This window comes from Gastrolobium bilobum, unplaced genomic scaffold (assembly GCF_033153095.1).
Source record: "Gastrolobium bilobum isolate Gb01-03AN ecotype WA unplaced genomic scaffold, APGP_CSIRO_Gbil_v1 utg45580, whole genome shotgun sequence".
Lineage (NCBI taxonomy): Eukaryota > Viridiplantae > Streptophyta > Magnoliopsida > Fabales > Fabaceae > Gastrolobium > Gastrolobium bilobum.
The window spans coordinates 98,295-170,383 of NW_026895669.1; the positions used below are offsets into that span (position 1 = coordinate 98,295).

The 72,089-nt window shown below is 33.3% G+C and overlaps 6 protein-coding genes and 1 pseudogene across 10 annotated transcripts; 2 read left to right on the plus strand and 5 right to left on the minus strand.

Annotated features, from left to right (window-relative positions):
* The first annotated feature begins 8,227 nt into the window (after positions 1 to 8,227).
* Positions 8,228 to 10,937, plus strand: LOC133288570 (SNF1-related protein kinase regulatory subunit gamma-1). The gene is made up of 6 exons (XM_061486368.1): positions 8,228 to 8,435; positions 8,689 to 8,861; positions 9,233 to 9,412; positions 9,506 to 9,781; positions 10,266 to 10,431; positions 10,556 to 10,937. The coding sequence occupies exons 1-6, from the start codon at positions 8,264 to 8,266 to the stop codon at positions 10,849 to 10,851; spliced, it is 1,263 nt and encodes a 420-aa protein (XP_061342352.1). The 5' UTR covers positions 8,228 to 8,263; the 3' UTR covers positions 10,852 to 10,937.
* A 1,735-nt stretch (positions 10,938 to 12,672) lies between these two features.
* Positions 12,673 to 15,417, minus strand: LOC133288525 (exocyst complex component EXO70B1). Its single transcript, XM_061486307.1, has one exon. It carries the CDS (start codon positions 15,160 to 15,162, stop codon positions 13,150 to 13,152), a length of 2,013 nt encoding a protein of 670 aa, XP_061342291.1. The 5' UTR covers positions 15,163 to 15,417; the 3' UTR covers positions 12,673 to 13,149.
* Positions 15,418 to 37,883: 22,466 nt separating this feature from the next.
* On the minus strand, positions 37,884 to 40,890 carry LOC133288508 (probable inactive purple acid phosphatase 27). The gene is made up of 8 exons (XM_061486292.1): positions 40,666 to 40,890; positions 40,445 to 40,507; positions 39,900 to 40,088; positions 39,693 to 39,785; positions 39,212 to 39,341; positions 38,451 to 38,532; positions 38,227 to 38,359; positions 37,884 to 37,991 (listed from the first exon to the last, which is right to left on the minus strand). Exons 1-8 carry the CDS (start codon positions 40,888 to 40,890, stop codon positions 37,884 to 37,886), a joined length of 1,023 nt encoding a protein of 340 aa, XP_061342276.1.
* A 9,773-nt stretch (positions 40,891 to 50,663) lies between these two features.
* LOC133288547 (ATP synthase delta chain, chloroplastic-like) lies at positions 50,664 to 51,274 on the minus strand (annotated as a pseudogene).
* Positions 51,205 to 56,267, plus strand: LOC133288533 (subtilisin-like protease SBT5.4). Of its 2 annotated transcripts, none has more exons than XM_061486322.1 (11): positions 51,205 to 51,732; positions 51,920 to 52,010; positions 52,092 to 52,189; positions 52,314 to 52,475; positions 53,261 to 53,375; positions 53,798 to 54,338; positions 54,450 to 54,547; positions 54,632 to 54,880; positions 54,981 to 55,095; positions 55,182 to 55,395; positions 55,486 to 56,267. In XM_061486322.1, exons 1-11 carry the CDS (start codon positions 51,636 to 51,638, stop codon positions 56,073 to 56,075), a joined length of 2,370 nt encoding a protein of 789 aa, XP_061342306.1. In that variant the 5' UTR covers positions 51,205 to 51,635; the 3' UTR covers positions 56,076 to 56,267. The 2 variants fall into 2 exon arrangements, with proteins under 2 accessions (XP_061342306.1, XP_061342300.1); XM_061486316.1 differs by having other exon boundaries at positions 51,205 to 51,716; positions 51,901 to 52,010.
* A 1,663-nt stretch (positions 56,268 to 57,930) lies between these two features.
* Positions 57,931 to 59,048, minus strand: LOC133288557 (ATP synthase delta chain, chloroplastic). Its single transcript, XM_061486342.1, has one exon. The coding sequence runs from the start codon at positions 58,911 to 58,913 to the stop codon at positions 58,155 to 58,157; it is 759 nt and encodes a 252-aa protein (XP_061342326.1). The 5' UTR covers positions 58,914 to 59,048; the 3' UTR covers positions 57,931 to 58,154.
* A 6,085-nt stretch (positions 59,049 to 65,133) lies between these two features.
* Positions 65,134 to 66,863, minus strand: LOC133288579 (F-box protein At5g50450-like). Of its 4 annotated transcripts, none has more exons than XM_061486402.1 (4): positions 66,577 to 66,863; positions 66,304 to 66,466; positions 65,906 to 66,225; positions 65,134 to 65,824 (listed from the first exon to the last, which is right to left on the minus strand). In XM_061486402.1, exons 1-4 carry the CDS (start codon positions 66,723 to 66,725, stop codon positions 65,473 to 65,475), a joined length of 984 nt encoding a protein of 327 aa, XP_061342386.1. In that variant the 5' UTR covers positions 66,726 to 66,863; the 3' UTR covers positions 65,134 to 65,472. The 4 variants fall into 4 exon arrangements, with proteins under 4 accessions (XP_061342386.1, XP_061342371.1, XP_061342380.1 ...); XM_061486387.1 differs by having other exon boundaries at positions 65,134 to 65,318; positions 65,426 to 66,225; XM_061486396.1 differs by having other exon boundaries at positions 65,134 to 65,347; positions 65,426 to 66,225.
* Between the last annotated feature and the right edge of the window lie 5,226 nt (positions 66,864 to 72,089).

Consider the following 72,089-nt stretch of genomic DNA (forward strand, 5'->3'; position numbering starts at 1 on the left):
AGATCTCTAAACAAGAAATCTCAGTAAGATAAGGGGTCTTCAAGGATCTTCCACCCTAAGCTCACTTACATGTGCAATATAAGTTCAAAAGCAGTTTATCATCATCAGTTCTAAAATAGTGCAATGCAGCAGATAATCATGTCATGTGTATCAATTCTATTCTACTAGCCAGAGAAATGCATGATTTATATACGCCAAATACCCACACATAGTGCAAGACGCCACTTGCATCCACCCCGGATCACCGTCTTGTATGACGCCACATACTCAGGCTTACCGTCAAGATGGAACGACACATGCATATTAAAAGCCATTACACATAAAACTCAACATCATTTCAAATATCCAAAGCATGTAACACAGCATGCATATAACCATACCCCCATGGGACATGGTGGAACCACAACATGGCTAATCCGAGGACACAAAAGCTTACATCTTAAGCAATCAATCCAAGTCAAGTTCACACAAGCTCAATGTCCAAACACAGCAGATCACAGTCTGATTTAGGACCAGCAAGCATATCAACATTCATAGCTCAATAGCATAAACATAAAGACTACGTTTTCCTTTTACGTTTTACGTCTTAAGGCTTCCCACAAAGCCATAAGCCCTTAATCACTTGATTCTGACTTAGTCCAATTATTACAGAAGTTCAACTTCATCAATCTAGGGTCCACAAACCTCTAATAGCCTACTGTATGAACAATACAGCTACTGTTCTTCGAAATCTCAGAATATCCGGATATATGTCGGGGGCATATCCGGATATCTCACTGGCAATATCCGGATATCCTGATCCCCATATCCGGATATCCATATCCGGGTATCCATATCCGGATATCAATATCCGGATATTTATCGACGAAATATCCGGATATTTCGTAACAGAATGCAATTTCTGCATTTCGCGAAGATATCCAACAAAGGTCCAACTTTTACCAATTAAATGCGTTCAAGACTCCATTTTTAGGTCTATACAGGTTCATACACATGTTAGTTACTTGCTTAACCTGTTTACATGTAAAGACACCACCTTTAAATCATTTAAACTCATGATCAAGGTTAGGCAACTCACCAAAGCTTCAAACTCAGAACTGGAAGGCTCTTGGAGCTCACAACCAACTCTCAAGGTTCTGACTTGGTCCCAAAACGAAGATGTTCCACCAAAGGTTGGTTCTTGCACCAAAAGATGACTCCTTGGCACCACAAATGCCAAGCCAAAGGTGTACTCCCTCAACAAACACAGAGGCAACAACCACAACTCCTCACACAACAGCTCCACTCAGCAAGAAGCTCTCCCACCCACTCCCAAGGCTCTATCTCACTCACACAAGGATGATTGGTGAAGGAAATGTGAAGAAAAGCTACAAGGAAGGTCAAGAAATGGTGGAGAAGGCAAAGATCAGCAGCCACCAGTAGCCACTCACGTCCAAATGGCTGGGTATCAGCCTAGGTTTTAGTGCCAAGCACTATATATAGGCGGTTAAGTCACTAACACACAGTATTAGCTCTAATTGCTTCGCTTAGCATTTTAATTCTAAACTCAGAATTCATAACCTACTCAATTTTACAAGAATTATCATATTTTTCTTTTATTTTTCGGAGCACCTTTTCGGTACGCGTTTTTCATAGCCAGTATCAGTTTCTGGCACCAGTTCTCATTATTTTAACTTGAAACTCGTTTTACAAGTCCTACATATTATTCTAGTAATTATCATGCACTTATAATTGTGTGGAGAATCAAGCTAAATTAGTAGAAAATGATCTTTTTTTTGTTTTCAAAGTATAATAATAATGTCACTACACCAAAACTGGTGATTAAAGTTGGTTTTTTCACGTCATTTTGAAAAACGGCCAGCGATCGTATTAATTGTGAATATTTTAACCACTGTTTACACTCGCCTCGATTTCACCCCCATAATATACTAAATTCGAATTTAATAATTAATAAAATAAAAAATATTTTAAAAATTTTTAACCTAACAAATATTCATCTCATTTAACCTAAAATTAGAGGTGGCAAAGCGGGCTGCCCGCCCCGCCCCGCCAAAAAGCGAGCTAGCTCGTCCCGCGTTTGGCGGGCGGGACGGGCTGAGCCCATTTTGCCAGCTCTGCCTAAAATCTTCTTACATGTTCTTAGCTGCCGCAACTCATTTTCTCGTTGAAGCGGTAATGCTATTTGGAATGCTAGGTGAATTTCATCTCATTTTTCCATCTCACAAATAAAGTGAATCTGACTTTTTCTTTTCATAGATTACAGTGCATTGTTGAATCATTCAAAGCTCTGCATTATTGAACACTGATTTGTGAAAATAGTGCAAAGGTAAAATCATGGATCTACTTTCGTTGAATATGTAATATTGAACATTGTGATTTCTATGAACTGAACGTCTCCTCCTTTTAATTCATTTGCTTTTGTGCTTCATAAGCCTTTTCCCTTTTTATTTATTTATTTTCTATACCATTTTTGAACATGGTTTCACTTTATATTTTTGAATAATATAAGGAAAAAAATTTATAAATAAACTTATACATTTTCTGAATTTGAAAAGGAGTTTGGATATTACTTCCTCTGCCGATCTCTGGAAGAAGGTGCTTTCATATCCCTTGAGATATTACGTCGATTTGTGGATGTCTTATTCCGGTTAGTGCCTCGTGTTGCTTCCTCCATGCTTGCTCATCAACTGTTTGTTTTTATTCCTCTATGAAATCTTCAGTTTCGCGTCGACCATATTTTCATTACTTGAAGAATGAGGGAAATAGGTAAATCCATGTGTGTGTGGAACATGATGATTGTATTCACCACTTAACCATGCATTTGTTTAAATTTTGAAACACACACACACACACACACACACACACACACACACACACACACACACACATATATATATATATATATATATATATATTTGTCTTCTTTTCAACCATTACAATTTTTTTTTTGAAATGTATATATAAGCAAAAGATCTTGTGAAATTTCACTACAGTAAGATTGATGATATTTTTCTTATAATCTTATATTTGTATTTTTTGGGTTTGCTTTTTATTGGGCTTACATTTCCAAAATTATTGGGCTTCCTATATATGCTTCTAAAAAAATGTAGCATTTGCATCAGCTTGTATGGAGACACAACAATCATCCCACACTAATTCACAGACATCCCATTCTACATTATTAAGACACAACCCTCTGAACAGTCATGGCATACTCTAGCTCCTGCATTTGCTGGACAAAAGAGACAATATTGGATAGTGCAAGTTAGAGATATGTTGTTTTAATTTGGATAGTTATTTTGATTTTTGGAGAAGTGATGATTATTTATTTGACAAAGTTTTGTTACCTAATTCTATATAACTCTTAACGTCATAGACTTGTGTGTATTATTCCGTTTCAATTAAATTTTTTGCTGGTGTGAAATGACATGTTAGAAATATAAACATAATTCTTTTTGTTATCTATGCTAGTAATAAATCATATGTCAATTTTTTTGTAATTTTTTTCCCCATGATATTTCTTTTTATTATTGTCTTGCAAAACACAAGAATTTGAATTAGTCGGGTGTTTCTATTTTGTTCGCTGGAAAAGGGTGCACCTTTAGTTGTTATAAACATCCTTCGTTTGCAATCTACACATGTTTATTATTGCAAGTATGAGTATGCATGGTCTTAACATTTGGCAGATGATTATATTTTTATTTTCTACACAAACAAAATATCTTTCACTAAGAGATAATCAAAATGAAAAACTTAAAAAAAACAGAATTTTTGTTATTGACTGTTCTATTTCTTTATCATACTCATTTCTTAAACTAAACTTATAGTGATTAACTTTATTTTTGTTCAGATGATGAAGAAAAAATGAGAGAAGCTCGTTTAACGATTAGTGATCTTTGGTTGCTTTCAACTACATAAAGGGTTGTTATTTCTTTTGATGGACGCAACCAATGTGGTACAGATGCTGATGGCCTATTAGGGATATTTCTGGGTCAGTTAGGGGCAGACCATAAGGCCTTTCCTATTAGTTTTAAAAGTTGGCGAAAAGTTCCCAAATCATCTTTTAAGGATAAAGGTTGGGTAGACATAATAAAGGTATATGTTTTAGTAATTTCATTACTAATTATATATTTTAATAATTGTTAACATAATAACAATGTATTTTACGTTATTGAATTTATTTGTTAAGGCAAAATTATGGTGGGAACCCATCCACGAAGCTGTTGCATATGCATATATAATGAAGGATATTGGAAAGAAGTGGAAAGAAAATAGAAAAAGATTGTTCGATAAGTATTATGAGTCGACCAAAAGTCGCGAAGAAAATATTAGTAATCCCCCATTGCCAATCACGAAAATTGAGTGGGCTTCATTTATAGATTACAAATTGCATAAAAAGACTCAGGTACAATTGCATTTAATGTTTCTTTATTTTTCAAATTCTATACAAATGTAATTTTGTTTTTACAGGAGATATGTGAAAAGAATGCTCTCAATAGAGCTAAGCTCACAATTAACCACACTGGTGGTTCTAAAAAGCTTAGGAGAAAGGCTGTAAAATTGTAAGGATTAGATAACATTTCATAATAATGCTCTTTTTACTTGTTTTTACACCATTATATGATGTTGACATTTGAAAATATTTTTAATGCAATAGATGAGTCAAACTGGACAACAAGTAAGTAGGGGTAACTTGTATATCCTTACTCATAAGAAGAAAGATGGAACATATATCAATAAAGAAGCTCAAATTGTTTGTGTAAGTGTTTTATTTGATCTTATTTTTGTAGTTTCCATTCTCATTTACTTATATTTTTTTAATTAATGCAACTTTTAATTGGTGATATTACTAGGTGACTTCCATTGAAAGCATGTTAAAGTTTATTTTTTGTGTATTTGAACTTCTAAACATGAAAACTGCAAATTGATTCAAATTATATTTTTATAGTAATTTTTAGACGCAAGAATTAATTTTAAAGTTAAATGGATTCGAACCAAATTAATTTTAATTTTCATTAATGCTAAACACAATATTAACAAAAAGATAATCAGACTCGAATTTTTCATTAATGATTCTCTTGGCCAAGTGTTTGGTAAAGAACATCCCAGACGAGTTAGAGGTGTTCCTCGTGTTTGTCCTTCACAAATCTTTGGATCTAGTCATCAATGATACAATGTTAGTGGTTGTAGTAATTCTATTGGAGGACCCTCTACTGACACAAGCATGCAACAAGAAGTTTAAGAGCTAAAGTCACAATTATAGTTAGAAGTTCAGAAAAAAAAAATCAATGGAAGTCATGCTTGCTAAATTGTATCAAAATATGTTACATATACCTGTTGAATTCGCTATTGTTATTTATGCTCCAGTAAGCTCTGATTTCTTTTGTAAGTATTTAATTTTTTTGTATTTGTGCTAAAAATATTATTTTTTTAATTTTAATGCAGGTAGAGGAGCAACATTCTCGTGCTCAACCTTCTTCACATTCTGCTACTCATCAGCCATAGTAGATTACTTATGTTTAAATATTTGTAATTGTATTGACATTGTGATTACTTTTATGATTAATTTATAAAAGACTTATGTACTTTATTTTTGTCATATATTTGGATCTATTAATTTTTAAAGTTAGACTTTTTAAAAATTGTATTTAGTTTTTTTTTTTATATTAAAATGATATGATGACAGGTTTGATTATAGACAATGAATGTATTTATGATCAATGAAATCATTGTAAGAGTTAGTCAAATTATATAATTTAAATGAATTTTATAATTCAATGGCTGTTTAAAATATTTATCTTTACCAAAAAATAAAATTATATTCATTGAAATCACCACAAAAATTTAATTATAAATATAAAAAAGTTGAATTACATGAATCACCGGCGGTTCTAAACCGTCGCTACTAATAAAAATTATTTATTATTTTTAGTAATTGGTTTGTATCATTCTGCGTCGGTTTTATATTTTCGTCGATTATTCTGACGATTTCAGTAAACCGTCGCTAAATTATTTAACATCACCATTTTATGAGTCGGTTTTCAATTGGCCACAGAATTTTTTAAACCACCGCTAAATCCCAGTGTAGTGTTGTAAGTTGTAACACAAATTAGGTCATTCAAATTTTTGTTATTTTTAACAATTATTTATCATAAAATGGAGTTATATTATATATTTTTATGGTATAAGCCACAATACGTGTTATATAATTATTTTTTAAAATTAATTTTTTCCAAACTAATCATGTATTTTATCATGCATAATTATTAAATTCAGTATTTTATCTTGGATTTCTCTCTCCTTGTTTATTTGATTAAAATATTTAGATTAGTTGCTATAGGACAGATTTTTCTCTTCTTGTAAAAAGTAATAAAGCCCTTAAAATAAAGTTCTCATTTAAAAGTGGTCATGTGGATTAGTTATCGGGAGTGGATTATCTCTTGTAGAAAAATAGTCATATTATTTGATCACAATTACTTATTTAAAAATTATATAATTTTTCTCTCTTATCTCATTATCAATAAATAATTATGATTAAATAACATGATCACATGACCAATTTTTTACACCAGAAAATTCACTCCCTTACAATTTGTCATTTGTGTATCACTTTATTGTGAGTTGGATTCCAAAGTTTGAGGCAAGCCAGAAAGAAGTAGATTCAGAGACCGTGGTCAAAAGAAAGGGTGAGGTGGTCTTCTTATCTTCTCTTTTCTTTTTTTAATTCACATTTGACAAAAAAGAGAGAGTTAAAAAATATCATTGTCATATCCAAATAAAGATATTATTTTCTATAGTTCGACACGTCGGCTCCACGTCCCTGTAACAGATATCACATCAACAAAATTTTATATTCAATTGAATAGTCATACAGTCATACTACATAACTCAATAAATATTTAAAGAAAAATTATTATCTTATTTTACATGAGATAACTATTTTATATTATCCTCACATTAAAAATTATGTCATTATTTTTATTTTTTTAATAGGTAATGGATTCATGTTTTGTATGAGATAACTATCTCCAATAACATAAGAAAATAGAATCTCATGTTTAAATTATACTTTCCATGTTTTGAATAATTTTATTGTAAAATTTTGTATAACAATTAAAATAATTATTAAGTATTTTTAATTTTAAAAAATACACTTCTCTAATTTTACTTTAAAATTTTAAATAATAAGTAAATTGAAATTCTTTAAGTGATAATTACTTTAATGTACGTACAGTAATAATCTTGAAAATATTTAACCTCGTGCTTTTGAATTTCGGTAAATTAACATCCTTTTCAGTTTTGCGCTGAAAATTATATATAATCTGGAAACTCTGCATCGATTGGGAATCATCTTAAAATAATAAAAAAATATTTTCTTATGTCTATCTCTATCTTAAAATAATATAAATTTATGTCATTTAAAATCATAAACACTTTTCTCTTTTGAATTAAATTAGTAATTGTTAAACCAAAGATATTTAAAAAAATTCAATTTTTGAACTAATTCAAGTAAGATATTTGAGTTCTTAAATCAGTTAAGAAAAATATAACTCTTTTAATACTGTTTAAATTAATTCTTCTTTCAATTTTTTTTTTTACACGCCTAGTACGTTCAACTAATCTTTTATTTAAAGTTTCTGCCATTTTTACTCCACCAAACCGTATACACTAATATATTAAGGTTTATGAAAGTGAGATGTAACTGTACAAAATAATTAATCAATCATTGTTGTCTTTTATAATTAACAAATGTTTCAGTCCACGCAACCAAAAACAAATGTTTCAGCCTTAAAACTTAGACACGATTGAATATAAATAATTAATCACTAGTAGAGCAAGCATCGTCAATCCTATGTGCGCAAAGCACTCCCCAGCTCATGTTTCTGCGGCACACCTTTGTGGCCCATAGTAAAAACCGGATAAGGATGTGTTTCCAAAATAATGCAAATTTGGATAAGCATAGCGAATAGTATGGGGGGGACATAATTATTCACGTTGACCAATAATGTTCATCACACACAATATGTAACCTCATCGTAGCCGTACATGTTTACTCAGGTCAATGAATCAAGGTTAAAGTATAGAAATCCAACGGTGAGAACCTCAGGTGTAGGAGAGTAGTTTGCAAAGTGTTAGTAGATTCGATGATCCTATTTTTCAGTTAATTATTGGGAATGTTTCAACGAGGTCTTATAAGCTTGTCAGTATTATTGTAGTTAGAGAGAGACAGAGACAAAGAGAAAGAGAAAGAGAAAAGAGAGTAATGGCATTGGCAACAATGGGAGAGAGTCCACGGAGCCCAGAAGCGAAGCTGGGGATGCGAGTGGAGGATCTGTGGGATGTTCAGGAGCCACAGCTAAGTCCTACTGAGAAGCTCAACGCTTGTTTTGAAAGCATCCCTGTCTCTGCGTTTCCTTTGATTTCTTCAAACCAAGGTAGTAGTGACTAGTGATTGAGTTTTATTGACTAAATGATTCAACAACAAAAAAAAAAAAAGTGATTTTGATTCTACCCAGATGAAAATTAATAAATTATTTGATGACACCAAAAATAAATATTCTAGGCTGACCCTTATCAATTGATGCTCATTTCTTTTTCATCTTGTATTATCTGTTATCGTATGTGCCCTTTATTGTTTCTCTCTTACGGTTTCGGTCTCAACTTGCAAATTGTTTGTTTTGTATTTAGAAATTGAGATCAAATCAGACGCCACCCTTGCTGAAGCTGTTAAAATACTGGCACATCACAACGTTCTCAGCGCACCTGTGGTTGATGTTGATGCACCTGAAGATGCTAGTTGGATTGACAGATACATTGGAATAATTGAGTTTGCTGGAATTGTTGTATGGATTTTGCATCAGGTTAGACATATGTCACATCAATTCAATTACTAATACTCTTTCAGAATAAAAGGGGGAAAACATATATAAATCTGAAACTCACAATCAATTTGTATTTTCTACTTTATTTGATTCAAAACATGTCTAATTAAATCTAGTACTACTATCATGTCTAATATGAATGTACTATTTGGTGGGTGATCAGTGGTGATGTAATTTCTTTTTGGTAGTTAGATTATGTGATTGTTACCATGCATGATAGTGTTTTAAATACAATCATGGACCGTATGACAGGGGAAGTAATTAAATAATGATATGATACCTGTTGATTGAAGTAATTTTCTTGGATGCTTCATTTTCACATATAACCAATGTGACAATGTTCTTGACAGTCTGAACCCGCATCTCCTAGAAGTCCATCAACTCCATCAAGTGCAAGTGCTATTGCAGCTAAAGCTAACGGAATGACTTTTGCTCTTGAACTTGAAGCCTTAGGCCTTGGATCAGCTGCAACAACTTCAGGAAACTTTTTTGAGGATCTGACTTCTTCTGAACTTTATAAGAATACCAAGGTTGTATATCCATCTTTGCAATGTCAAGCTATATACTTATTTTAACCTAATTTTATTTAGTTATTTCACTATAGCTAACTTTTTAGCAAACAGGTTGGTGATATTTCAGGGACATTCCGCTGGGCTCCATTTCTTGCTTTAGAGAGATCAAACTCATTTCTAACCATGCTCTTGCTGCTTTCCAAGTACAAGATGAAGAGTGTTCCTGTGGTAGATTTAGGTGCCGGTAGAATTGATAACATTATTACACAATCTGCTGTGATTCATATGTTGGCAGAATGCGCCGGGCTTCAATGGTTTGAAAGTTGGGGAACCAAGAATTTAACTGAAGTTGGTCTTCCCCTGGTGACAGCAAAACATATCATCAAGGTGGGTACCTATCTAAAGTTGAAATTCTGCATCAACTGATGGGAATTGGTGTGTATTAGCATCAAACCTAAACTTAACAGTCAAGCATATAACAATACAATTGCAACAATATAAAATGGGGTTAGCATAATGCTATACTATACTGTATAACATTATCATACTGTTCATTATACCAACATAATCCTTCTTACAAATGCCGTGCCAATAGTAAATATAATCCACTGATCCTGCAACCCTCACAAATACATCCTTGTCTGCATGTTCATGCATTTCATCCACTATGCTTAAGATGGTATAATTTAAGCTCTTCAGAGCATTGAACCGTGTCAAGTCTGAATTCTCCATAATTTAATGCTTGTGGAGAAAAAGCTATACTACATTTCTTAAATTTGTGTACATATATGGCAAATGCTCTGAACTTGGATAAGTTATTAAGCTTGTTGATCTTGATGAACTTCACAAGAGATTGTTTCCTTGTTTTCAGGTTTATGAGGATGAACCAGTCCTTCAAGCATTTAAATTAATGAGGAAAAAGAGGATTGGAGGGGTGCCTGTAATTGAAAGAGGTGGCAGTAGGGCAGTTGGTAGTATAAGCTTGCGAGATGTTCAATTCTTGTTAACTGCCCCAGAAATCTATCATGATTATAGGTGTGTCATCACTTTTATTCTCATAGAATGGGCTTGTTTAGACTGCATTGCCCATATCTTCTTTCTTTTGTTGTTCTATCTGTTTCATTACTTAAGACTCATTTGATGTTTACACTTTTAACAGAGCTATTACAGTAAAGGACTTCCTGACTGCCGTTAGAAGCTACTTAAAGAAGAATAATAAAGCGTTGCCAATGGCAAGTGAATTTATTACTTGCAAAAAGGACTGTACAACCAAAGAATTGATTCAATTGCTTGACCACGAGAAGAGTCATAGGGTCTATGTTGTGGATGATGATGAGAATCTGCAAGGACTAATCACACTAAGAGATATCATCTCAAGGCTAGTACATGAACCCCATGGCTATTTTGGTGATTTCTTTGATGGTGTTCTCCCGCTACCTCCAAACAGCAGGGTTTAACAGGCAAGACATGAGGAAGAATAACCTGCTGTTACAGCAGGCTTTTTTTTTTTTTTTTGGTTAAAAAAAATTACAATAGTTTTCTAAGGAACAAAAAAGAAAAGGGGGGGTTGGGGTGGGGAATACAAATAGATCTATGTTCTTCTCTTCAGGGTTGAAGACTTGGACTTAAGTCTTTGTAACGTAGGAAGTTTAAGTTACTTCTACCCGTTTTAACCAATGTTAGAGTGAGACTATGTACTGTAAATTCTGGTGTAACCATAAGTTTTGTCAACTTTTAAAATGCAATTTCTTTTCACTTCCGCCTTGTTTCCCTTATCATGATTTAGAATAGCACGGGATGCACCAAATATATCACTTGATATCTTATTAAGATACAGAAAATGTAAATGAGGTTCAATGGCCTGGGAGCTTAATGGAATCACAGTTGTTGCCAGGAAAACAGGTACCCTATAGCAATGAAATGGACCCATTCTTTTCGATGGTCGGTTTGGAACGTACGTAACTTACTGTTCTTGCCAGGTAATCCAAACACCTGGGACTTGATGTTTTGCATCTGTCAGGTTGACGTAGCAAGTTGACAAAAACAAAGAAAAGGTTGACAAGTGAAAACAAGGAAACGAAGAAAACTACTCTAGCGGAGAAGTTACATTGAAACCATCTTTCCCTATCTTTTTCCCCCTCCGTCAAAGACTCCACCAATTGTCCGAATGATAGTGCACCATTGACGCGGAAACGATGAAAAACGACGTTCTGTTAACGTTTCCCCGTGACGAAGTTAAACAAATCAAGATGCAACTTTGATGCTAATTGTGACTATTAGCAGGGTAGGATGGGGACAGCTAGCTAGATAAGCTTGCGAATTATGCCTTCTCACAATGTAAAGGTTCTTACTTTCAAACCATTAATCCAATAGAATTGAAACAGGACTGATTCTTTCGTAATATAAAACATGATATTTCAATTTGACGGTTAACACATCAAAGAATAGTAGTACCGTAGCCATTCATCTTGATTTGCTCATAATAGATGCGCAATCAAACTTACAATCGCAACTCTCCGTGGAGAGATAAAGGAAAACAGTAAGAGGACATAACCATCCATATCATGCTACTTCACCGTGCTCAGGATAGAGCAATTCCTGTTGTTTTGGCGGGTCACGCTATCCAAACTGTTTTGAAACATGAACACTTGTAAAGATATCTTTAATAAAGACAAATTACCATTTCAGTTTTGGCCATTTACAAAAAAAAGTATAAATGCAAAGTAATAGCTGAATAAAAATGCAGATGCAATAGGATACCAAAAAAAAAAAAAATGCAGATGCAATGAGCATGCAACCATCTCTAGCTTGTAAAACTGCTGGAAAACAAGACAACTTTTGATAAGTAAAAAATCCACAAATTTAACACAGTAGTGAATTTGATATATTAGTAAGGCATATCCCCAGACAAGTGTAAATACTCTTGACGAAGTTAAAACTTTGAGGCAAAGGCGCAGCAGCATATCCACATAGTCAGAGCTACTAATTGAGATATAATCAAGGCAGTTCAAACTCTGCAGAAAAAGGTGCACAAATATAGCATCTAACAGTGCTGATAGTAGTTGTTACAAGACCACAAGATCATAAACAAATAATATAATTGTACTACTCAATAATGCATAACTTCTCCAAAACAAATGACTAACTCAGGTCTCACATCACATCAATACTTTAGAAAATATCATAATACCTATTAATCTATTTCATCCAACTCTTCTTGGATTATCAATAACATTCTGACAATCAAGGGAGCCTTTTCATGAGCAAAATTTAATCTTTGAGCAGATACAGTTTCTTTGACACCTATGTCTTATTTCCTCGCTTCGATTATCAGTTAAACATAAAATATGCACAAATAGTATGGTATATGCCAGGTAAAAAAACCATCGTCCTTTCAATATATAGAAAACTGACAATTATACAAATTGCAGATATGTAAATACACAGGATCAGGATTTAAGGTAGCTATAAGATTGAGAGTATTATTTCAACAAGTATAGTGATTAATGACAATAACATAGATAAGCTGTGTGAGACACTAGACTTGTGCATATATATAAAGATATTACAGCAGGAAAAACAAAAATTCTTTTTTGGTTGCTCAGGAAGAGGCTTGGGAGGAGAGTTGAATTTCACAAAATACAATGCTAACATTAAGACCTGTAAAATAAACATCTATCCAGGCAGAAGATACATATGACACAGGAAATCTTTTTCAACTAGTCCTCTTAAAATGAGTTCACCTGTTCTATATACTATGTACTTTTTCTCCTTATGTGATGCAATACAGCAGGGGATCCTTCAAACAAATCTGACAAATAGGTCTCTAGATCGTCTGGTGTGTACTTAATGTATTTCCCCGCATGCCTTCCCTCCAGCTGACTACCAAACCGCCCCATGAATGCCCGGTATGCAGGAAGCACCTTCTCCGATATAGATATTCGCAGCTCTTCTCGAAGCTGATCATCTGGTACCTTCCAAGCTGTCTGAATCCTATATATTTCTTCAAAACATGCGTTGAAACTCTTGAACCTTTCCTTCAAAGCCATCTTTGAGGCATTACTAGAGCTCCCTCCAATCCCTTCATCCTTCAAACAAGACAAGGCCTTGCTCCAACAGGCTCTGAGATAGCCTGTAGCATACTGGCGAATCTGACCACGGCGTTTACGAATCCAATCATCTCCCAAGACCTTCCCAAGATCTGAATCTTTCACTTTCCGCACTAGGTAATAGAGATTGTTCATCAAAAATATCTGTTGCATTGCACTGTCTTCATAAAGTCTTGATTTTTCCACAAGATTATACTCAAGCTCAGACATCAACAACAAAATTTGACGTCCTAAGGGGGACATGGCCTCCAACTGGGAACCATCACCACCAAAATCATTCTGAAAACGGTAAAGATCCTCTTCAGTGATTTCCAAAAGTGAATCCATAGGGTCACCATAATCCACAAGCAATTTGAGGTAATTCATGACATAACGAGGCAAAGGATGAACATCCCCAGTTACTACTGGCTTTTTGGAAGTCTCATTCCGAATACAATTCTCAAACTCAGCAAATGTCCCTTTGGCAGCCTCACCAAGTCCACTCAACACTCCTTTGGCTTCACTGATCACAAGCTCATCCGAAACCATAGCCTGCAAATCAGGCAAAGCATCCCTCAAAGCCTCGTACATATCCAATATCCTAAACAACTTCTCCGGCGACCTCTTACAAATTGAAATGGCCTCACCAAAATTCAACAACTGCATAACACACCCTTTAGCAGTCTCATTGAAACAAATCTCCTTGAACTCATCCAAATCACCAAACAGAGTATCGCACAGCCTCTTCTCGCCACTCAACAGCACCCCAACAACAACCTTAGCAGCTTGCACCCAATTCTTCATTTTCTCATCCAAACTCTTCCATTCAACCTTCTGAACCTCTTCAATACTAAGCCTCTCAACACCAAGAGTAGCCAAACACTCATCCAAAGCGTCACGACGGACACTGCTATAAACCTGAAGGCACTCCCTTTCGTAACCAGACCTAACCATTCGATCGATGATCTCTCTGAGGTCAGGCACCGCATCAGGACGCACCAAATCCACGAACAAATCGTCATCTCCCAAGCTCGCACCACGCTCGTGAAACCGATGAGAACCTCGATCGCTGACCTCGCCGAAGCTTCCTAGATTCTCGTCGATTGCGCAGTCGTGCGAAGCGAACGAGAGCGAAACCCTCCTGATCGAACCGTAGCTGCTCACGGCGTCGAGAGGGATGGTGTTGCAAATCAACACGTGGCGCAACTCCTCCTCAAGCCTCGACATCGCGAGCTGGATCGCGTTCTCAGCGCGGTCCACTGTGACCTGGCGGATTCTCCCGCTCGACGACGGCGGCGGCGGCGGCGCGATCGAGAATTGTTCCATCCACAGGATGATCTCGTCGACGGCGGATAAGTACTCGACGGGGCCATTCGGAGGATCGAAGAGCGAGGTGGATTGGCGGGAAGGTTCACCAGAGTGGGATGCATCTGCAAGAATGACCTTCTCCGCTGCTTCGAATCGGTCAAGGTCTTCATCGGAAGAGGATTTTGAATCCTCGCCGTTGACGAGGTCAGAAATGCCCGAGAGGCGGTTGTCGAAGGAGGAAAAGATTAAAAGCATGTCTTGGCGATCCTCTTTGGCAGTATTAAGACTCTTCAAGATCTGTTGAGCGGTAGCGAGAACCCGGTCGTCTCCTCCGCCGCCGGTTCCGCCGCCAATACTTGTCGTGGTGGTCATTCCTTCCTCACCGGAAGGGTCTAGGTTTTTTTTTTTTTTTTAATAAAAAAAAAAATTAGCAGAGTATTTGATAGAGTGAAGTGAAGTGAAGGATTTGAGGTTATGGAATTGTTAGAGCGAAAAGGGAAATGGAAAAGGAGGTAGAAGATATATGCTCGTGAGCATTATTCTCGCATATGTCACAGTTTGTGGTTTTTTTTGTTTTTTTTTTGGTCGAGTGTTGTTTGGGAGATGTCAGAAAGTTGAGAAATAGATAGACACTGTAGGCCGGCTTGGGGTTAGAGTTAAAGTAATATATACATACAAAAAAATGGATGGTTTCAGTTTTCTATTTGGGACACGCCTTGCTAATCACGTAGTGTGGACTAATTTATGGATCTTGTAAAGATCTTGCTTTTCACCATTTTTATTTTTATTTTTGCTCAGCTGTATAGTAACTCTGTCTTACTGTCACGGTTCTTATTTGGACAAACTCTTTAATTTAAAAGGTCTCGAATCACTATGAGTCGGAGGTGGATAATTTAACTCCGGATGTAAAGAATAAAGTATATTAATAATGTACTTTATTAATCTCACGTGACATAAGAGAAGCTCTCTTATATCATAAAGATAGTTATAAGTGAGATCCACTCACTTAAAGAAAAAGAAAAAAAAGTAACACGGAAGTCGATGTATGTGTAGGAGAGAAAAATACTCTCCTACAGCACAAGATAATATTTTCCCATTAATAATTTGATCTTGATTTTCGTCAATCAATCAATGATTATTATTTTTAAAATTAAATTTATTAATTAATTATTAATTCACAATAAATAATAATATTAACAGAAATTAATCGTTAAGATATGATAATAACATTGATAATAATATTATTTTGTAGTAATAAATTTTATCCCATTAATAATTTATAATTTGAGAAATCAATTTTTTTAACAATATAAATTAAGCAACGTTATACTTACAACCTATTTTTGTTTACAACATCTTATAATCATATCTTAACCGTTGATTTTCACCGATCAATGATTATTATTTTTGTAAATCAAACTTATTAATTAATTATTAATTCATAATAAATAATAACGGTTGATTAGCATAAATATTGGTTAAGATATGGTTATAAGAGGTTGTAAACAATAATAGGTTGTAAGTATAATATTTCTCATATAAGTTTATTATTATATATTTGAAATTGTTAATCTTATAAATTAATTTGATTGATAAAGAGAAAAATTCAAAAACCTCACTTGGTTAATTTTTTTTTTATCACTTATCTACGCTTTATTTTTTATCACTTTATTTTTTTTTTATCGAAGTTTACTTATAACACTTTTAAAATTTGGACTAATATCTCTATTTTTCCTTTGTGAATTATTAAAAAAATGGGGAAATAAGTGATTAAAAAAACACATGGGATAAGTGATTTTAAAATAAATCATAAAGAATTTTTTAACCTCGCAATCATTAAAATTGAAAATACTCATTGAACTTGTTTTGAGAGATGGAATTGAACAAGTTCAAGGGGTGTATGACCATTGCTATTAAAATAATAACTTATCTACGATTGTATCCATTCAAAGAACTGATAGCGCAATAGAATTTGACATGAACGGTGGATCCATGATAAGACCTTGGTATTGCACCTTCCCGAAGCATCAAACAAAGGATTAGAAGGCACGGGAAGGACAATGCTTCCATTCACAAATCCAAGCCTACTCTTGGAATAAAGTGCCATCGCTGCGGCTCCTATCCACGTATGATAAATTCTTCTCATCCATTTGAAACAAAGACAAGGGTTGACTGAGTTTTCATTGAGATAAAGGAAAAAAATGGATTCCTTAGATTGGTAAGGAATTCAGGAATCGAGCTCTAGTTATTCGTGTTTGGATTGCTATAAAATGAATCTAAAGCTTAGAAAAAGAGAGAGAAAAGTGGATCAATATTAGGGCTCCTAAGAGCTCCGATACCATCTTGAAGAGAAGAAGTTTTTTAATCATTGAATGAATTGAATTACATTCTATATTAACTGATACAACCTGTAATGCATATACATAAGCTACGAACTATTAATAAATTACTTTAGCTGACTAATTTTACTCTAACTAACTAACTCTATTATCAGTTACTAACATAAAGTAGAAATAGATTAACAAAAAGGAAAAGTACATGTGTACATATGAGAAATGAAAATGCATATGCATAGCATAAATATCATACTAGATGATAAGTTGTTGTTCTGATAATTGCAAATATGGGGGTTTCTGTTCAATTTTCATTAGAATTTGTTATCCAATAAAAGCTTTCAACGCCTCGATATGAAAAATGAAAATTATGATGAATATTGTTATGTTTTTGGGTGCTTTTGATATGTACTTAAATTAGGATTAGATGGTGTAAAGTTCTTAATTTTTTATCTAAAGCAAACAAAATTTTCAATGAGTGTTATATTTATACTATTTTAATCTTTCATCTCTTTAAGTATTAGTTTTTAATTTATTAAAAAATTATTGGATAAAATTAAAATTAAAAAACTAAAATATTAGGATAATGAACAGAGGCCATAGATCATGCAATGTCAATTTTTCTTTAGCAACTATCTATTTGTATAACTGTGATATATTCAAATACAACAACCGACAAATATAAAAGACGCATGGAAATGAAAAATATAACAAATGCATGTGACTAATGGTGGAAGTGTAATTACTCAAGCAAATTTTGTGGTATCCAATTTTGGGGAACTCAATATTCTTGTTATAATAACCTACATCATTAAGTTGGTTAATTGGAAGATAATTAAGGATTACGAAGGGATTAAGGTGCTAAATGATTGGTTACCAATTTGTATATACATCGACAAAAACTAGCAACCGTTTGGCCTTTCGGTTTTGAACTGGACATGCTTGAAAGGAGTGAAACAATCCTTTTAGCTTTAGGACACGTCAAACCACACCACCCCAAATGTCAATTACACTCTCTTCTTTGTTTTTATTTTTATTTTTTTTGTTTTCCAATATATTTTTAGCTTTTGGAGTGTCTTTTCCGATTTCAATATATGCGACAAAACTCTTTCTATCAAGTTTTAATACGGTTTGTTTTCACTATGTTTGTGTGGGAAAAATCTTCTATTCTACCCATGCATTGAAGTTCAGTATATCTATAGTTTATTTATTTTTAGGATATATAGACAGATCCTTTGCAATTTTTATTTTTATTTTTAGAAATATTCTAATAGGTTCATTGCTTCACAACTAATCCGATTTGATGCAGGTCCAGCCCTTCCCAAAGGTAGTACTGGGGAGATTCGAACACATGCTCTAACACCTGCTTAGCTCTCATGCGCCAACTGAGCTATTACCATTTCGTAATCCTGTACAAATTTTTAATCACTAAGAATCCGCCTATGAATCATAATATAAATAAATTACCCTTTCACTGAACTCAAAATCACAAAGTTTTCTCGTTTGCCATGACTCAAACTCAAAATCACGGTTAATTTGGAACAGCCCTTATCAGTTAAATTTCTACTTGGATATATTTTCCCCTTTTGGTTTGTGAAAAACAAATTTTGGATATATTCTCACTATAGACTAATAAAACAAAATTTGCTGCCACAAGATATAAATTAAATTAAATAAGAAACGAATCTCAGATAATAGACTAAATGAGTTAGGAACATGACATGCTACCGATCGTTTTTTTCTTTTCTTTTTTTAAATTGCATATAGAATGATAGACTCAATATACGGAATAAAAAAAAACCATTTAACGTGTTATATGTATGTGTGTTTATGTGTCACACAAGACGATGTTTTCTTGTGTGAGGCATAAGATAGTATTTTCTTATGCATAGTACGAGACAATGTTTCCTCATACGGTATGTTGCAAGACTGTGTTTCCTTGCGTAATGCATACTTGTTATATTCTCTGGCCAATAGGATTACATTATTGCACACTGCATTGTCATACATATTCTGATGCATGTATGAATTTTTATATTGTGTTTATACCAGAAGTGAGCTTAAAGGTGGAGGAGCCCTCCAAGGGTCCATAGCTTACTGAGATAATTATATTATCTCACACCGCGTTATGGGGATCACCATTTCAGGTACAGGAGCTGATGGTGTTGAGGCATCGCGTGGCAATAGGCCAGATGAGAGACACTACTTGACATGATTGCCAAGATCTTGTGGATATTTAGATTTGTACCTGACATACTTTATTTTGAGTTGAATATGTCATCTATTTTTTTGAGAGCATAAGAGATGTCTATGCCATGTCGATAGTCTGTATATACTGTTAGTAATGCATGTTCAGGTCTATGTTACTTATTTAATTGCATCTCTTTTGTTTATTTGATGTAATTATATAAGTAACATCATAGACATTATTTTGAGACAATATGATTATGAGATAGCCTAGGCCATGGATGGCTAGACAATATGTTTTATCTATGTTGTGGTATGCCTGGATTATATTAAACTGTCAATCGGGTATAAATTATCATGGTGGGAATTATCTCCGGTGGTTCAAAATACAGACGAAATGTTGTTCATTTTATTTTGGCTATGTAAGTGAAAAAGTTTGCAATACATAAGGAAAAAGAAAAAAATTATTTAGTTAGCTTTCACATTAATTAAGTTGAGCATGTTGCGCTTACTATCATATGAATGTTAATTAACTGGCTGCAGACGAGGCGTTACAATGTGCCTAGGTTAAGTTATAAAGTAAAGAAAATACAAGGACCATTTTGCAATTTTAAAAAATGGTGGTCAAAGTCAAACTAGTTTAAGTTATAAGACTTAGAAGATCTTTTAAATCCTTCATCTTCTTCCCTTCGAGTTGCTGGAAACCGTGAGTGAGAGAGAGACCTCAATGGTTGTTTGCTTCAAGATCCTACTTCCTTATTCCTTCACTTTTAAGTCTAGCTCCTTTGACAAGAATTGAAGCTTAGAACCTAAGGAGCATAACCCTAGTTTTTATTCACCTTGAGAGGCCCTAGTTCATGAGATTTCTCTCGTCCATGGCCGCAGGTACTGTTCACTTCCATGAAGAAATGATGATTTATTTGATGTTTTGAAGCTCAGAGAAGGTTCCTTGGGTGATTTCGAGCATAACTAAGGAAATAAACTTGAATTTAAACCAATGATTTTTGGAGTTTGATTCTAGGTCATGGTGGATTTTGAAGTTTGATAATCATGGTGATTTGGTTGTGTTTTAATATTGATTAAGTTATTTGGTTGATTTGATGTTGAAAGACTATCAAATTTTGGTGTTGAAAGCTTGAAAAATGGATGGTCTTCCTTAGAGTACCATTTGGCCATACCATGAAAATACATGTAGGAGATGTGGGTGATGTTATGTTAATAATGGTTAATATATGTTAGATGGTGTAAGGTTAAATGAACTATGAAATGACTATGGGAAAGCTTAATAACTTGGTGAATGGGCCATACTATGTACAACTATGACATGTGTAAATGGGTTGGAAATTTGTGTAATTGTGAGTGATGTGTGGAACCTAATTTTAGAACCATGCTAAGTATTTGGAAGGTGAAAAACTCTTACTTTGACCTTGTAATCATGGTAGAATGTGTAATATGACCATTCTTGAATATTAGAGTTAAATGGCTATGGCTTGAATTTGGCATAAATGCCAATGTGAATATGATGAGAAATAGTACGAAATGGAAGAAAAATAACAAGACTAACTATATGACCAATTCGAAATATAATGGTGGGTTAAAGTGTTGAGATTTGAAACTTTGACACTTGAAATGTAACCTATATGATATTGGTTGTTGTTGGTTTATATTATAGGGTTGGAACAAGTGATATAGCCTTGGAAGAACAAGCTTGGAATTAATCTAGTATTGGAAGCCCTAGTTCTTAATCAAGAAAGAATAGGGTAAATATGTTTAATTATGCTTGTGTTAGTATATTGACTACTAGGTCAATATTTGATGTTTTACATAAGTTGTTGACACCAATTTCATACTTGAAATAAGTTATCTTGGTGTATAATTATATTAGAATAGATTTCTTGGACTTCAAGTAACATTGGAAAGAAAGCTTAAACAGGTAGATTCATCGTTTATGAGTTTTACTCCATATGTTGTTCCACTATACTTCTATGGAAGAAATGGTTATTATTTTAATGAGATAGTGGTGTGTTAGTAACATGGTTTGATTGCATTCATATAGAGGATGTTGTATCATTGGTAAAAGACCAATGGACAAGCACTAGAGGTTAGGTTGCAGAACCAGTGGGAGAACTATTGGCTTATGTGATGATGTGATTTTATATTCTTTGACCATTTAATGTTTATGAATTCCCTCAGTGAACTGGGTTCACAATTGAGACAAACATCAAATGGACTAGGTTCATGGGTGATCTGAGTCTACTTGGTGCATATTATATATCTTGGGAATTTCATGCAGATACCAAATGGACTAGGTTCACGTGTGATCTGATACGAACACCAAGTGGACTATGTTCATGTGTGATCCGAGTGTATTGTGTACATAATTTATATCATTGTTGTGATTGCCTATAGTTATATGTTATATTTCATATCATGTGGATACTAACCTTCCATGTAGGAAGTAAACTCATGAGTAGAGAACTGCTCTATAAATCCTGAGTTTACTAAGATGATGTATCTCACCCCTTTTGGGGGGTTAAATTTCAGGTTCCCCAGTAGCATAGAGGGGCTGTCACAGGGCAAGAGGCCCGTACAAGGTTAGGGGTTACAGTTAGCTTAGAGATGTTATATTTTGTTTAGTGGATGATTGTATTTATTCTTTTTGGAGCATGTTATATGATCATGCACTGTTGTACAGTTGATATATTTTGAAAGAATTTTGTATATATGTTGATTATGGATTATAATTAAGACATGTATAGTCTTTATGTAATTGAACATTTGTGATGTTAGCTTATATGTTATGAGTACCTAGTATTGTAATTGATGGAATCATTGGCATGAAGCCATTGAATATTGTCCGTGTATGGAGTAGATGATTAAAGCCTAGAGATGACCTAAATTATGTATAATGGATTATATTATATGTCTATCCGGTATTCATTGTGATTTTGGGAGTTATCCCTATATGCCCATATTACAACCGAGGTGCTATCTGTGATATTCTACCCGGGATGATACATATTATCATACTTGGATAGTCATTTACCAGTTATGATGGTTACATGATTATTATGTATAATACTATGCAGGTATAAGACTGTACATTTTATAATTATGTGAAAAATACAATGTGCATGGAAATACATATGGAAAATAAAAGGAAAAACTTAAGTCAAATAGTTACTTAGGGTAACAGTGGTACACTTGAGTTAAGTCTTCCGCTTATTTATTAAGTATGTTGTGCTTTATATACCATTTTTCATGTTAACAAATCGGCTACAAACAGGGCATTACACTTGTGACATTGAATTTTGATTCAACTTTGTGTTTTTAATTTTATTTTTTTGTAAATGAAGTTTATGAGGATTGAAGATTGCTTAATTTCAACAAGACTTATATAGTGATACTTGCTATAACTTACTAGTAAGAGTGAATAGAAATTAATGTTGTTAGTTTTTTTTGTAAATATTAATGGGTGTTCGAAGCCCTAATGGACCCTATTATTCCAATTTCGGGTTTGAATATCTCCTCCCTCCCCAGGAATTGCAACTCTCCGGAATCGAACTCATTACTTTTTATGCAGGTCAAATCCCGAGATCTAGTTAGGACGTCACTAGACCAACAAATCTTGGGAAGTATTGTTAGTTTTTGAATCAAACAATGCTTTTGCTGATATTTTAGCCTTGAAATGGAGAAAAACTTTAATTCACTGGGAGCACCGGGTTCGGTGCTCCTTTTTAATAAAAAGAGAATCCCCCCCCCTTTTAGGAAATATAAAAAGAAGCATGGGTAAATTAAAGTTTTTAGTAAAAAGGAGCACCAAGTTCAGTGCTCCCGGTATATTGAAGTTTTTCTCCTTGAAATGATGACACAATCATATGTCCTACTTATTGATGAATTTGTTATTGAACTTGATAGTATCTAGATTTTCTATGTGATCAAGCTCTAATTAATATAACTTGTAATGGCAAGATAGTTACTTGTTCCATACACCAGCTTAGTAGTAAAACCTTTAATTTGTTTGATAATTTACTTTTTCTTTCAAATGGAAAAGCTTCTTATTTTGAAGAAGCAAAAATGACTATAAAGATAATCAGTTTGACTATACAGAAAATAAAGTTAGTTGAAAATTTTGAGTCTCATTAGGTAATAAGGGTGAAACTCATTTGAAGTTATAAAAATTCAGAACTAATAATCAATAGAAAAAGAAAAATCTAACAACCGAAACCCAACTTGATAATTTGTTAGTAGTATTTATCATTCATAGTATAACTCATTATTTTACACAATTTACCTTCATTATCTTGTACTTATTTTCTACTTAAAACCAATTTATTGTTTACCAATTAGAAGATCGATCTGAATGAAGCATAGAAAAGTGTAAAACCCCTTATATATTTTACTTTTCTATCACTTACCTTTGGTACTTTTTCTTTCTTAATCATTTACCTCATTGTTATTTTTTAATGGGGCAAGATGAGAATTTAAAATAGTGTTAAAAGTGAACTTAGATGAATGAATGTGAGACTAAGACGCTGACAATCATAATGTGCTTGTGGAAGGACAGTACTTTTGGTAAGATCATACATATTCTTTAACCTTTTCCACTGTATCTGAGGGTCTCAAACAAATAAATATTGAGTCTAGAGGCTCGAATGTAAATGATAACGAATAAAAGTTAGTGCATTTGCTTTATCCTTTTTATAAGAGGTTCCAATTTGTGTAATTGCATTAATGAGACCTTGTTGTTGAAGATGCATTTCCATGTCAAAGCACGGTAAAAAATAAGTATTTTCACTCCCTTCGAGATTTGGAATTTGAACTTTTCAATATTTGCCATGATATTGTTTGGAAAAATTTCTTAAATTAATTATAAAGATTATTCTCATTGCTACTTCAGGTGCACAAAAAAAAAAAGATAATAGGTAGAGGAAGATGAATTAGAAACTGTTAAATAATACATGCATTGCTCAAAAAAATTGCTCCTTTATTTGTAGGTCTGTTAGCCTTAATTTGATATCGTAGAGGCTATTATGTTGATAATATATTATGAAAATTAATTAGAAATATGAGAAAATGAAATAAAATTGTAGAGAGATAAAAATGTAGAAATAAGAAATATATAGCTAATATAGAAGGAAATAATATTATCACTTCAATTGTGTCAGGCTTTATTTTGTCAATTTCCTATATATTTACAAGTTCATATTAATCTATATTTATAGATTTAAAAATAGTAAATCAAAGGGCTATTCTTCAAAAAAAAAAAAAAAAAATTCCAAAAAAAAGGTGAAACACTCACAAATTAATTTCATAGCACATTTTAGTTATATAAGAATTTTAATACTACATAATTAATATTTGATGATATATAATGTCATCAATATTTTTTTAAAGCTATCAAGTAATAGTTAATATTTAACATTGCCATTAATTTCTCTCAAGTCTTATATATATTAGTCAACGTCTAATGAAGAAATATTTTAGAATTTAGATTCTGTCACGTCAGACGAAAGGTCATATTCCAAAATTTTGTAAACGAAAAAAAAGAAGGACAACAACAAAAAAGAAAAAGAAAAAAAAAGGACAAATATCTACCAAAAATAAAGGACAATTATTGAACAATTCTGGATTTCTGATTGGAAGTTTCGTTAGGTAAGGAGTCCCTTTACTGTTAAAGTGTTAATTGCCCACCAAATCATGATAGCTCAGTTGGTGTTATGGAATTGAAAAGGTGGGGTTGGGACCATGTATTTGATCCTCCTTAATATCAACTTTGAGAGGAATTTAAAACTTTAATTTCAGGATCCACCCCGAATAGTCACAAAACAATGAACCAATTAGAATATTTTTTTAAAAAAGTGTTAATTGGATCCGTTACTCTAATATTCTTTAATTGGGGTCATTTTTATATGGGAAAAGTGTGTCTCCTTTAAAAGGAGACACACTTAAATCATTTTTAGAGATAGATATAAAGAGATGTGAGTCCCACTGAAAAAATTAAGACAAATAAAATAAAAGTGTGGATCCTACCACTTTGTGTCTACCTCTCTCTTAAAATGACCTAAGTGTCTGTCCTTGAAAAGGACACACACTTTTCTTTATATATATATATATATATATATATATATATATATATATATAGGGTGAGGATCATTTTACACCAGTGTAAGTTACACTCTTAATCTTGTCCATTGATCTCACTTATATCTAAGGGCTCTAATTTTTTAGTAATATGAGCTATTGGATACAAGTGCATCAATGGTCAAGATTGAGTGTAAAACTTCTAATTCTTACACCGGTGTAAGAATATCCTGCCCCATATAGATATATATATATGAGATATGTTATTCTACCTACTATTTTTTCTGCCTACCTTTGCCTACCACTCTAAAAGACCATTTAGATTTTAATCCAATGGTCTTTTTAGAGTGGTAGACAAAGGTAGACAGAAAAAGTTGTAGGTAGAATAATCTATCCCTATATATATATATATATATATATATATATATATATATATATATATATATATATATATGATAAGATTCTTTGACATCGGTGTCAAACTTTGATACCGTTGATTAGCAGAAAGCAATGGTTATAATTTTTACCAATCAAACTCATTAATTAATTCCCAATAAATGATAACTGTTGATTGACGAAAATCAACAATTAGGATATAATGTCAAATTTTAAAGTTTGGCACCAGTGTCAAATGATCATATCTCATATATATAAGAAAAATATTTCTCCAGCTAGTTGAGATAAGCTTTTCTCCAGCTACCTCCTTATAACTATGTACTCGGGGAGTATATAGTTATAAGGTTCGCTTTTTCTGCAGTTACTGCAGATAAGTTATCTGCAGTAGGCCCAATACGACGTCGTTTTGGGATAGAAATCATGATATTTTTGTAATTTTAATTTATTTTAGAGTTATAATAGTCTTTATATTTATAATTTTTTAAGTTTTCAATACCAAAACGACGTCGTTTTGGGAATAAATGCAGATAACTTACCAACAGTAACTGCTGAAACATTTTTCCCATAGTTATAATATTAAAGTTATTTTTTTTCTCTCTCTCCACGTCAGCTGACAACTTTTTGAAAAGTTTCTGGAGAGAGAAAAAAGGCAACTTTAATATTATAACTATGTACTATGGGGAGTACATAGTTATACCGGGTGACCGGAGATAAGTTTATCTTAAGTGGCTAGAGAAATATCATTCCCTATCTCTCTTTGGGGGATGATTCTTTGATACCGGTGTCAAATTTTAAAATTTGACACAAATCCTAACTGTAGATTTATGTCAATCAAGGATTATAATTTTCGCCAATCAAACTCATTAATTAATTATTAATTCCCAATAAATGATAATCGTTGATTAGCGAAAATCAAATGTTAGAATTTGGTGTCAAATTTTAAAATTTGACACCAGTGTCAAAGGATCCTCTCTCTATATATATATGAGGTAAGATCCTTTGACACCTCATATAAGAGCCGTTAGATCAAAAAATATCAACGACTCTGATTTGTAAGCATGTGATACCATTGTTATTTTTTGATCTAACGGCTCTCATATGAGGTGTCAAATTTTAAATTTGACATCAGTGTCAAAAGATCCTACCTATATATATAATTGTTACATAATATCATAAGTATTTAATTTATCATGCATTGTTAAGGTAAAAATAAGTTAAATTATCATCAATAATCTGTTACTTCCTTCTTTAATGAGTTTGACAACATATTATTAGATAACAATATACTTTTTATACACAAATAATATAATAAGATTAAATTCATATCTTAAATTGTATGTCAATTTTGTTTTGGAGAAAATGATTCATTATCTTTGCGACCCTTACATGACTGAGGGAAACGGTGTATATCTTTTTTTGGTACATTGTCAGAAGGTATCTCCATTCAACCTTCTTCGGGCACCATGTCCTCGGGGTACGGCCCGTTTGGGCTAGCCCCTCATTGTAGGGGTGAGTGCACTAAGCTTCGCAACCGGAGAAAAGACGAGACTAATCCCCCAACCGAAGATTTTTGGCTTATCCTCTGACCTTCAAAGATTTTCCAAGAAACTGTTTGAGGCAAGGTTTGATCCCTGCACCAAACAATCTCTTGGGAGCTCAGCTTCCAACTGAGCTACCCTCGGGGTTAACGGTGTATATCTTTACATTACTACTATTGCGTTGGGTATGAGAAAGATAACAGAGAAATTACCTTCTCATTCATTATATGTGCTATACAGTATACACTAGTAGAAGTTGGAGCCTGAAGTTCAACGACTCAAATATACTAAAAAGATAATTAATATCCGTATTGTAGTAAACCCGTAGTTTAATGATCCAAATGCTTTTAAGGATAGATTATAAAACTTTTTGTTTATTATAATTTATAACTATTTTGTTATCGTTAGATTAAAATTAAATTAATGACTCTTATTAATATTATTTTATAACCTTTGTTTGATAGTAATTCAACAATAAAAAATGATTATAATTATTTTATGACAAAATCAATTAGGCCATCAATGATTATACAAAAAATTATTGAGAACTAATCCTTATTTATGAGAACAGAGCTTCTTAAAATTGTTGAGGGATATGCTATTTTACATGCAATAACCCTTGTACACGCATCAAGCATACAAGTTATAAAAAAAATTATTCCTATCATAACTGATTTATGGTGTTCGGAGCAAAATATTTTTTATTTAGTCATTTTTGAATGTACTACATATATTTTAATTTCTCCATCACAATGCACTAAGATAATACTTTAAAAAGGCTGACGATATATATTGGCTATATTATCTCTGTTCCATATTAAGTATCTGAAGTCATTAACACGAAATTCTTATACAACACGTTTTGTGGATTGTTATTTCTAAGAAGACAAAGGTGTGCATGCTAGCATTTCCATTTTTTTTTTAATTTTTAATTTGGGAAATGAAAATTGATCCGGATAAAATATAGGCTCAATGGAGGCCCAATGACATACGAAAAAGCCAAACCCACCAAGGATCCAGAGCAAGCGCGACAGACAACTATCGCGCGTAAGCCGCAATGCCTTCATCGCGACAGACAAGCTTATCGCGGATGAAACCCTCTCAAGTAAGCAAACTTAACGTCCAAGGCAATCCCACCGCACCTTTATGCCAATAAGCAACAGACAACTCTAGCTTACCGCGACTCTACAACTAGACACTAACAAAGATAAGGCAACTTAGATCCTAGTACTGACCTGCAACCCAAACTTGGCCAATCAGAAGCCAAGCCGCCTTGCTAAGGCGGCATCATAACTACTATATAAACAAATGGTTCAACACCAAGTACGATCATCCTTTACATTTAACAACATACATCACCTGCCTCTGATACTGACTTAAGCATCGGAATGTCTTCGCAGGAATCTCCAGTCAGACTTAACGCGCTACCGTAAAGGACAGATACACAGTTTGATCCCATCCTGACTGAAGGCCCAAGACCAAGCACTAAATCCCATATCTCAACCATGTGTAATCAGACTTAATACAGTTTAGCCAGCCCACTCCATATCTGGTCTGATCAGAAATGATTAAAAATTACGTTTGATAAAATTAGTTTTTTTTTTATTAAGAGAATGGACCAGAAGTCCAAAAATAAAAATTGAGAAAACAAAAAAACAATTTTGTTTACCTTCTTTGTTTTTGGGCACATAAATTGAATTTTTTTTCCACAAGTGAATAAAATGATTGTCATGTATATTCTGAAGAGGACATGAAATGCATCATCACCATTGGCGAACTTTATGGTTGGGAGAAAACAAAAAAAAAATATTATAAATAAATTTTTTTACAATAAAATGAGAACCTAAAATAAAAGGTTTATTTTTTTGTTATATAAAATCAAGGTCAGTTCAGTTAACTCTTATTCTACGTTTTTAATATTGTTAAACTTTTCTATAATTAAATTTGTTTTAAATTCAAAAAAAATTCTTTTTTAATATATGTAAAATATTACAAACATAAGCAAATGAGTTAGGAAAATTTCTTTTTATATTATAACAAATAATTTTTTATTTTAAAAAAGTAAATATGAAATTAACGAAACTAACAAGACGAGTGAAAAATATCAAACATTGAAGTTATGAGTACTAAGTAGTCATGAATTGAAATTCTAAGCATTGAATTTATTGCATTATTGTTTCACATTAAGAAGCTATGAATCCAGTTAATGACAGTGTCAAATGTTGAAAAATATCAAAACGTATATTTTTGTATCATTTTGATCATGATTTGTTTTTCAAAACTAAAATTGCTTTCCTTTAATTTCAAATAGAACAAGTTAATGTACCAAAATAAAAATAAAAATAGAACAAGTTAAGATTAGAAATATAGCCAAAATTCCTTACCTTGTCATCGCGTACAGATTACAAACCAGAGTTAGTTAATTTACGATGTAAGGATCAAGAGAAACCAATTTCTTAAACAAAAGAAACAATAACTTTACCACACTTTTATTCAAATGAAAAAATAAAGAAAAGAAATAGAAGCCACAAAATGAGAGAAATAATAGCTAATTGGGTGAGAGATATGATTTTCTTTATTTTTTTTTAAAATTTGAAAGATGAACAAACTTTTAACCCTAATATAGGCACAAAAAATAATAATATATTATTATTTAAATAAGAAATTACGAAAACGTAACATTTTGGAATCAATTTACGAATTTATAGTAACCAGTCGCACCTCAAGTAGGCGCGACTGGTCACGCTTAACAGCTGTGCTAAGTTGCACCCACATAGGCGCATGGTGACACGTGACATAAAACGTCAACAGTTTGACCACAAAACTTTGAAAAACTATAACTTTCGACTCGAGTGTCCAAATCAGGTTATTTTTTTGATTCCACATAAATTTTTGAGTTCTACGCAATGACATCTTATTGAAAGAGATTTGGAAAAAATATTTTCTAATTTTTTTTGAATTTGAGATATTTCACCGTAAAACTTCATAAGGCCATAATTTTTGATTAAAGTGTCCAAATCAAGTGTTTTGTGTTGGCAAATATCCAAAGGGGATGTAGTCAAAAAATTTTCTCAAAAAAATGCTTCTTTGTGCCCCATTTGGCATATTTTATCTTTGAGAATGATGTTATTTAAATTTTTACTTTCTAAGACTAATAAATAATCTTCTGGAATTTGTTAGTGTGTAGATCTCAAAAAGTTATGCGGAATAAAAAAAATTGATTTGAAATCCCGATTATGGTAAGCTAATCGATTACATATTAAGTCAACGGTCAAACATTGACCTGTTAATTTTTGTTTTAAAAAAATCACTTGATTTGTTACAACATGCTTCTTTGTGCATGTTGTCGAATAATTTTATAATGTTAGTGTACAGAGGCTACCCAATCGTACGAGGACACCCCAAGATTAACACCCTAAAATATTTGTGACTAAATCCTACACAATGAGATGTCATTACGTAGATCTCGAAGAGTTAAATGAAATAATAATAATAAAAATATCTGATTCGGACACTCGAGTCAAAAAAGTTTTCGAAATTTCATGGTTAAACTATTGACTTTTTGTGCCACGTGTCACCATGTGAATGGTTCAAAGTCACGCCTTTGTGGGGCGCAACTTAGCACAAGTTGCGTCTCTGTGAGGGGTGAATAGTTATGCCTGCCTGGAACACGACTGATTTTGTTATAGATCTGCAAATTAATTTCAAAATATTACATTTTTATAATTTTTTATTTAAATAATAATATTTAAATTTTTTATCCCATAATATATATATATATATATATATATATATATATATATATATTAATGAAATAATTCAAAATTTAGGAAGGGGCAACCACCAACCTAACCCCTCCCTAAATTTGCATATCACCACATCACCTGATTATCACAAAAGCAATGTGAATTACAAGTTTAAAAATTAACTTATTTGTAGAAAATAGAAATTCGGTTGCTAAATGCTTTCATTGACCCAATTGGGGTATTTAAATCTTATATACCAACTACAAAGGTCCCTCCTTGGATTGAGACAATTTGTTAATACTAATGAGTGTCAAGCACGGCTCAAGCATGTAGCCCACTTGGTTCCAAAGACAAAATCATAAAAAGAGAAATAGGGGAAAAATTGTAGTCAACCCTATCGAAAAGGCAAAGCAAACACCCTGAAGAGAGAAGAAAACATGCTTAAACTTCCAAAAGAGGATCAGATACATAACATTATTTAAAAATGAAAAAATCTCAATAAATTATGTCTCTCTACAGATAAAATATGGAATCAAAATAAAATAATCGTCGATAATATATTTGTATATGATGCAGATGTTAACATTGTGAATAAGTGCAAAATTTTGTAATTCAAAAATGTGATGTTTGCGAGTAGTCCTTATGTGAAAATGAAATGAGAAAAATCAACAAATGTAAAGTAAATCTTGTTACATATGATTCTTCATAAAGATTTGGCATCAATTATGAAAATATTATTCTCATGCGATGGATATAATAATTACTTTAAGTTATTTAGTCAGTTTCTTATGCTTGATTTGTAATAACAGAAATGCCTTTTTATGATTTTCACATCTATTTATATATAATTTTTTTCTTAATGCAAATCAAGAAATCAAGTAAACGATATGTCTTCTTTTTTCATAAAATATAATCAAACAAAATAAATGATTTTTTTTTTTTTACTTTTAATATTAATTTTATTTTATTGTTATACAGCATTAACAGGGATGCATGTCTAATTTGTGACAATAGATTCCAACTGACACATGCACTAGAAAAGGGAATAATAAATCTGTTTTAATTCTAGAAACTTAGAATTAAAGCCACCATTTGCAGTTCGAATCAATCCGAATTTAGAAACTTGTAACTTTATTGTCAAGTTCGAAGTGTGAAAACACAATCATTTATTTGACCGCCCAAATATTTTTAGGACGAAGTTGATTCCGTCAAACAGATGAACCACTGAATTCATTACAAAATGCAGGATTTGGAATCTAATTATATTTATATGTAGTTGACCGACCACTGATTCATTCATTGAATGCGCTTTGATGTCTAATTTTTAATTATTCAATCAACTTGCTGGTCAAGAGTCTATCCCAATCTATATTTTTTTAATATTTATTTTTGGTACATATAGGGTCTATCCCAATCTTATTCTTGATATTCGTTACACTTTAATATTGATATTTCTAACGAATCAGCAAACGGTTTCACACTAGGAAGCGATGATCGAAGATTCCAAATAGTAAATAATAAAAATTAATTTAATTTCTTAATTTGTGAATGTATAATTTTAATTGAAAATATTGTAATATTATTATATATTCCATTATATTATGATATTTTATTATACGTATATATATTATGTAATAATAAAAAATTTAAAATTAGTTTAAATAAGATTTTTAAAGTTTATTTGTTTAAGTTTTAATCCTTATAATTATTGTTTTAGACATTAATCATTATATTTTTTATTTGTTTGATTTTTAATTTCTTATAAACTAATACTTAATAGATACAAAGATTAGAAAAATTCCAAGATATTTTCTTTACACATGTACCCTCATGTGGCTAAAGTAATAAACCAATCAAAAAGTAGTTAATAAAAGATTTCATTGATTCCAATACCAGATAAGAATTTCTATATAAAAGTAATTTTCTATTGCAACAACCCCACAATCGCGCACAGAATTGATAGAAAGCAAACTGTGAAGATGATAAAATAATGCCAAGGGAAGAGTGTTCGTTGGCTAAAAGTGATTTTTGTTATTTGCAAATCATATTTTTTTTTTAAAGGATCTAATTTTATATCATTTTAGATCTTAATCATTGATTTCTGTTAATTAACGGTTAGATTTATTGGATTTTATTATGAATTATTAATTAATTAATAAATTTGACCTAATAAATTCTAACCGTTGATTGACAGAAATCATTGATTAGAATTTAAAATTACATAAAATTATATTCTTTAAAAGAACAAATATTTTTCTCATAAAAATAACATTATTTTCAGTAAAATTTTATTGCCTTATGTAACATCCCGTCTCGAGCCGGTTCAATTAACATGCATGTGATATAAACAGAAACAGCGGAAGACTTAACTTACGAAAAATACGAGCTAACTTTTTCTTTTTCTACTTTAATTCTTACTCGGCGTAAACGAAAATCGGGCAGAGTTTCCTTTATAAATTGGACAACTAGGGATTTTCCAATCCCACTCAAATGCATTTCCTGATAAATAGTTTATACAGCACATCAATCCAGAAGTACCAGTCATGCAGATATAATCAGATACCCATCCATGGGCGCATGCATAACTTGGCTCAGTGCCGCTATATCTAACAGCATGCAATCCAAAACGTAAACATATCTGAATACTACATCATCATATAACGTGCTTGAATACTCAAATGTACATGCATCAAACTGACAGACATGTACAAAACATATACAAGCTATATACAAAATAAAGGATTTAACATCATGATCCACAAAATACTGAAATACTAAGTGAAAGCACTATACTCCAAAATAGAAGTAGCCTACAGCTACTCAAAATCCAATACGTCCAAAATCCTCAGCTACGGGTCGTGTCCCTGACTAGAGAGGTCTCACCGGAAACCTGGGCACTTAAAAATATGGCCCCAACGAGGGGTGAGATTACAAATCTCAATAAGCTCCAGGTTTATAGAGAATTCTCTATACCCCTGGCTCACTCCTGCATGAAAGTCAGATACAGAGTATACGAATACAACATATAACAGATATCATAACAGAACATAGCATATATCCATTTCATATCAGAGATGTGCGCCGTCATTCCCAAGGGAGGACCCCAAGCGAAAATCAACGCACGTGTTCCCGAGAGAGGACCCCAAAGCGGACATCAGGGTACTATACAATCAATGGCCAGAGATTATTACAGAAATCATATTATCGAAGTCATATCAGAACAAAACATATCATATCATCAAATAACTCTATATGAATGCATTTATACAAAGCATCCAAAAACAGTCATAGAATCCAACCACAGTTCACTAACCATGGTGGAGCACTCAAGTAGGAAAAGACTCCTTAAACATAGAGCTTACCTCTTGAAGCTTTACCAATACCCTTACTTGTTGCACAAATTATTTATATTGCTTCAATAGCATTCCACTCCTTTTCAATCCCTAGGCACACCTAGAGAAGAATTTACAATAAAATCAATAAAATAATACTATGCCATGATCCTTTCACAAAGCATACATTTTATCGCTTATTTTCATTTCTTTGCATTTTTGCCAATCCTATGCCAATACACAAGTCTAGACCTCTTTATAACCGTTGGTGTTCTTTAATTTAATCAACCATTCCCTTAGGAATTTTCAACATAAATCATGCTATTTTTCTTCAAAACTCATCACTTTTATACAATTTATTACTACACATTTTATTTAAAATAAAATGTACAAAATATATCCCTAAATACCCTATAGGTCGAATCCTATAAGGGGAATTTCCAAAGATCCTTCTCTTTTACAATATATTTTCTTTACTTCCTTACAACTTGCAAACACCTAGGCATGCTTCCACTAGGTTCCTATTTTGAGTTTAGACACCAAGTCCTTTTTACTTAGGCATTTTTACTAACTCATCCATTTTCACTCATTTCCAACACATTATACCTTCACAATACATAATATAATTTTTTTCACAATAACCCCTACACACTCCATGAAGGTCGAAACCTAGGAGGAAAAATGCAATAGGGCTTTTCAATTTTTTATCACATGTGGATGCTTACTCAACACTATAACTTCCTAAACAACAATAATCCATCATAAATTTCACATTCTAGCATCAATTATTCCCCACTCACAACATGCTCATAGATTTTACAACATAAATCACAAGACTAAAGTCATAGGGTTAGAGTTTTGTTACCTCTAATCAATTACCCAAAGCCTAGATGACATCCATTAAGTAAAGCTCCATGAAAAGCTCCACTTTTTCCCTTGGATGAAAAGTAACTTGAAAATAGAGTGATGAATATCTCCCTCCACAAACGAAATCAGCTCAAATAGAGGGGTGAAATAGCTTCCTTGGATGATTTCCTATGAGATTGGTATATTGGGTGAAAGATTTGGTGAAATATTGGAGGAGAAATCAAAGAAGCAAAAACCAAAACCCTAGCCCCCTTTCCATAGCTGCTGCTCGGCCCCAAGGAGAGAGAAAAGAGTGTTTTTCTTTGAGTGAATAGTGATCACATAAGGCACTTATGTTTTATAGCATATGTGGCTTTTATCCGGGTATTTTTCTTTCGCGTATTCTCACTTAAATTAACCCGGAACTAACTCAAAGCTACAAATATATTTTTATTTTTCTAAAGTCATTTACATTAACTTTTATTTTCTAAGTAACACTATTCATAATTCGCAGTGTGGTTTCTGCACCGTTTTTGACAAAATGCACTGGAAACCACTAACTGTACTTTGTTTATTTATGAAATTTGAAACTTATAAACTTATCATTTTCTTGGGCCTATATTGACTAGCTTGACATATATTGGACTTTCTTATTCTTATTTCATCAATTATTTGTTTCTGGACTCTACCGGTTGCTTAAACAGCAGTACAAAATACCCGGTAAAAACACTATTCACGAGATTTTCACGGAAAGTGCCAGACTATACAATTTTTCATTCTGAACTCATATTTGTCGTCAGAATTGTCAAATTATGTCTCTAAAATCATTTTGCTTATTTAAGCTCTACCGGTTAATTCACGAGATTGCGAATTCTCCGACAGAACGCACGGTTCATAACATAGTCATGATTACAGTCAAAATACTCGAAATCACTCAGTGAATCTAATTATGACATTTAAATCTTTAAATTAAATCTCTAATTAAAATTTATCATTTTGGGTCATTATACTGTATATGGCATGCAGCACCATTTCTTTTGCCATTTTGCCAATAACTTAGTGCACAATCTGTAGCTAATGAAATTTCAATTCTATTAGCAGCAGATGTTGCCAAATTTGTAATTCCAAATGAGTTGCTTGTTTGGGAAACGAAACTGCTCCATTAAACATTGGTTTTAACAAAAAATACAAATTGCAAATTTAAAGTGGAATTTCCCATTCAAAAAGCGCGACTATAATATAAAGTTATAAACGGATGAGCCAAGCGATTAATACCAAGTTTTTTTTTTTTTTTTTTTTATAACATTAGGGGGCGAAGCCCCAATACCAAGCTTTTCAAATAGTAAAGTTCGGAACTCAGGCAGGGTGCTAAACTAAACTAGATACTTGGCCCAATTTGTGAATGCCTGCACTTGTATATTTAAAATTCGTCGTTGAAATCAGATTTAATTTTGTATAAAAGTTATTAATTTTTATTTTTAATTTTTTATATTACTCATAATAGTCATCTCTATTTGCTCACCCTATTTTATTGGTTAAATAGATTTTTTTTTGAATGATTTTGTTTTATATTATGCTATTTAGATATACTTGAATTTATAAATTTTTATGAAATTATTAGTGTTATTGATCGTATATTCTGTTTGGATAAATTTTTGTTATCTTATTTTTTTAACAAGCTAACAAGTTAAAGCAAATTAATATTTTTTGTAAATAAATTATATCACATGCTAATAATTACATTCATAATAAATAACAGGTTAGGTTAAACATAAATTTAATCTTTTAAAATTAAAATTTGGCTCGGCTCACCCCATTGAGATCCGAGATCAAACAGAAATCACCGTCGGCTCTTAATTTTTGTATTAGACATATAACATAACCCTTTTCATTTAAGTTGCTCCAATAGTCAACGAATCCCAAGGGAATGGAAGAAAACCAACATAAGGGAACCATCTTCAAGGTTATGGAGAATAAATTCGAAAATTCTTTGAATGTAGTGCTAAATTACAAGTTCGATATAGTTACGTTGGCCGTGAACGTGGCAGATTTTATGGGAGAATTTCAGCCAAATTACACGTGTTGAATGCGAAGATATAGGGTTGTTTGGATATAATTTTGAATTTTCTTTTATGCATTGTTCTTTTCAAAATGATTTTTTTAAATTGAAACTATTTTATATTTAGATGAAGGGTTCGTTTCGTTTGCAGTTAGTTACTGCAGATAAGTTATAAGTCCAATACGACATTGTTTTGGAGCGAAAATCATGAAGTTTTTATAATATTAATTTATTTCAGAGTTATAATAATCTTTATAATTATAATTTTCTAATCTTTCAATTCAAAACAAAGTTGTTTTGAAAATTAATGCAGATAACTTATTTGTATTAACTGCAGAAATATTTTTCTGTTAGATGAAATATTTTAGAAATACTTTTAACTTAAAAAATTATTTGGATGTGAAAATTAAAAAAAAATATTTTACGCCTAAAATTATTAAATAGAATACATAAAATAATATTTGGTGATGGTGGTAGTGACAACCGCAACAACAATTGAGATTGTAATTGGGAAAAAAAAAATAGTATTTCTTTTTTATTTTGAAAAAAAATCTCAGTAATAAAAAATCCCATCAAACGGGTTCATAGCCACCGTTATGGGCCATAACCTGGCCCACATTCATATCCAAAACACTTGGTTTCTTGGCAATACCTTGATAATTTGATATATCTTGAGGGTACTGTATATTTCTAACTTAGAATTTTGTGTTTGTTTGATGTAAAATTCAAGTCTCACATTTTGTATTTTTCTTGATAAAGTCATCAGTGGTAAAGATACTTACTTTGTCCATACATTAACATATGCCTAGAGATTGCACTTGGTTTGAGCATACTAGGTTCTTCCTCCCAAAGACAATTTCAGACAATCTTCTTTCTCTTTATATAAATTTTATTTTTCTAAACAATTAACATTACCTTTCCCATGTCACCAAATACGATAACACGTTGCAGTGAGTCCTGTCCAGGATAAGGTGATGACTTGAATGAAAACATCTTGCTCCAAATAAATGAACCATCAGACAAAAGATGCCCTAATCGGTATGTATACCTGAAAAATATATTTTTTTAGAAAAACTATAGATCAAACTCTGCCAATTCCTCATTGTGTTATAAACATAAACGGATATCTAAATGCATACACTTGATTTGGCCACAGATTTTTGAGGAAACTTGTGTGTATGAAACCAGGGTCACGCCAACCAACAGTTCTTGCAGGTGCTCCTGCAGAGTTAGAGTAGCAAAACAACCACATTATGCAATTTCTATTGAAAGGGGATCCATTTTCAAAAGAATAAAAAGAAGCAATTTGTGTATAAGAGTCCATGTTTCCAACATATAGCCGAGCCCGAGACATAATTAACATTCCAACATTTTTAGTTCCAGGTGCACAAGGAAGCAATAACTTGCAATGAATCGTTATCAAATTGTACCAAAAACAAAAGAAACAATATTTGATATCAATTCAAACAGGAAAAGCATTACTGGCCATGGACTGACTTCTGCTTCCTGAAAGCTTATTTGGTATTACAACTTATATTTTCAGTTCTTTGTTTCTTACCCTTCCACCCTCCATTTCAATGATTTCATTAGGTGACACTCTAGTACAATTTTCTGGAAAATAAATTTGTGCTCCACGGTATGTTATGATGACACATTATAGGGAACATTATAGAAGGGGTTTTAGAGGGAAGATCTATATAAACCTCGTGATTTCAGTTTATTCAGTTTCAAATTACTTAATGCCCATGATGACTCTTATCCAGGGTTTACAAAACTACAGAATGCCAATCAGAAATTCAATTTATCATTCAGATTTTCTGAAAAATACTAACTGGATCAGACTATGTATTTAATAAAAACCCAATGTGCTGGCATGCTAAGCAGATTAAATAAACCGTACCACACATGCTGTTTTGAGCAAATGTCAATGTTCCAGCCGGAGATTGCACTTGAGTTTTTCCCTGAAGACCCCACTCAACAAAGGGTGTAGCTTCATGTATGTCATATCCACTGGTCCAGGTAACGGTCATCTGCATAAGACAAGACCATCAATCCTGAAATCACTTGCGTAGTCCTAATAATGGTTCCAGAATGTATGTTTAAAAATCAAAATAGCATCAATTCATATTTCTAAAGTATCATGTCAAACCTAGAAAGTCTAATGATATCTTTTCAGAATCCTATTATCATTGGTGGGTGTGCGTTCAAAATTTATTAGCTCCACATATCTGAGTTGTGGGATACTTGTTAATTTTAACTTAACCTTCACATAAAGAACTGCATCACGGAATTAAAGACACAATATGAGAAATACGAAAAATGAAAACTATTACTTGGATGAGCATAATATCAAGGACCTCAAAGCATGAAGATAAACTTACTTCATCCCAAGACTTCCCTTGAGCAATGCGTGGATACAGAGGCGCTTTAGGATTGACAAATGTTATGGAATTGGAAATAGCCACAAGTTTAGGCTGCAGTGTTCAATCAGAAGATTACTAGTTAGCACACAACATAATATAATCGTATACATAACATACAGGATTTGTAAATAGTCATGCTACATCTAAGGTGAGACTCAATATAACATGAGTATGCTTTAGTAGAGATAAGATAACAGATATAAGAACAACTGAAAGAGCCCCTGTATTTACATTCCCTATTCCCCGTGTAAATAACGCAAAGGAGAAATCTGCACGTTGATTGATCAACTGGAACTTCAAAGTTGCCTTTCCTGTCTTTGTATAGTCCGGGTAGTGGTAACTCACAAATTGGAACTGGTACAAAGATTCAAATAAATCACGAGTTATGCACCACTTAGAAAGTTAATCCAATAATATAGATTAATATGTCACACACCTTTATGGGGGCTGAGCATATATACGGGGTCTGATCTTTTGGTTCATTCTGAGGCCAACAGGTTGCTGAACTGCCATTGAAAATAAAATAAAATAGAATTGTTATTTAGTTCTTTTTAGCGATAATTAGATGTGTATGCTTTAGAAATAAATTAGATTTGAAAATTTCTGTACTTTGTGTGGTGGTGAGTTCTATGCAATATTCATCAATAGAAGTACATAATGAGAAAGAGAGACGTGCATTACTTGAAATTTGCGGGAGAGAAAACTCCAACCCAATCATTCCCAGATGGTTCAGGGTAAGTAAGATCTACTGTCACCCATTCGGTATCCTCACCCTGAAATCATTTACATCAAGGCACGTTAGTAGTGAGTCAACTAAGAAGAAATTAAACCAAGTAGGTTATAAAACACGATAACACTTTGACTTTTCCAAATTAATGTTTTATCTTAGATATGAGAGCATGAGCAAAGTTTAAGGAACATGTTATGTTACCTGTGTGCCGAGAAGAGAAGGGGAGACTCCGAGAGAGGAGGCTGTAATGGAGGCATTACTGTGGAGAGAAACAACAGCTTTATGGATGGCAATTCTGGAGAGTGGCTGGTCTCCAAGTCCATGAATATCGTGAGCAAAGCCAGAAACAATGTTCAAGTTGATCAATGCTACTATCACCAGCAGCATCATGTTGAGTTTGAGGAGTCCAAAAACTTTCATATTCATGTTTTCAAATGCAATTTCGTGGAAGGGTTGATATGCTTCTTGGATACTGAGAATAATGCTGTTTTGACTTTCTCGCTTAGCAGCTTGCTTCTTCTCTCTGCTCTTTCGGTTGGGGTGTTTTTCACTCAACTACCTTAGCCCCTTATTTATAGAACAATATGAGAGTTTCGCTGGAAATCAATTTGTTGAGATAAGATAATGACAAATACCCCTTAAATTTGAATTACCCATATATTATATGTTTAAGGGAAACAGAAATACAATGTTGTTGGAAAGTTGTTCAGTTACGTTGTTTTGTTTTTTTTGTTATTTGGAAATAAGTGTGAATCTCATAATCTCTATCTCTATAACATAATCTAACAACTTTCTTATAACATTCTTTTTCTTTTTTCTCTATGTTTAATCCTTTAATTATTAAAAAAAATGAGAATTTGAGTGGGGATTTGGGATAGGATAATGGATAAAATATCCGTTAGTATTTGAATTGCATGTACATGATATGCTTAACCTTTTATTTATGATAAATGTGAAAATTTAAAGGAGAACTTAATATAAGATCATGGATAAAATATCCCTTAGCATTTGAATTAATTAGTTATTTAATCTGTTATATTCTAGTAGTTGTGGCCCATTGATGGATCAGAGCATCACCAAATATGAATTTATGCTACTATCGGTCTTTCACTATTAGTTAAGAATGGTAAAAGAAATTATTAGAAGTGTTATATTTTTTCTCTCGAATAAATTGTTTATTGCTAGTCTCAAACATTTTTAAATTATTATTTACTTTTGTTGATTAAAATTGTTTCTCCATAATAATAATCACTGAAGAAGTTAAGTGGTCGTCCATGGATGACTATTTCATAGATAGTGATATAAATCCTAACAAAAAAAAAAATACATTGTAGCATTCTCTTTTCATAATATGATATTGATGAATAAAAAATTTAAATAATTAGATGATATATTAAAAAAAATAGTTTCTGACAGAATTGCCTATTTTTATTATAGGTGACAGTTTGTTTTTTTGGTTATATACTTGTATGTGGCAATTTAACTAGTTATGTAAATGTCTTTGAAGCTAGAGATTTTGGGTATCTTTGATTGTGTTAAGTTTTTTTATTTTTTAAACTATTTTGTACAGTACTTAATGAAATAAGTATTTTCTGTATTTTTTTAACCGGAAATTGTGACTATCTTTCTTATACCTACTATACATCTATACCTGTTCATTTTAAATACTGATAGTGTTGAAAATGAATATGTAGAGGGACATAAGAAAAGGTAGCATAATATCCTAGAATTATTTTTACAAAATAGGCATTATAAAACAGGATGGAGATGAGTAGGCATAAGAAAAAGATAGGCACAATAAAAAAAAAATTGTTGAAAATTTAAAAACTGTTTTTTGTAAACAGAATCCAAATAGACTCATGTTCTTTAAATTTGAACAGAATCCTATACCCGTGTTCTTTAAATTTGATTCTAAAATTTATAATATAGATATAATTTTTGGAAATATTTTTATGTTATATTGTCTACCTATTTAATCTTTCTACTTTAATTATTTTTTTATTGTTGGATTGGATTTAAATTGACGGTTTCAAATATAATATTAAAAGAAAAACAGTTACACACCTATCCATTTTGCTTCTCTCTTCCATACTTTTCTCAACAAATTATGGGTGAAAACTGATTTTAAAATCTGTTTTGAATATAAATTTTGAAAACTGATTCTGAAAGTAAAAAAAGAATAAAATTTGTTTGACTATAATTAAATTTGAAGTTATAAAAAAGTTGCTGTTATTTACAAAAGTACTTTTAGTAAAATTTCATAATTAGATTGGCACACTGTAAAAAATTTCATAATCTCCAAACAAGGCTTTTTGTTATCAAACACCCCCATGTATTTTTTATTTTTTTTTAGGTGAGGACACCCATGTATCTTTTATTTCTCTATCTTTCAACTGTTGATTTGAATCCAATCAAAAGGTAAAAAAAGTTAGAAAGGAAAGGAAGATTAAATAAGTAACTAATATAACTATCTCTTTTTACAAAATAAATATAATTAGACAGGTTTTTTTTATTCTGAAAACTAAAAATTTATTTTCGTAGCAGAATTCAAACACAACCTTTGATATTATGTATTTTCCTTCAGCAAATTTATAACCTGTCAATTCAAATTTTAATATAATATATGTTAGGATAAAAAATAATAATAAAATGTGTTTAAGTTTAACATAGTTATTTTAATTTTTTTTTTTTAAATACTGAGATCTTCATATAATAAGATATATTTAGAATACTTTGATATTCATCTTCAGATTTTTAAATAATAAGATTTATTTATACTTTTTATCTTTATCTTTAAATTTTTAAATTATTGATAAGAAGTATTTATATTTTTATCTTTTTATATATATTTTCCTTGATATTATTTATGAGTAATTAACAATGACAAATTGGAAAACATAAAAATTAAACACTAAAGTAAGGAATGTCAACATAATTGTATCGATAAGTAGATATTTGACATTCAATTAAACAGCAATGACTCATTATTGTTGTGGAATTTTCTTGCTATCATGATTTTCCTTTTCCTTGGAGAAATATTTTGAATACTAGGAAAATGTAATTAATAGGAAAATGGTTGAAAAGTGAGATAAAGTGAGATAAGTAGGAAAATGTAAAAAAAAGTTGTTTGGTGAGGAAAAACTTTACTGGGAAAATTAGGCAACTTTTATGAAATCTATGTTTGGATGAAGGTAAAATATAGATGGGAAAACAAGTTGGTATTACGAAAATAACCTTGATTTTATTTTATTTTTTTACGGTATGTTTGGTATTACAAAAATCTATGTTTGAGATTTTGTCTTTTTGAGGCCTCTTTTTGCTCATTGTAATTTTAGTTTTCAAGGTATTGTTCATATTTTAACAGTGCACTACAGAAACAAGAAGCATCCAATTCCAGAGTTAAATTAGCCAAAACAATACAATTGAATCCAAAGACTTCAAAGTTAGAATGCTCCAATGACGGAGTCTGCCACCCAAGAAGTCGTGCTACAAGTCTCCTGTGTCTATTTCTGTTACAAAAAGGATAAGAAGAGAGCAAGAACCGAGGATGCTTTGGCAAGAGAGGTAACTATTGCTACAAGTTTCCTTTTTGAGAGGGTATAATGGTCTCTAACAATTTCTCTACCTTTTTCAACAGTGACAAAACCTATCATTCCACCAGCAAATGGAAAAAAGCAATGCAAATAGGATAGCTGGGTATTTAGATTGAATATATTCAACCAAACAAGTCATTTCTGGATTCCTTCATTCATTTACATAGGAAACTTTGAAAACTCTCTCAACCAAACACCACCTTATACCATAGTATAAAACAGAGTTATGCATAACATGATGGCTAAATGACCATCATTCATGCTTGATAGGTTCTTCCTATGAAGTACCGATACTCGAATTTTTTTTTCCAATGTATCCGATACGCGTATCGAAAACGTATTGCATCATATTGACGAATTAACGGTCATATCAAAAAACGTATTGAAAACATCGTGTCGGAGTCGGTGCTTCGTAGGGTTCTTCTGACCATCATTCATCCTTTGTGTAACGTAACTCATGCTAATGTGATTTTATTGTTTTATTTTGATACAAGACTGATGGGCTGAACAAATTGAATGTTTATGTAGAATTTTGAAGCCCAAACTCAAGGATCATAATCAGCCCATGTAATCCACTCTGCAGGGTCAAATTCGGAAAAACACAGGACAGTTGGGACAAAGCAGTCAAAGTAAGAAAAAGAAAAAAGGAACCATCGACGCATGATTATCTAAAGAGAAAAGTTATATTTACAACCAAAATAGTTTACAAACTCTTACAATTATATTTTAATTGTTGATTTTTATCCATCAACGATTGTCATTTATTGTGAATTAATAATTAATTAATAAATTTAATTTGTGAAAATCTTAACCGTTGATTAACGACGGAAATCAACAATTAAGATATAATTATAAGAAATTATAAATAAAAATAAATAGTAAATATAACCACCGAATCAGAAATGTGAACCAAGTAACAAAGGAACCCTCTAACCCATTCTCTCCCTGGTTCATTGAGACAGTCAGACCACATCGCAATCGTGTCTTAGCCAGCACCCCATTCTGATTCCTTGAACCCATAGTCCATAAAATTACTTTTCGTTCTATTCTCAAACAAAAATCATCCAAATAGTGCGGAGCGTGAAGGTGCATGTGAGAGAAGGATCGAGCAAATCGGGAGAGTAAGAACTAAGAAGGTACACGTGGATGCAGATCAAATGGTTGATGATGCTCTTCCAGATTCTATGTGCATAGAGATATGCATGTGGCAAATCTTGGATAAAATAATTCTTACGGGATTAAGAGTTAGCAATAGAGTTCTCCTGGATTTTTTAGTGAACAAATTGTTAATCAAATCATTTTTTTAGTACTGTGGGGAAAGGAAATTAAAGGCTGAACCTATTTTTTTTTAATATTTTCATCAACTTATTTTTCTGATTTAGCCTTTAATCAATTTTCTGTTTTATATTTTTTTCAAATAAAAAATTCTTACATAAAAAACAAACAACTTAATTTTAACTTGATTTCTTATTATTCTCCACGGCTCCACCCTTTTGAAACTGAATCCAAAAAACAAATCCAAAAAAGCCTTAAAAAAATAGTAACATATTTTCTGCTATTTCAAAGTAGTCTTTTGATTATTTTCTTTTTACTTTTATTATTATTTTCGTATTAGATTAAATTAAGTTATAGAAATTATAAATTTTAATCAAATTAAAAACATCAAAATTCTTGTAGGAACTATAAGTGAGACTCAAATAAGTCTCATATTACTTGTTATTTACACGCATACTTACATAACTGTTAGCAGACAACAATAACCAATGGACCAATAGCTCTATACTAAACTTAAATAAAAAAAGTTCACAAATTATTTTTTTGAAGCAATTTGAGAAAAAAAATTCTGTTTAAAAAATTTGAAAGATTGAAAAAAGAGAGAATTTAATGAAAAGTCATAAAAAAGAGTTTACTAAAAAACGAAAAAATAAAATAAAATAAAAAGTTTGAAAAATTGCTCGGTGAAAATTTTACTGAGATAACTTTAATATATAATATATAGATTTTTATATATTGAATCTTATCTATTTTTTTTTTTTTTGGTAAACTTTAAAAACTGCCTAAATTGCATCCGTCAATAATATTGTAAAGATTTGATTGATGGTGGCTAGTGATTATAATAAGTTGTGAAGTTATCAGATTAAATTTTTTCATATATATATATAGTATGTTAGGCATTAGACGAGTGCATAGAAAGATTGAAAGTGTGTGAAGAGTGTGAGAAAATAAAAGTGTTGAAACACTTGTGAGAAAAATAGAAGAGAGATTTGTGAGAAATACAAAAAAGAGATTAGTATTGTAATATTTTGTTCTTGAGTGAAACTTGTTATCTGAAGATAGTGGGTGATATTAAATCACTAAGAAATTTGAACCTATGTATAGAACAGAGGACATTAATAATCAGAAAATGGATTGGCTGAAAGAATGAACCGCACACTTCTGGAGGTGGTCAGGGCCTCTTTGTTTGGAATGAATGTTCCTTCCTCCTATTGGGGGGAGGCTGTAACCTCTGCAGCATACCTTATAAATAGGACTCCATCTAGTGTTCTTAATTTCCAAACACCCTACCAAGCTCTTAAATCTCATTTTCCAACCCCACACTCCTCTAACCTTGAACCCCGCATCTTTGGTTGCACCACATACGTCCATATTCCAAAAACTTAGAGGTTTAAATTGGATCTTTGTGCGAAAAAATGTATTTTTGTTGGATATTCAGATGTTCAAAAAGGATATCGCTATTTTGATCCCCTTTTCCACAAAATACATGTTACTTTAGAGGTCACTTTCAGGGAGAATGAGCCTTATTATTCAGGGGGAGTCTCCACTTCTTCTTCTCAGGGGGAGCAACCATCATCACAAGTTAATAGAGAAGAAGAATGGTGGATCTCTACTCATATAGCACCTATCTCTGCCTAAAAAACACAGAGACCTCAACCAGATGCAGCACACATTGGTGAATTCGAGATAGAACAACATACAACACCTGAAACAGTCACGGATAACATAATTGCTCGCTCAGAAAATCCTAGTCTAACACACATAACCGAAGAGCCTCCTATGGTTGTCCCAGAACCTCAACCAGAACCTGTCACAAAGGTAACATCTATCTCTTCTTCTCCTACAATAACAGACACACACATCAGAAAATCCTCTCGGATTAACAAAGACATTCCAAAGCAATTTTATGAACCTGACCCCAAGGTTAAAGCCAAATATTCCCTTAGTAACTATGTATCTACCCAACGCTTATCTGAATCATATGCATTATCTGTTAACCAATTATCTAGTGTGTCAATTCCAAATAGTGTACAGGAAGCATTAGATGACCCGAATTGGAAAAAAGCAATGAACTTAGAGATGGAAGCACTTCAAAGTAACTCAACTTGGGAACTAACACCTCTACCAAGTGGAAAGAAAACAATAGGATGAAAATGGGTGTTCATAGTGAAATTGAAAGAAGATGGGAGCATAGACCGATACAAAGCAAGATTAGTAGCCAAGGGATACACACAGAAGTATGGGATTGACTACCAACAAACCTTTGCTCCGGTGGCTAAACTCAACAACATAAGGATATTAATCTCATTGGCAGCTAACAGGGACTGGCCCTTGAAATATTTTGATGTAAAAAATGCATTCTTAAATGGTAACTTGGAGGAGGAAGCTTACATGGACATACCAACAGGAGTACAACTAACTGAGTCAAAAGAAAATCTGGTCTGCAAATTAAAAAAGGCCATGTATGGACTCAAACAATCACCAAGAGCATGGTTTGGGAGATTTTCTGTAGCAATGAAGAGATTTGGGTACAAACAGAGCAATTGTGATCATACTCTGTTTTATAAACACCGAGCACAGAAAGTAACTATTCTAATAGTATATGTAGATGATATGATGCTAACTGGAGATGACATTGACGAGATGAAGTCCCTTGAACATAAGCTGGCAACTGAGTCCGAAATGAAGGATTTAGGTCCCCTGCAATATTTTCTCTGGACAGAAATTGCAAGATCTCAAGATGGCATATTTTTAACTCAGAGAAAATATACTCTAGACCTGCTATCAGAAATCGGAATGTTGGCCTGCAAACCAGCTGAGAATCCCATTGAAATGAATCATACACTTGGCATTTATCCCAATCAAGTGGAGGCAGACATTGGGAGGTATCAAAGGCTAGTTGGGAGGCTTATTTACCTTTCACACTCTCGGCCAGACATTGTTTATGCAGTAGGGATAGTAAGCAGGTTTATGCATTCTCCCAGTGAAGACCACATGAAGGCAATGTATCGAATTTTGAGGTATCTAAAAGGAACACCTGGAAAAGGCATCATGTTCTCAAAAACCAGCAAGAAGAACATTGAAGGATTCACTGATTCTGATTGGGTTGGAGACAAAACAACCAGACAATCCACCTCATGTTACTTTACAATAGTGGAGGACAATCTAGTTACATGGAGAAGTAAAAAACAAAAAGTTGTTGCAAGATCAAGTGCTGAGGCAGAATTCAGAGGGATGGCACATTGCATTTGTGAACTTCTGTGGATTAAAAATATTCTGGGTGATTTAGGAATCAAGTATGATCTTCCTATGAGTCTCTACTGTGATAATAAAACATCTATTGAGATAGTTCATAATCCGGTCCAACACGATAGAACAAAGCATGTTGAAGTGGATATACATTTTATAAAGAAAAAATTGGATCAGAAAATCATCACTACACCATTCATCAGATCAGAAGATCAACTTGCAGACATCTTGACTAAAGTAGTGTCGGGAAGAGCTTTAAAGGAGACAATTGACAAGTTAGGCATGTGTGACATCCATACACCAACTTGATGGGGAGTGTTAGATTAAGGAATTGTTTAAAATCAAAATATTGTTGTGTATAATTCTGTTTAGGAATTTGTTGAGATAGTTTCTATCTAATGATTTTCATTGTTGGTGTTTTTTTCTCATTTAAAAAAACATTACTCTATGTCCTTTAAAAGACAAACACTAAATCCTATAAATATATATATATATATATATATATATATATATATTCATATAAAATATGATTTTTATCAATTCAATCTTTGTAATAATCTATTATCTTAATTGTTTTTTCAAATCTTGTGAAAATGAAGTAATAACAAGAATATAATTAAATGGTATTCATTTGGCTTTATAATCAGAATAAATTCAATTAAAAATAATTATCAATTTGATTTTCATGCAAATTATTTACCAAAATTGAACTTCCTAGCCCAACTAAAGAGATTAGGGTGCCACTTAATAGGATATGACAGTATTACTTGGATGACAATTTTGAATACAATCTATTTAGATCGCATTATACAAAAATTTGTGTTCGAATTAACTTTTTTTTAATTTGTGTTAGTAAAATTTAATTTGAAAAGATTCTTATCATATTTCATGTCAATTCAGGAATTCAAAATTGACTTAAATCAATATTTTTATAGAGTATTGTATCTTATTATATCAAATCAATCCACATGATAAGTAACACAAATTATAAATGGGATTTATTAATCTCATGCGACATAAGAGAAGCTCTCTTATGTCATAGAGATAGTTATGAGTGAGACCCACTCACTTAAAGAAAAAAAAAAAAAGCAAGACGGAAGTCTATGTATGTGTAGGAGAGAAAAATACTCTCCTACGACATAAGATAATATTTTCTCATTATAAATTTGCCAATTATTTATGTCTTATCGTTTCAATTCACAAAATAAACGGTTGTGTTGGTTTTGATGCGAATTATCACCCCAGGTACTATAACCCTTTTGCGTAGAATTATATCCTTTCGCTTCCAAGTCACTAAAAAATTAAAACAAAAATAAAATTCCAAGTTCAGTCCTTGATCAGATTCGACAAATGTCATGCGCATAATTATCATGGAAATTTGAAAAAACTTGTTTTGGTTGTCTGATTCATAATAAGGTTGAATCATTAAAATTATAGACCAGTAAATATTCGAGTCTCAATGCAAAGTCCGTGGTAGAGAACATATACCCAATATATTCCAGTCTGTTTATGACAACCACAATTTCTCACCCATTGAAATAAACTGCTACCAAAAAGAGAGAAAAAAGAAACAAAATCAAGATACATAGTCCCACATTGATGGTATGAGTAACTAATGTGGCATTTATAAGGTATTGAGCACTCTCACTTTTTGAGCTAGCTTTTAGGTGGTATATCCCAAGGTTCTTTACATGGTATCAGAGCTTGATTCTCACCGACTCCCGCTTTAAAGTAAAATTAAATAAATAAATAAAAAGCACAAAAGGTAAACCAAAATGAGCCTGTGCAATTTCCACGCCATGAATTATTGAAGAGAAAAAATACTGGCCGTGTAAAGAACCTTGGGATACACCCCAATTTTTGGTTTACTTTTTGTGTTTTTTATTTTAATTTTACTTTTAAAGTTTTAAAGTAGGAGACGGTGAAGATCAAGCTCTGAGATCACAAGATTTATAAAGGCCCAATGCCTTATAAATGACAGATTAGTTGTATGGTATTATATATCTCAACAACCACGTAAAAAGCTTACACACATTTGAGTATTCACACACATACTTAACCCAAAAAATAGTATTAGTTAAACGAAATTGAATGGAAACAATAAAGGATGCAAAGGAAGGATCAAATAGCGAGTTTGACATCACCCAAATCAAGCTGAGCAGCAATTTCCTCTAGTTGCTTCTTGACGCTCAAGTCAATAAACTTAGACCCAGAACTCCCATACCTAACTGTGAAACCAGACACCAAACTGGGATCAATAACGGTCTTAATCCTCACAAATTTTCCCACCTCAAGCAATATGTGCCAAGTGCTGCGATTCCAACTTCACCACCGCAAGCTCTGTGTTAAACACGAGCTCAAACTCCTCCGCTATCTCCTGAATCACTTCGATCCTCTCCTCTGCGCATCCACCAACACATTCATGAAGTTTCGTGTGTGTAACTGAAACCCCGATGACGTGGCAATGTCATCCACCAACTTGTGCTTCTTCTCCACCTCGATCGTTGGGTACCTGGGTTGGAGAAATAGTAGAACACCTTGTGGTCAGAGAAGATTTCATCACGTCGGTTTTGTTGGAATTGACCACTTCGGCGAGTGCGGCGGACATTCTGGTTCCGAGAAAGCCGTTGTTTCTTAATTTCGATTTGACATATGAAAATGTATTTTTGAAATATATGGCAATTGGTTCTGTTTTTTACATATTACAATTATTATGTAGATATTTGTCCCAATGTTTGCATGATTTCTAAAAAAAAAAAAAATGGTCAAAATTCTTTCAGTTTCTTTATGTAATAGAAACTGTGCCTCATGAAAAATGTTAAATGATTTTCCCACCTTACGTGGCTCCTCCTTAATTGTCGTTCACAGAACGAGGTTGGTTTGATTTGATTTCAATCAGCCACAAAAAATGTTGTTGAATGATTGAAGTTCATTAGATAACCTGAACATGTTAAAATTAGAAATAGAAATGAGAGGCCCTGTAATACAAGCAAGAGACCCTTTGCACATAACTCAAGTTTATTTTGTAAACAAACATCATTCATCAGAGAAACAATGTCGTCACCCAGTTGTCGTGTGTTATTTTCGCTTTTTATTTGCGTTCTGCTGCAGCAACCTAGCAAAGCAATCAAACAGGCAAGTTCTGTCTCAAGCTTCATCTATCACTATTCACTATTGTTTGCTGATTTCGAACAATGAAACTGGTTACAATTTTTTTGTGACCATGGAAAGCTTATCATCATGGTGTTCGTTGAAGTTCTCTAATATATTTGAATGTTTAAATTGTGGCCTAATAGTCATTTATGTTTTGTTTTGTTAGTCCTATGTTGTAATCTTAGGATCACATTCTTTTGGTCCAAATCCTTCATTATATGAAGTTAAAACTGTCGCGAACTCTCAGTATAATTTACTTGGATCCTACCTTGGAAGGTATAGAATTTAACACCAAGTTCATGAAATTCTCCGGTAGCGAAATCAATTTGAATTGATTCAATGTATTTTCCTACACAGCATCGACAAGGCCAAAGAAGCAATCTTTTACTCTTATAGTAGATATATTAATGGCTTTGCGGCAGTACTTGATGAAGAAGAAGCAGCCAAGTGTGCAGGTATGTATGTAGTTCAACTTCATGCATTTATCTCACGTTTATTCTTTGCATAATGCATACTACAGACATTTTGACAAATAGTTACTTAATTTTCTATCTGGTGTTTCTTTATTGGTGCATGCAGAGAATCCAGATGTAGTGACTGTCTTCTTAAACAAAGAACGACAACTACACACAACTCATTCATGGGATTTCCTTGGGTTAGAGAGTAATGGTGTATATACAAAGTCCTCAATATGGAGGGAGACATTGGGTGAAGATATCATCATTGGAAATTTAGACTCTGGTAATGAAGGAAGAAAATTTTCTTTATGCAGTTGCATGTGATCTGCATTATAAGACTTGATTTGAACCATTTGATATGTTATCGATTCACACTGATTTTCTGCTGTTTAATACATGATAGAGTAATCATGTTTTTTATTTGAGTAGATGACCCAATTATAGAATATAAACCAACCTATAAATTTTGAATAAGGCTAGGTAGCAAGGTTAATTTTGTTCTAACTGAATCAACTTTATCAATTAATCTTGTTATCGGATTTTGATGAAAACCAATTAGTTTACCTTGATTTTATTTTTCTTATAAATATCTTAAGAGACAGGTTATATTTATAAATTTTTTGTTTAGAAACTTAACTATGCACTAGGGTAGTATATGAGTTGGTTTATGTACTACCCTTAGTACATAGTTAAGTTTGTAAGAGTTTATAAACAAAAAAGTTTGTAAGAGTTTATAAACAAAAAAGTTTGTAAATATAACTTTCCTCATATATTAAACAACATTATTTTCAATCATCCTATATCTAATTAATTAAATATTAAACTACCAAATAATGGTAGCTTATTTGATGTATAAGAGCGGAATATGTAAGGGTAAGAGCGGTTTATCCAAAAAAAAAAATTAAATATTAAACTAAATAAATTTTCTTTCTCATTATAATACTTTATATGATACTTTTAAGGAGGCTCTGATTATTCTTCCATCAACTACTAGCTCTTTTTTTAATCAATTTTCATCATGCCCAGTGTTCGCCCTCGTTTGTTTATTAACGCTGTGTCATGTGATAGGTGTTTGGCCTGAATCGAAGAGTTTTAGTGATGAAGGAATGTGGCCAGTCCCAGAAAGGTGGCGTGGATTCTGTCAAATTAATGAAGAGAATAATGATACATTTCGTTGCAACAGGTTCATTCTTTTTATTCTTGCGAATGCCTCCAAACTATCCCATTTAATGAACATATAAAATAAGTTACTTTTTCATAAGACAAACACATACTAACTTATCTGCAGACTATTTTTCGTAAACACATCACATAAATTGTTTCTTCCCTGGTTACTATTAATTCGATTAGCTTTTGTTATAAACAGATACTTGTGTTAGCATTATGTTGCAAGAATTTTGACATTATGAAACGGTTTAATATCATGCATAAGTTTGTCATGACTATGGAAAACTGATCCTTACGATAGATGTTTCAGATTCAGCTTACTAATGGGGTGATTTGCATCCCTTGCGTGATTGAAAAATTTATTTGAGCTTTTACTATCATTGACATTTATATTCTTTATTGCTCCAATGTTGAATTTTTTTTTTTCATTATATATAGGAAGCTTATTGGAGCAAGATATTTTTACAAAGGTTTTCTGGCAGCTATGGCACAAGAACCAGATGCCTCGTTTATTAGTGCACGTGACCATGAAGGTCATGGTACACACACTTTATCAACTGCTGGGGGTAATTTTGTTGCTGGAGCAAGTGCATTTGGCAATGGCAATGGAACAGCAAAAGGTGGATCGCCAAAAGCCCGTGTTGCTTCCTATAAAGTTTGTTGGCCATCACCATACGGTAGTAGATGTTTTGATGCAGACATTTTGGCTGGTTTTGAAGCTGCCATAAGTGATGGCGTTGATGTGCTTTCGGTTTCTTTGGGTTCTGTGGATCCCTCCGAATATTTTGAAAGTGGTATTTCCATAGGGTCCTTCCATGCAAATGCCCACGGCATAATTGTAGTGAATTCAGCAGGAAATGAAGGACCTTCTCCTGCAACTTTGGCCAGCAATGAACCTTGGGTGCTCACTGTTGCTGCAAGCACAATTGATAGAGAGTTCACAAGTTATGTTACACTTGGTGACAAGAAAATCATCAAGGTATGTTTTCTTTCACACCTTATATTTCCTGTTATATGTACATCTATATCATTTTTCTCTCGTTAAATAAGCTACAATATCACGTGGCATCTAACCTATCTCTGTTGTTAGGGAGCGAGCCTTTCTGAGTCTAGCTTACCATCTAATAATTTGTACCCATTGATGAGTGCTGCTGATGCGGTAGCTGCTGGTGCTGATGCCGTAGACGCGTAAGAATAATAATACCAAGTTGATCTTGTTGAATGCCTTTTATCTTTGGAATATTCTCTTATAATCTTGTCAATTGTTTGTAGCCTTCATTGCGAGAAAGGAACTCTTGATCCGGAGAAGGTGAAGGGAAAAATATTGGTTTGTCTTCGTGGTGGTCATGTTGGTAAAGTTGAGAAAGGTGTGGAAGCTGCTAGTGCAGGCGCTGCTGGAATGATTTTGGCTAATGACCAGAAATCAGGGAATAAAATTGAAGCTAACCTTCATGTGCTTCCTGCTTCACTTGTAAACTTTATGGATGGCAATTACATTTTTAATTATATCAACCACACGAAGTAATTTTCTTCCTCATGCTCCAGGCTTGTTAAATTCTGACTAGTTTTGATTTCATAGATGAGCTTATTCATTGCATTTTATATCATGAATATGATGCAGGTCCCCTGTGGCTCACATTTCTAGAGTGAAAACTGAATTGGGTATAAAGCCAGCTCCAATTGTGGCAGGATTTTCATCAAGGGGCCCAAATGTCCTTGAGCCAGCTATCCTCAAGGTTTAGTATTTTGTTTAGATTATAATCATTCACCTTTCTTAAATCTGAAGTGAAGATGCAATTGTAATTTTTGTTTTATGTTTCAGCCTGATATCACCGCACCCGGAGTCGACATCATTGCTGCTTATACTGAAGCCACATATGCAACAGAAGAATCATCTGACAAACGCATAACTCCTTTCACTACTTTGTCAGGAACTTCAATGTCTTGTCCTCATGTTGCTGGCCTTGCTGGCTTGCTCAAATCACTTCATCCTGATTGGAGTCCAGCTGCTATTAAGTCAGCAATCATGACCAGTGGTAAAGTGGATTGGTTACACACTTTTTGGATTATGTCTTTCAATTTCCTTATACCCTCTAAACATAAAAAAAAATTCATGCCTTTTGCAGCAAGAAAAAAAGATAACTCTGGAAAGCCTATCCTGGATTCAACACTGGAAAAGGCAACTCCATTTGCTTATGGTGCAGGGCACATCCAACCTAATCATGCCGTGGATCCTGGACTTGTATATGACCTAAAGACAACTGATTATTTGAACCTTTTGTGTGGTCGTGGCTACAACAGTTCCGTAATTTTACTGTTCAACGAAAGGCCTTACCATTGTCCAAACTCGTTCAATATAGCAGATTTCAATTATCCATCAATCACAACTCCTCGCATTGACTTTGGCCATTCTCTCAATGTAACTCGTACTCTTACCAATGTTGGGTCCCCAAGCACGTATAAAGTGCGCATCAAGGCACCTAAAGAGGTTCTAATTTCAGTTGAGCCTGATACTCTAAGCTTTAAAGAAAAGGGTGAAAAAAGAGAATTCAGAGTTACATTGACCATGAAGTCGATAACAAAGGCTGAATACCTCTTTGGGAGCATAGATTGGAGCGATGGCATGCATCATGTGAGGAGCCCTATTGTTGTTAAGGGTGTTTTTGAGGCACACCTAGGTAAAGTACAAGGAGAACAACCCAGGACAAGCACTTGAGCTACATGAGCATTTTGTGCTCATTATGCTATTTGATTGTCGATTGCGACTGTTTGATAGTTGATAAACAAGCACATGCAATTTTGTGCTATTTGAGAGTCGATGCACGACACAATCAATCTTGTGCTGTGCAGTGTATGTTGTAGGAATTAATTTTTAAATTAATTAGTTTTATGAATAAGAAGTTTTAAACAAGTACCCATAATCCTGGCACATTTTGATGTCTTACGAGTTCGTTTTACTTATCGTTCGAGATCATATATTGATGCTTTTGTCCCTTTAATGTTAACTTTTCTTCCACCGAAAGTCGGAGGATTAGTTAATCAAGAGCAGAGCTCAAATTCTATTGAACACTGATTAAAAGAAGAAAAAATGAGCAAAAGGAAGGAAGACTCGGAACGATGAGCATAGACTGTTTTTTAATGTATTTTTGGGTGTATCACGTGAGAGTTAACTGACTTGGAAGCTCTTTGTAACATAATTGCTTAATTATTTAAATTATATATTTTAAGTAGGATAATTGTTTTGATTGTAAACACGGGTTGGTTTATTGAAAATGGAGTTATGTATAAGGGGTTAACTTATAATTCACCCTAAAATTAAATATGAAACAAGCAATTTTGTATCGTGATGTCCCTATTTTTTAGCAAATTAAAGGGATACTAATTATCCACATCAAGGAGGTTTAGGTTAATGCTGCATTTCCCCTCCTTGCAGTAAAGGATTTATTTATGTTTGAACCAGTTATTGTTAGGGATATGCATGGATGAAACCGAACCGAATTTTTTAAAAAACCGAACAGAATTGATTTAAATGGTTCGGTTCGGTTCAAAACTGATTCGGAAGTGGTTCGGTTCGTTCGGAACCGGTTCGGGTCGGCCCTATTTCGAAAAGAAAAAAAATAAAAATAAAAATTTTAAAAAAATCAATTTGGTTTGATTTGAAAACGGTTCGGTTCTTAAACTGGTTCTAAAAAACAGTTTGCTTCGTGAACTCTGATTCTTTAAAAATCAGTTCGATTCATGATTCGGTTCAATTTTTTGGTTATTTTACACACCCCTAGTTACTGTTCTTTTAGCTTACACGTTTCCAGTTATTGCTCTTGTTATTGCTGTATATTGCAAACAGCTAAAAGATCTTATAAATTTAGTTTGGCTTACTGATATTCTAGTCTTCAATATCTGTTACTCTTTTAGCTATATTATTAACACGCGTCGTATGGGTATAGATACCTAGGCTGTATCCAATACATGATTTATCCATTGTTTGATTTTCCTGCCTTGTCAATTATGTTGAATTTTGAAAATCTATTTTAGTCAAAAAAACAAGATCATACAAAGTGTAAGTGCACCTCATATTTATGATGAAAACAAACCCTCAAAGTTAGGCCCAACAGAAAACAATGTTTATAATTTCTTAGTCTACTAATCAAAGAACCTTAATGGCTAATGATGGGCGTTAGAATATGTTCACCGGCATCGTTGGGCCAGGTCTAGGACAGTGTTCATTAGAATGTTAGACGTACAATAATTATTAGTTCAAAGTTACCCAAGTAATTAGGTTCATCATTATTTACTCCTCAAAAAAAAAAAAGAACTCATCATTAGACCAATCATGTCAAATGTTGTATGACCCTTTATGTAGAATTATATCGAGTTTCGCTTTCAAGTCACTAAGAAAATTAAAACAAAAATAAAATTCCAAGTTCAGTCCTTAATCAGATTCGAGAAATGTCACACGCATAATTATCATAGAAATTTGAAAAAACTTGTTTTGGTTGTCTGATTCATATATAATAAGGTTAAATCATTAAAAATATAGACAAGTAAATAATCAAGTCTCAATGCAAATTCCGTGGTAGAGAACATATACGTATATATATATATACCAGTCTGTTTATGACAACCACACTTTCTCACCCATTGAAATAAACTGCTCCCAAAAAGAGAGAAAAAGAAACAAAATCAAAAGCACATAAAAAGCTTGTACACATTTGAGGATTCATACACATACTTAACCCAAAAAAGTAGTAGTAGTTAAACGAAATTGAATGGAACAATAAAGGATGCAAAGGAAGGTTCAAACAGCGAGTTTGATATCACCCAAATCAAGCTGAGCAGCAATTTCCTCTAGTTGCTTCTTGACGCTCAAATCAATCAACTTGGACCCAGAACTCCCATACCTAACTGTGAAACCAGCCACCAAACTTGGATCAATAACGGTCTTAATCCTCACATTTTTGGCCCCAGTGAGCTTCTGCACTTGCTTCGCAATCTGCGCCAAGTGCTGAGATTCCAACTTCACCACTGAAGCCACGACAGCAAGCTCTGTGTCTGTCAACGTGTTAAACACGAGCTCGAACTCCTTCGCTATCTCCTGAATCACATCGATCCTCTGCGAATCCACCAACACGTTCAGGAAGTTTCGGGTGTGTGGCTGAAACCCCGATGACGTGGCAATGTCATCCACCATCTTACGCTTCTTCTCCACCTCGATGGTTGGGTTGCAGAAATAGTCGAACACCTTGGGGTCAGAGAAGATTTCATCGATTTTCTCCACGTCGGTGGTGGTCGCGTCGAGGGTGTTGCTGGAATTGGCCACGTCGGCGAGTGCGGAGGCGTAGCTGGCGGCAACGGTCGCGGACATTCTGGCTCCGAGAACTCCGTTGGAGCGGCGGGAGGTAGTTGCGGCGGCGGCGCCGAGGCCGAATTTCAGGTTGAGGGAAGGGAATGTGGTGCCGGAGAGGGAGAGGTTGAGGATTGGTTTCTGGGTGAGGATGTTTCTGGAGTGGATGTGTTTGGATTGAAGTGAAGCTGTGGTGTGCTGCAACGAAGCCATTCTTTTTATTTTTTATTTTTTATTTTTTTTCTGAAGTAGAAGCAGAAGCAGAAGCAGAGAGGGAGAGAAAAGGGTGAGAAATGAGTGGGCTTGTGAAATTGAAAAGGCACTGTTCTTTGCCTCTTTTTCTTTGGCCTCGGTGGAAACGAGAGGCTGAGATACGATTGAGAAGAGCACCGTAGCATCTTATCTCACGGATAAGATAATATAACCACTGGACACGTGGACGTGTATTAGTGGAAGGAGGATTTGGTTTTGTGTTTTTTGGATTTGCAAAACGAACCTTGCGACTGACAACATATGAAACGAAATGTCTAATAAATACCACTGCGAAATTAGGGGTTCAAATATAATACGAAATTTTCATGTTGTATTTAATTACAGGATAAAGGATTTCTACTCTCGATTCTTTGACAGAGATAAGTTATCTTTAGTAAGCTCAAAATAATGTTGTTTTGGGACAAAAATGAAGGTATTTTTGTAATTATAATATATTGTAAGATTATTTTAGTTTTTATCATTATAATTTTTTAATTTTATAACCCAAAACTACATCGTTTTGAGTTCACTGGCAATAACTTCATATCCAGTGACCGGAGAAATATTTTTCCTTTAATTATATTTAGTTTTGTGCATTATTTACATTGACAAAAAATAATAATATGAAATGGTGTCTCATGCTAAGGATTTAGATGGACGGAGTCACATTGTAAAGAACCTTAGGATACACCATCCCAAGAGCTAGCTCAAAGGATGGGAGTGCTCAAGGCTTTATAAAGGACACATTAGTTGCACATACAACCAATGTGAAACTATATATCTCAACACACCCCCTCACACTAGAGCTCATTGGGCTTGAAGCGTGGATTATCACAGGCCAATTTTTGGTTTACCTTTTTGTGCTTTTTATTTTAATTCCACTTTAAAGTGAGAGGTGGTGAGGATCGAACTTGTGACCTTGTAGTCACTCAAGCTCTGATACCATGTAAAGAACCTTGGGATACACCACCCCAAAAGCTAGCTCAAAGGGTGGGAGTGCTCAAGGTCTTATAAACTCCACATTAGTTGCACATACAATCAATGTGGGACTATATATCTCAACACAGATTAGAATTTGATCTAAATAGGTTAAATTTGTATAAAATATTTTGAGTTTGGTCTGACCTATTAATCTATTATAAACTACATTATAAGTTCTGATCTATATTTAAAAATCAAAATGCCTGTTAAAGGTCTATTAACTTGTTTAAGCCTATCAAAACTTAAGTAATTATCAAAATCAGAAAATAAAATCAACTAAATTTTTATTAATTAAAATTATATAAATAATTATTTTATTTTGTTTTAATTAAAACAAACAATACTATACAAAACAGTCTATAGGCTTGTAGGCCAAGTTTTGTAAAATAGGCATTAATGTATTTTGCAAATAAGCTTTTTTTAACACACAAATAAATCTATCCTTAATGCTTTTTGCAACTACTATTGTATAACGAGCCTTCTTATAATGTAACTTATGACATGTTGTATATGCATATTTGGAACGAAACTCGTGATACGCATATAATGGATTCCCTAATTGCCAACCATCATGCAAGTCATTGTAAGTATACAATATCTTCATCTCGTCATTAGGGTACGCCTAATTAATGAAAGAATAATGCAGGCTTTCATTTCAAAATGACTCGATCTCAGGCCCTACATCTAAATCATGATATTTTTGTCGGAAACAATAACAACACAAATATGAAAAGTTACATAAAAATTTAAATTTACTAACTTGCCACCGCTAAATGGGTCAATATAAAGTGGTGGTATAGTCGGGGAACTCAGGTTTACTGGGTTCGTGTTAGCGTCAAAATCACCTTTCACGTCAGTATCTAAGTGTCAATAGTGAAATAACATCTTAGGTTCTCCCTCCTCATCGTTGTCCATTTCCTCCTCCTCCTCACCCTCCCTCAATGTTATTTGACTTAATCCTTATGTAGGTGCAGATAAACCGATAATTCTGTCTTCTTAACCAAAATATTGTCGAGTTCTTGTATGCATGAGTGATTGACCATAATCAACTTCAATATATATCTCTATAAAAATTTTCAAATTTTTGGTCAGCAATTACATCTATAACACATTCAACATCTTCATCATCATAAATATCGTTACTAATGTAGTATATAGCATCCTTTTTTTTTTCCCGAGTATATAGCATTCTTACCAACTATAATCTCTACCCTACCTATCATTCGATGAATGCATTGGCTGCCTCGTAGCCCTAATTTTTGGTGAATTCTTCCCTTGAACCCACTTAAAGTTTTTAATGAAAATTGAGATTAATTTATTATAATATATATTATTATTTACACATAACTTGAAAGGAGTTATATTATTTGTATCGTTTCATCTCAAACTCATAAAATAAATAAAATGTGCTAAATTTAATATCTGATATAAGTATTTGTTCACACCATATTCGGGTTAAATATACGCATGTTAGTATGTTACTTTTTTTTGGTAGTTTGTTAGTATGTTACTTTAATTTAATATAAATACGACTTGAAAATATGAATGGCCACCCTTATATGAAATAATATTTTATTTTCCTTTGTAAAATAATATACTTTATTTGAAAGTAAAGGCAAAGTACAAAGTTAGAATGCACTTTCGAAGTAAGATATTTAAGCTCTAAATACACTATTTCTTACAATGGTATAATACTATAATTGTATTTTTATTAAATTTGGAACGCATGGGCCATGGCTCAATCAAAAATAATCAAGATAACTATAAAATTATGAAATTGTCTAAAAACCTGTGAATTAATTTTAAATCAATGTTAATTCCGTCCTTTTAGCTCAAGTTCACATGCTCCAAGCTTTGAGTCACCACTCACTAGTCACGACTACATATTGGTTACAACCATCTACATTATCATCCAATTCAATTAATAAGTCGCTTGTTCAACCAATGATCTAAGGGCATGTTTGGTGCATAGAATAGGATAAGGCCGGATAGTATAAGGCCTGATAATATAAGATCTGATTGTATAAGACCTGATTAAATTTTAATACTATCCAGCGTTTGGTATGATATTGTATAAAGATAGTATCCTCCAATATTTTAAAAATTAATATATTAAAAAAATTATTTTAATATATAAATATTAAAATGATATATTAGTTCTTGAGAATTGTACTTGTAAGCAATATTAATACATCAACTCCTTATCATAACGTATAGTATAAGCTTATACTATCAGGCCTTATACATCACACCAAACAGGCCCTAAGGTCTTGTTTGGTGTGACGTATAAGACACGATAGTATAAGCTTATACTATACGTTATAACATTTTCAGTTGTTTGGTGTGACCATCGTATAGTATAAGCTTATACAACATAATCCCTTAATACATCAAAACGATGTATAACTTAATCCGGCTTAAGGATGAAGGATAAGGCCTGATAAGAGATTGATGTATTAACATCGTTGACCAATGTAATTCTCAAAAATTAATATATTATTTTAATATTAATCTATTAAAATAAAAATTAATTTTCAATATATCAATTTTAACATATTGAATATTTTTATTTTTATAAATATTAATTTATATTTTGGACACACTGGTCAATTTTTATAAAAATTAATATCATATGATATTTTTTAAAGAATTATATAAATTCTTTATTAAAGAATATTTTTATTAAAAATATTTATTTTTATTATATATAGTATTATACAGTACATTATCAAATATTAGATGATATTATTTTATATAATATATTATTTTATACAATACCGTGCCAAACGCTGGATAGTATTAAAATTCAATCAGGTCTTATACTATCAGGTCTTATACTATACTATGCACCAAATATGCCCTAATACCTTAATCAAATCACCAACGGAGTCGGGTCAGGTTTATATCGTATTTTTTTGTATTCAAAATTAAAGAATCTCACACACAAAAGTTATTTAAATACATTATGAACATTTTTTTTTAAATATTATAATCGATTCATTGCTTCGCAACTAATCCAATTCAGGGCGAGTCGATTATCAACATTTTAGATGAAAAAGAGTTTCGAAAATTGTCATAGTGAACTTTTCAACAGCACTGATACATGTCAAAGCTTTTTTTTTTTCCGGAGTGGAGTTTCCAATTCCAGTGCATATAGTTAGTTAATGACTATGTCATATCTCTATCCACATGCACCAATCAACCCAAGCGACACTTTCGATGTGATGAATTGAACATATAATCTCGTCAAAACAAACAAAATTTCAAAAAATATAATAAAAATAACTTTACCATCATTATTATGAAATATGATGTTATTACTGCTAATTAATGTTTGTACCAATATTATTATTAGTTTATTTCACCCATAGATCTATTATGTTGATCAAACAATTATATTTATTTTTATCTTTATATAATTATAATTTCTAATATTTAATGTTGTTCGATATGAACATTAAAAGTCAAGTTGATTTTATGATGATTCTGTCTATTCTGACTTAATCCCTTTCTCTTAAATGTCCCCTTTTATATATGCTATAATAGTAATAGTTATTATTAATGGATATGAGACAGTTACCAACTTGTCAGTTTATATGGATAGAAACCTGAATTAAGGCAACAATTTGCGCTTCCAGGTATATAGGCTCAAAACCTACCAGGTTACCTTATTTGGGTATTAATGCATGAGTTTCTTGGTTATGCATAAGTAAGGCCTATCCGAGTTACAAATCCGGAGCAAATGTAAAAGTATTAAATATAAAAAATTATAATCATACAAAGGTGAAAATAAATATAAAGTATTAAATATAAAAAAAAATATTTTTAGAAAATTAAATCAGAACCGTTGGATCAGTATAATCGATCTGACGATGAAATAAATTGATAGTGACATTGGTAATAAAATTAAATGATAATAATAATATCTTATCTCCATTATTATTTACTAACAAATGGAAATTGATTTATCTTCTTTGTTACGAAGAAATCTAAAATAGGTGCGATTATCAAACAATGACACAACGATTTGAAGCAAGTTAGCTACGGATATTGGTAAAGAATTCCTACAAGTAAGGAGACTAACGTTATTTTTTTATAAATCATGACAACTAACGTTTTAAATTCGTAGGAAACTGTAAGCCAACAGAGATTTCTGTTCAGATAGTTCAACCAAAAATATTTAATGGACGCGTTCACTCTCCGCTACTAAAACGCCAACGTGGATTCGAATTTTCAACTTTACAATGCAGTTTGTCCCCCACATAAATATATTTTCAGTATATTATTAGTATACGGTCAAGTTCGGTGTATTGAATTTATCAAATTATTAATAATAACTAATTATTACAAGAGAAGATATTGTAACAACTAATTAGTGTTACTACCAATTAATTTCACTGTTAGATCAATTATATGGATTCAACGATTATATTTATTTTCATCTTTGTATGGTTATGATTCTCCATATTTAATACGTTATATTTATTTTTATCTTTTTATGGTTATGATTTCTCATATTTAATGTTTTCGCATTAAATATGAGAAATCATAACCACACAAAGATGAAAATAAATATAAATACTAATTGATTATTACAATATCTTATTCCAATAATAATTAATTATCATGATTTATTTAATTAATTATATAATTGACCCAATACATCTAACTTAAATACACTAAATTTATATAAATATTGAGTTTTATTAGTCTCCTTTTATATAAGATAATTATCTTATGTTGTAGAAAGAAAATAGATGGATCTCAATATTACAAAAAAGAAAAAGAAAAAAATGGAATGCAAAGATTGAAATGAAAGAACAAGAAAAGTAATGTAACGTATTAATTGATAGTGTTAAATATGTATCCTAGTGTTAAATGATATCACAAGAAACCAAACCAATATTTTGACTTTATTAATTGATAGTACACTTGAGTTTAATAATGATTATCCATAATTTTATTAATTTAACGTAAATAATATGAGTCTTGTTACTGGTACAAACTCGTTCAAGGAAAAAATCAAAGACAACGATCTCAACAATTTTTTTTTGCTCCCCCCTTTTAGTCACGCAAATCAATGATTTCTTCAGCAATTGCATAATGTATTAAAAATACGTTAATAAATTTTTTCAAATAATATTTCTCCGACCCCTATTATTTTAAAGGAAATGAAGTTAATTTAAAAAAAAATGCGTACCTCAAATAAAATAAGATAAGACACACGTCTCGGTTGTTTTTAAAAGGAGATAGAAAGAAATAAATACCATTCTTTTTTTCTTTTCTTTTTTTGAAAAATAATAATAAAGTCCATATCCTGCTCCAGCTGTCGTATGGGCTCTAGCCGAAGAAAAGAAGTTAGAAAAAGACGTCTTCCTCCATTTCCTTCATTAACAAAAAAAAAAAAAAAAATTCTAAACTTCACTAAGCTTCTAACTATTACAACTAATTCTGAAAGAAATTTCCGAAAAACTCAAGAAAGAAAACTTTACCTAATCTGTACAGAAAATCACGCAGCCATTATTCTTTCTTTTCGTTCTCAATTTCCCATCTCTACAATACCTTCATCGTCACCTACTGCGCCGCCGCCGCCATCGCCGCCTCCAACTCGACCTTCGTTTTCGTCAACCCACAGTTCAACCGGCGAGCACTCCATCTTGTGTCTTAACTTCCAGTCAAGCGCCTGGCAGCCACGCGAGCAGTAGTTCACCTTGCCACAAACAGAACACCGCCGGAACTCTTGCTCCCGCGTCTCGGCACGACCGCACCCAACGTGCGCGCACAGTCTAAGCCCCTCTCCCAAACCCCCACGACCCGACTCGAACCACTCCCTCAGAAACCTATTCACCGGCTGCACCGCACCGTTATAACCGTTTCCGCTGGGTAACGAACTAATCAAACCCGCTCGGCACGCACAGTTCCATAACCGTCGAGCGCGCCACGTCAGCGGATACGAGGAGGAGGAGGATTGCGTGACTGCGCGCATAACGAACGCTAACTCATGCGCGTTGGCTTGGACGAGCAACCGTCGCCCCTCGGCGACGTCCTGTCGCACGCCGTAACCGTCTTGGAGGCAGTGGCCTAACTCGCGAAGCGCGTCGATGTGGCCGAGGAGTGAGGCCCGGGCGCATAGAGCCACGCCGGCTCGCAGATCCTTGTCGCTCTTGGAACCACCGCTACCGTTGAACTGTATCACCGCCAGCGAGTACATAGCCGGCGCGTGCAACCTCATCGCGGCCTTCGCCATCAGAGAAAGCCCGCTCCTTCGGTTTTGCAAACAGTAAAAACGGATCTGAAAATAAAAATAAATAAAAATTCTAACAAATAGATTTCAAATGATTTGGTTACAATAACGTTAATGTTAATATACCATTCCGAGAGTATAGCAGGCATCGGCGTTGCCGGCGTTGGCACAGTGATTGAGGAAACGGTTAGCAGATTCTGACCATTTTTTGGGTTTTACAGCGAATGCCTTAGCCCCGAGTTTGGATAATACCAAACGATTCAGACCTAACCGGCTCAGTCTTTTGCATCTGTACGTTCATTTTTATGGGGAAGATAAAATATTATAAGAAATGAAGATAGCAATAAGATTACAGGGGAAGAAGCATGTAAAATGTGTGTGTGGAAAAGTGGAACTTACGTTAAGAGGATGGTGATGAAATCGGAAGGTGAAGAAGAGATGGAGCTAAGCTTGGATAGGATGAAAATAACAAGATCGTCGGGTATGGCGTCTAAGGGATTGTTTTTGTCGGTGCGGTGATTGTGCGAATATCGGAGTGGCCTTCTCATTTTCCAAATAACTCTTCAATCCAAATATGTACCAAAATTTCACAAAAGGAAAGGTTCAAGGTTGTGTATGTGTGTAATCAATCTGTTTGTTGTTCTCTTTGAATTGAATTTTCCTCTCTCTCTCTCTGTATTGGTACTGTTCGTTGTTCTCTGTAACGGCGCAACAATGCGAGAATGAGACATTTTATAGTGGAAGAGGAGGAGAGGGGAGTGGAGGGTGAGAGACCAGCAAAAAGATAATTGGATGGGGACTGGACCCACGCATCATAAGCTTTTTTTTTTTGGTAGATACATCCACGTATCATAACTTGCACAAGAATATTAACTAGTACGATTCATGGAACAAAATGATCAAAAATTTTATCGGCAAAATGTCGTTGGTTAATCGCTAAAAGAAAAAATTGTATCATTATTTTGTGCTATTTTAGGAGGTGAAAAAATTATAACACGCACATAAAATTTTGTAAGTATCAATTCGAAATAAAACTCTACAATTAAAAAATATTAATTATTATGCAAATCAAATAAAGTTATGCATTCAATAATTGAGTATTTTTATATACAACGATGCATACAACATCAAAGGTATTTTTATATTCAATATAAGGAAGACCAATAGTAAATGTTTCGGATAAGATATTATATTTATTTTGTTTTGTATGCTTATTTTTTTTATATCATTAGATTAGAATATTAACTAAAAGATTAGAAAAAGAGTGAAGGTACGGGGAGAGAGAAATAAAAAAATAAATTGTTTGATCCTATAAATTTATATTGATTGAGATTGTAATATAACTATATTGAAAAAAATAGGTAAAATAGACATGAAAAAAAATATAGGTATAACATCATATTCCTGATTATTTAATTTAATTTAAATATATATATTTGTGTGGCCATCTTAAAAAATAATATATTAATTTTTATAAATATATTTTTATATACATGGTGTATTGAATAAAACTTTAGGTTGATTATTAACTGATGAATGTTACTGATGTATTTAAACTCTAATTATATATGTATGTTATACGGAAGACTTAACATATCATTATAATGAACATTGAAAAATATAAACAATTAAATAAATATATGTACAATATTTATTATATATATGACACTATTTACGTATATGTTGCTATATGTAAATTATAAAATTCTAAATTTGCTTAAACATAAATTAAAATATACATACTTAAATACATAATTATAATATGTAATAACATAAATTGCAAAAAGTAAAGTACTGAATTATAAATTAGTAAATATATATGAGGGGTGATCTTTTCGTCTTGGCTCGTGGTCATATTCTAGCCCAAAATCAGGTTTCTCCGTTCTAGATCTCTCAGATCTGTTTCATTTTTCTTCCATCTTTTTATATCCAGTAGCATCTTTTCCAGCCGTGTATTTATATTCAGCCGCATCTTTTTCGGCCGTGTCTCTATCTCCGTCAGCATTTTTTTTCAGTTGTGTCTTATCTTCTCCAACTATGTGTTGGGTATGGCTCATACTTCACATGATGATGTTGGCCCTAATTGTCGGGGTCAGCAGACCGTAGAGGCTAGGTAATGTTTAGGCCTATGTTTCTATTGTAATTTTCTTAGCAGTTTGGGCTTGGGCCCATGAATAGCTGCTGTTAGGGTTTCTTGTAATCCTATTTATATTTGCCTTGTAAACCGAGAGACTTGTAACGAGTGGCGGTGAGGTGAATATAGTACAGACAAGCTGGACGTAGCCTATATTGGGTGAACCAGGGTAAATCATCGTGTCAATCTCTCTACTCTTATCTCTTTTTCTGTTTTCTCGATTCTGTGTGATTGTCGATTTCCAACAATTGGCATCAGAGCTTTGGTTCTGCGACCAGGGTTCCTGTGACAGATTGGGGTTTCGCGATTTAGGGTTTTTTCTTGGCATAGATAAAACTGCGAAATTGATCTGGAGAGGATGTCGACTGGCCAATCACGGGTCGAGGTTGAAAAGTTTGGAGGAAAAGGGTTCGAGTTATGGAAGCTGAAGACGGAGGCTCTGCTCGTTGACAGGGACGTGTGGTACGTGATCGAAGATGATAAGCCGTCCGTACCAACAAAACCTGTCGGTGAAGAAACGTCAGGTGATGGCGAGTCGAAGGAGTTGAAGGCGTGGACCAGAGACGATCGAAAGGCGCGAAGCCTGATCTGGTTATGCCTGGCTGATAACGTTCTGGTGAACGTAACTTCTGAGAAGACCGCGAAGGATCTCTGGACGAAGCTGGGAAGTCTCTATCAGAGCAAGTCACTCGTGAACAAGTTGTTCCTGCGAAGGAGGCTGTATAATCTGCGGATGAGCGAAGGTGATTCTTTCTCTGCTCATTTAAATGAATTTAATACTATTTGTGCACAACTTTCGTCTATAGACATTAACCTGGACGAGGAAGACAAAACTTGCACCTTGTTGTGTTCACTGCCCAACTCTTGGGAGCACATCATTGTGTCAATTGGTACTAGTGTTAATAAACTATCGTTTGAGACGGTTGTTGCTGCCTTATTGTCTGAGGAGATGAGAAGGGTAGGTTCTGAAGGTACCAACAATGAGGCTCTGGTTGCTAGAGGGAGGAGTGATGACAAATCAAAGTCTGGTCACAGAGGAAGATCGAGGGGACGATCAAAGTCCCGTGATAAATCTGATAAATCTGAAATGAGGTGCTGGAGGTGCAAAAAGGTTGGACATCTGAGAAGGAATTGCAGAAGTAAAAGTGTAGGTCCTGAGAAGCGGGATGATTCACAACCGTCTGCTTCGGGTACAAAGAAGGATGATGATGATAGTACAGGGGACCTGTACATGGCGTTTGACAGTCATAATCACTGTAATGATTGGATTATTGACACTGGAGCATCGTTTCATATGACACCTCATACGGAGTGGTTCTGCACCTATGAATCGTATTTTGGCGGTACAGTTAGAATGGGAGATGACACGACTCATGCAATTGTGGGGCGTGGGAAGGTAAAGCTGAAGATGAGTGACGGGACAGTCAAGAATCTGCCGGGTGTGATGCATATTCCGGGGCTTACCAGAAATCTGATCTCCGTTGGTAGTATGGCAGATGCTGGTATTAATTTTAGCAGTGACAAGTATTCTTGCAAGCTGACTCGAGGAGCTTTGGTTATTGCAAGAGGAGAGCGTCATGGTAAATTGTGGAAACTGCTGGGTAGCACAGTATTCAGTGGTGAAAGCTATGTTTCAGAACAGGCGGAGGAGGACACTGCTATGTTATGGCATAGGAGGCTGGGGCATATTGGAGGAAAAGGTCTGGAGACTCTAACATCAAAGAAGTTGGTGGATGGAATTCCGAGCTGCTCTATGGGGTTTAGATTTTGCGAGCATTGCCTGCAAGGGAAGCAAAATCGGGTATCTTTTGATTCCATAGGAGGAAGAGCTGAGGGGGTTCTGGACTTGATACACAGCGACGTGTTTGGCCCCACACCTGTAGCATCACATGGAAAATCAAGTTATTATGTTTCTTTTACTGATGATTTTTCAAGATATGTGTGGTTATATTTCTTGCGCAGCAAGGATGAAGTGTTCGATAAATTCTGCGAGTTCAAGGCTTTGGTGGAAAATCAATTTGATCAAAAAATCAAGGTGCTGAGAACTGACAATGGAGGGGAGTTCTGTTCAACAAAATTTGACCAGTTTTGTGCGAGCAATGGGATTGTAAGACAGAAGACTACGCCCTACTCACCTCAACAGAATGGGGTGGCAGAGAGGTTGAATCGATCTCTCATGGAGAAAGCACGGAGTATGCTGAGCGGTGCAGGCTTGGCAACTGAGTTTTGGGCAGAGGCAGTGGCTACTGCTTGTTATCTGAAGAATAGATCTCCTACATCAGCTTTGAAGGAGAAGACTCCGTATGAAGCACTGTTTAAAAAAAGGCCAGACGTATCTCATATCAGAGTGTTTGGCTGTGAAGCTTATATGCACGTACCCAAGGAGAAAAGTAACAAGCTTGACAGTAAATCTGAAAAGTGTATCTTTATTGGGTACAAGGATGGCGTCAAAGGTTATAAGTTGTGGAATCCGGATACTAGAAGTGTAACTTACAGCAGAGACGTTGTATTCAGAGAATCTAAGTTGAATCAGATTTTTCCTGAAGCTCCTGAAAAGTCACAGACGGTGGAGTTGGATGTGGGTTTGACAATAAACTCACAGATTGAATTGGAAAATTTGAATTCTGAAGCTACTGAATATAATGAGGTAGAGGATGAATTTTCTGAAACTGAGGCTGAGGTTGAAGCACCAGTGCTGAGGAGATCCACGAGGGAAAGAAGACCATCTGAGAGGTATACACCTGAAAATTATATCCTGTGTGCTAGTGATGATGTTTGTGCATTTAGTATTACAGGTGATGATCCGAGCACTGTAAAACATGCGAGGAGCTCGGAGGATGCCAAACAGTGGGAGGAAGCTATGAAAGAAGAGATGAAGTCTCTGATGAAAAACCAAACTTGGAGTTTGGTGAATCTACCTGCAGACCGAAAAGCAATTGGTTGCAAGTGGGTGTTCAAGAAGAAGGTTGGTGCCAATGGGAAGATTGAACGCTACAAGGCTCGATTGGTTGCAAAGGGATATTCACAGACAGAAGGGGTTGATTATGGTGAGGTATTTTCACCTGTTGCAAAGTTAAATTCCATAAGACTGGTTTTGTCTGTAGCAGCTGCATATGACCTAGAGGTGGAGCAGCTGGATGTGAAGACAACTTTTCTTCATGGTGATTTGGAGGAGGTTATTTTCATGAAGCAACCAGAGGGGTTCATTACAAGAGGCAAAGAGGAGCTAGTCTGCAAGCTGAATAAATCTCTGTATGGCCTGAAGCAGTCCCCAAGGATGTGGTACATGAAGTTCGACACTTATGTGCTGAAGCTTGGCTTTGACCGTTGTGATGCTGATCATTGTGTTTATGTGAAAAGGTTAGAAGGTGACTTTGTTATTCTAACTTTGTATGTTGACGACATGTTACTCGTTGGAAACAGTTTGAAAATGATCAGCACTGTTAAAGGACTGCTAGCAAAGCAGTTTGAAATGAAAGATCTAGGCGCTGCAAATGTGATCTTGGGTATGCAGATTAAGAGGGAGCGTGACAAACGAAGATTATGGTTAAGTCAGCAGAAGTACATAGAAGATGTTCTGAAGAAATTCAAGATGACTGACTGCAAGCCTGTGTTGACTCCCATGTCTACTGGTTCTAAGTTATCGGCTGACCAGTGTCCCAAGACTGAAGAAGAAAAAGAAGAGATGGCGTCAGTTCCTTATGCTAGTGCATTAGGGAGTCTGATGTATGCCATGATTTGTACTCGACCTGATATTGCTCAAGCAGTGGGAGTATTG

What these genes read in the sequence shown, in the direction of transcription:
- LOC133288525 (XM_061486307.1), bottom strand. Translation starts at nt 15,162, where the DNA reads ATGACCACCACGACAAGTATTGGCGGCGGAACCGGCGGCGGAGGAGAC.
- LOC133288533 (XM_061486316.1), top strand. Translation starts at nt 51,636, where the DNA reads ATGTCGTCACCCAGTTGTCGTGTGTTATTTTCGCTTTTTATTTGCGTT. An exon ending in AATTATATCAACCACACGAA is followed by an intron (nt 54,881 to 54,980) that starts GTAATTTTCTTC and finishes AATATGATGCAG; the next exon opens with GTCCCCTGTGGCTCACATTT. An exon ending in GTCAGCAATCATGACCAGTG is followed by an intron (nt 55,396 to 55,485) that starts GTAAAGTGGATT and finishes TGCCTTTTGCAG; the next exon opens with CAAGAAAAAAAGATAACTCT.
- LOC133288570 (XM_061486368.1), top strand. Translation starts at nt 8,264, where the DNA reads ATGGCATTGGCAACAATGGGAGAGAGTCCACGGAGCCCAGAAGCGAAG. An exon ending in TTTGATTTCTTCAAACCAAG is followed by an intron (nt 8,436 to 8,688) that starts GTAGTAGTGACT and finishes TTTTGTATTTAG; the next exon opens with AAATTGAGATCAAATCAGAC. An exon ending in AATCTATCATGATTATAGGT is followed by an intron (nt 10,432 to 10,555) that starts GTGTCATCACTT and finishes CTTTTAACAGAG; the next exon opens with CTATTACAGTAAAGGACTTC.
- LOC133288557 (XM_061486342.1), bottom strand. Translation starts at nt 58,913, where the DNA reads ATGGCTTCGTTGCAGCACACCACAGCTTCACTTCAATCCAAACACATC.
- LOC133288508 (XM_061486292.1), bottom strand. Translation starts at nt 40,890, where the DNA reads ATGAATATGAAAGTTTTTGGACTCCTCAAACTCAACATGATGCTGCTG. An exon ending in CTCTACTAAAGCATACTCAT is followed by an intron (nt 39,786 to 39,899) that starts GTTATATTGAGT and finishes TGAACACTGCAG; the next exon opens with CCTAAACTTGTGGCTATTTC. An exon ending in AATCTGTGGCCAAATCAAGT is followed by an intron (nt 38,360 to 38,450) that starts GTATGCATTTAG and finishes TATATTTTTCAG; the next exon opens with GTATACATACCGATTAGGGC.
- LOC133288579 (XM_061486387.1), bottom strand. Translation starts at nt 66,725, where the DNA reads ATGAGAAGGCCACTCCGATATTCGCACAATCACCGCACCGACAAAAAC. An exon ending in TTCATCACCATCCTCTTAAC is followed by an intron (nt 66,467 to 66,576) that starts GTAAGTTCCACT and finishes ATGAACGTACAG; the next exon opens with ATGCAAAAGACTGAGCCGGT. An exon ending in CCTGCTATACTCTCGGAATG is followed by an intron (nt 66,226 to 66,303) that starts GTATATTAACAT and finishes TTTTATTTTCAG; the next exon opens with ATCCGTTTTTACTGTTTGCA.